Here is a 72,089-nt window from a genome sequence, read left to right as displayed (position 1 = left end):
TCCATGTTTATATAGATATCGGTGGAGGAATTTCCATGTTTATACAGATGGCGGTGTAGATATTTCCACGTTTATGCATATAGAGGTGTAGATATTTCCATGTTTATAGAGATAGTGGTGTAGTTATTTCCATGTTTATAAAGTTAGCGGTGTAGATATTTCCATGTTTATAGTGATAGAGGTGGAGATATTTCCATGTTTATAGGGATGGCAGTGTAGATATTTCCATGTTTATGGAGATAGTGGTGCAGATATTTCCATGTTTATACAGATATCGGTGTAGATATTTCCAAGTTTATGCAGATAGCAGTGTACATATTTCCATATTTACAGAGATAGCGGTGTAGGTATTTCCATGTTTATTCAGATGGCGGTGTAGATATTTCCATGTTTATACAGATAGCGGTGTGGCTGTTCCATGTTTATACAGATGGCAGTGTAGATATTTCCATTTTTATACAGATAGAGGTGTAGATATTTCCATGTTTATTGAGATAGCGGTGGAGATATTTCCATGTTTATAGAGATAGCGGTCCAGATTTTTCCATGTTTACACAGATAACGATGTAGATATTTCCATGTTTATACAGATAGCGATGTAGATATTTCCATGTTTATGCAGATAGCGGTGTAGATGTTTCCATGTTTATACAGATAGCGGTGGAGAAATTTCCATGTTTACACAGATAGCGTTGGAGATATTTCTAGGTTTATAACGATAGCATTGGAGATATTTCCATGTTTATAGAGATGGCGGTGTAGATATTTCCAAGTTTATACAGATTGCGGTGTAGATATTTCGATGTTTATACACATAGATTTGTAGGTATTTCCATGTTTATAGAGATAGCAGTGAAGATATTTCCATGTTTATACAGATGGCTGTGTAGATATTTCCATGGGTATACTGATGGCATTGCAGATTTTCCATGATTATACAGATGGAGGTGTAGATATTTCCATGTTTATACAGATGACTGTGTAGATATTTCCATGTTCATAAAGATAGCGGTGTGGATATTTCCATGTTTATAAAGATAGCAATGTAGATATTTCCATGTTTATTCAGATAGCGGTGGAGATATTTCCATGTTTATATAGATATCGGTGGAGGTATTTCCATGTTTATACAGATGGCGGTGTAGATATTTCCACGTTTATGCATATAGAGGTGTAGATATTTCCATGTTTATAGAGATAGTGGTGTAGTTATTTCCATGTTTATAAAGTTAGCAGTGTAGATATTTCCATGTTTATAGTGATAGAGGTGGAGGTATTTCTATGTTTATAGGGATAGCTGTCGAGATATTTCCATGTTTATACAGATAGCGGTGCAGATATTTCCATGTTTATACAGATATCGGTGTAGATATTTCCAAGTTTATGCAGATAGCAGTGTACATATTTCCATATTTACAGAGATAGCGGTGTAGATATTTCCATGTTTATTCAGATGGCGGTGTAGATATTTCCATGTTTATACAGATAGCGGTGTGGCTGTTCCATGTTTATACAGATGGCAGTGTAGATATTTCCATGTTTATACAGATAGAGGTGTAGATATTTCCATGTTTATAGAGATAGCGTTGGAAATATTTCCATGTTTATAGAGATAGCGGTCGAGATATTTCCATGTTTATACAGCTAATGATGTAGATATTTCCATGTTTATACAGATAACGGTGTAGATATTTCCATGTTTATAGAGATGGCTGTGTAGATATTTCCATGTTTATGCAGATGGCAGTGTAGATATTTCCGTGTTTATACAGATAGTGGTGTAGGTATTTCCATGTTTATACAGATGTCTGTGTAGGTATTTCCAAGTTTATAGAGATGGCGGTGTAGATATTTCCATGTTTATAGAGATAGCCATGTAGATATTTCCGTGTTTAAACAGAGAGCGGTGTAGACATTTCAATGTTTATTGAGATAGCAGTGTAGGTATTTCCAAATTTATACAGATGGCGGTGTAGATATTTCCATGTTTATAGAGGTAGCCATGTAGATATTTCCATGTTTATAGAGATAGCGGTGTAGATATTTCCATATTTATATAGATAGCGGTTTAGATACTTCCATGGTTATTCAGATGGCGGTTTAGATATTTCCATGTTTATACACATAGCGGTGTGGCTGTTTCCATGTTTATAGAGATGGCAGTGTGGATATATCCATGTTTATACAGATAGTGGTGTAGATATCTCCATGTTTTATAGATAGCGGTGCAGAGATTTCCATGTTTTTAAAGATAGCGTTGTTGATATTTCCAGGTTTATAGATATAGAGGTGGAGATATTTCCATGTTTATAGAGATAGCGGTCGTGATATTTCCATGTTTATACAGATAACGATGTAGATAATTCCGTGTTCATACAGATAGCGGTGTAGATATTTCCATGTTTATAGTGATTGCTTTGGAGATAATTCCATGTTTGTACAGATAGTGATGTAGATATTTCCATGTTCATTCAGATAGCGGTGGAGTTATTTCCATGTTTATAGAGATGTCGGTGTAGATATTCCCATGTTTATACAGGTAGCGGTGCAGCAATTTCCATGTTTGTACAGATAGCGGTGTAGATATTTCCATCTTTGCACAGATTGCAGTGTAGATATATCCATGTTTATTCAGGTAGTGGTGTAGATATTTCCATGTTTACACAGATAGCTCTGTAGATATTTCCATGTTTACACAGATAGGGTTGTAATTATTTCCATGTTTATAGAGATAGCAGTTTAGATATTTCCATGTTTATACAGATGGCGGTGTAGACATTTCCATGTTTATAGAGATAGCGGTGAAGATATTTCCATATTTATACAGATAGGTGTGTAGATATTTTCATGATTATACAGATCGTGGTGTAGATATTTCCATGTTTATACAGACAGCGGTGTAGTTATTTCCATGTTTATAGAGATAGCGGTGTAGATATTTCCATATTTTTACAGATTGCGGTGTAGATATATCCATGTTTATACAGTTGGCGGTGTAGATATTACCATGTTTATACAGATGGCGGTGTAGGTATTTCCATGTTTATACAGATATCAGTGTAGATATTTCCATGTTTATACAGATAACAGTGTAGATATTTCCATGTTCATGCAGACGGCGGTGTAGTTATTTCCATGTTTATACAGATGGCTGTGTAGATATTTCTATGTTTATAGAGATAGCGGTGTAGATATTTCCATGTTTATAGTGATGACGGTGTAGACATTTCCATGTTTATGGAGATAGCAGTGTAGATATTTCCATGTTTATACAGATGGTGGTGTAGATATTTCCATGTTTATAGAGATTGCAGTGTGGATATTTCCATGTTTATACAGATCCGGTGTAGATATTTCCATGTGTATACAGATAACGATGTAGATATTTCCGTATTTGTAGAGATAGCGTTGTTGATATTTCCATGTTTATACAGATAGCAGTGTAGATATTTCCATGTTTATACAGATAGCGGTGTAGATATTTCCATGTTTATACAGATAGCGGTGTAGATATTTCCATGTTTATACAGATAACGGTGTATGTATTTCCATGTTCACGAAGATGGCGGTGTAGGTATTTCCATGTATATAGAGATGGCGGTGTAGATATTTCTATCTTTATAGAGATAGCGGTGTAGATGTTTCCATGTGAATAGAGATGGCGGTGTAAGTATTTCCATGTTTATAGTGATAGTGGTGTAGTTATTTCCATGTTTATACAGATAGCGGAGTATATATTTCCATGTATATACAGATAGCGGTGTTGGTATTTAAATGTTTATACAGATAACGGTGTAGATTTTTCCATGTTTATACTGCTCGCGGTGTACATATTTCCATCTTTATAGAGATGGCGTTGTAGATATTTCCAAATTTATAGAGATGGTGGTGTAGGTATTTCCATGTTTATAGAGATGTCGGTGTAGATATTTCCATGTTTATACAGATAGCGGTGTAGACATTTCCGTGTTTATTGACATAGCGGTGTAGATATTTCCATGTTTATAGAGATGTCGGTGTAGATATTCCCATGTTTATACAGGTAGCGGTGCAGCAATTTCCATGTTTATACAGATAGCGGTGTAGACATTTCCATATTAATAGAGATAGCATTGTAGATATTTCCATATTTATACTGATAGCGGTGTAGATTTTCCATGTTTATTCTGATAGCGGTGTATATATTTCCATGTTTATAAAGATAGCGGTGTTGTTATTTCCATGTTTATACGGATGACGGAGGAGATATTTCCATGTTTATAGAGATTGCGGTGTAGATATTTCCATGTTTATACAGATAGCTGTGAGATATTTCCATGTTTATAGAGATAGCGGTTTAGATATTTCCATATTTATGCAGATAGCCTTGTAGATATTTCCATGTTTATTCACATGGTGGTGTGTATATTTCCATGTTTTCACAGTTAGCGGTGTGGCTACTTCCATGTTTATACAGATGGCAGTGTAGATATTTCCATGTTTATACAGATAGCGGTGTAGATATTTCCATGTTTATACATATGGCTGTGTAGGTATTTCCAGGTTTATACAGATGACAGTGTAGATATTTCCATGTATATACAGATGGAGGTTTAGATATTTCCATCTTTACACAGATGACTGTGTAGATATTTCCATGTTTTTACAGATGGCGGTGTAGATATTTCCATGTTTATAGAGAAAACGGTGTGGCTATTTCCATGTTTATACAGATAGCGATGTTGATATTTCCATGTTTATATAGATGGCTGTGTAGATTTTTCCATGTTTATACAGATCGCAGTGTAGGTATTTCCATGTTTATACAGATAGTGGTGTAGATCTTTCCATATTTATATAGATGACTGGGTAGGTATTTCTACGTTTATACAGATGGCGGTGTAGGTATTTCCAAGTTTATACAGATAGCGCTGTAGATATTTCCATGTTTATACAGATGGCGGTGTAGATGTCTCCATGTTTATACACATAGCGGTGTAGTTATTTCCATGTTTATACAGATAGAGGTGTAGATATATCCATGTTTATACAGATGGCTGTGTTGATATTTCCATGTGTATACAGACGGCAGTGTAGGTATTTCCCTGTTTATACAGATGGAGGTGTAGATATTTACATATTTTTAGAGATAGCGGTGTGGCTGTTTCCATGTTTATACAGATGGCAGTGTAGATATTTCTATGTTTATACAGATAGTGGGGTAGATATTTCCATGTTTATAAAGATAGCAGTGCAGATATTTCCATGTTTATAGAGATAGCGGTGGAGAAATTTCCATGTCTATAGAGATAGCGGTCCAGATTTTTCCATGTTTACACATATAACGATGTAGATATTTACATGTTTATACAGATAGCGATGTAGATGTTTCCATGTTTATACAGATAGCGGTGGAGGAATTTCCATGTTTATACAGATAGCGGTGTAGATATTTCCATGTTTACACAGATAGCGGTTGAGATATTTCCATGTTTATACAGATAGCGGTGGAGATATTTCCATGTTTACACAGATGGCGGTGTAGATATTTCCAAGTTTATGCAGATATCAGTGTAGATATTTCCATATTTTTAAAGATAGCGGTGTAGATATTTCCATGTTTATTCAGATGGCAGTGTAGATATTTCCATGTTTATACAGATAGCGGTGTGGCTGTTTCCATGTTTATACAGATGGCAGTGTACATATTTCTATGTTTATACAGATTGTGGTGTAGATATTTCCATGTTTATAAACATAGCAGTGTAGATATTTCCATGTTTATAGAGATAGCGGTGGAGATATTTCCATGTTTATACAGATAGCGGTGGTGATGTTTCTAGGTTTATAATGATAGCGTTGGAGATATTTCCATGTTTATAGAGATGGCGGTGTAGATATTTACAAGTTTATACAGATAGCAGTGTAGATATTTCCATCTTTATACAGATAGCGGTTTAGATATTTCGTTGTTTATACAGATAGTGGTGTAGGTATTTCCATGTTTATAGAGATAGCGGTGTAGATATTTCCATGTTTATACAGAAGGCTGTGTAGATATTTCCATGTGTATTCAGAAGGCAGTGTAGATATTTCCATGTTTATACAGATGGAGGTGAAGATATTTCCAAGTTTATATAGATGACTGTGTATATATTTCCATGTTTTTACAGAAGGTGGTGTAGATATTTCCATGTTTATACATATAGCGGTGGAGGTATTTCCATGTTCATAAAGATGGCTGTGTAGAAATTTCCAAGTTTATGCAGATAGCGGTGTAGATATTTCCATGTTTATAGAGATAGCGGTGTAGATATTTCCATGTTTATACAGATAGCGGTGTAGTTATTTCCATGTTTTTAGAGATAGCGGTGTAGATATTTCCATATTTATACAGATAGCGGTGTAGATACTTCCATGTTTATTCAGATGGCGGTGTAGATATTTCCATGTTTATACACATAGCGATGTGGCTGTTTCCATGTTTATACAGATGGCAGTGTAGATATTTCCATGTTTATACAGATAGTGGTGTAGATATTTCCATGTTTTATAGATAGCGGTGCAGAGATTTCCATGTTTTTAAAGATAGCGGTGTAGATATTTCCATGTTTATAGATATAGAGGTGGAGATATTTCCATGTTTATAGAGATAGCAGTCGTGATATTTCCATATTTATACAAATAACGATGTAGATAACTCCATGTTCATACAGATAGCGGTGTAGATATTTCCATGTTTATAGAGATAGCGGTGTAGATATTCTCATGTTTGTACAGATAGCGATGTAGATATTTCCATGTTCATACAGATAGCGGTGGAGTTATTTCCATTGTTATACAGATAGTGGTGGAGATATTTCCATGTTTATACACATAGCGTTGGAGATATTTCCATGTTTATAGAGACGGTGGTGTAGATATTTCAATATTTATACAGATAGCTGTGTAGATATTTCGATGTTTATTCAGATGGTGGTGTAGCTATTTCCATGTTTTTACAGAGAGCGGTGTGGGTACTTCCACGTTTATACAGATTGCAGTGTAGATATTTCCATGTTTATAGAGATAGTGATGTAGATATTTCCATGTTTATAGAGATAGCAGTGAAGATATTTCCATGTTTATACAGATGGCTGAGTGGATATTTCCATGTGCATACAGATAGCAGTGTAGATATTTCCATGTTTACACAGTTGTAGGTGTAGCTATTTCTATGTTTATACAGATGACTTCGAAGATATTTCCATGTTTTTACAGATGTTGGTGTAGATATTTCCATGTTTATACAGATAGAGGTGTGGCTATTTCCATGTTTATACAGATAGCGATGTAGATATTTCCATGTTTATACAGATGGCTGTGTAGATATTTCCATGTTTATGGGGATGGCAGTGTAGTTATTTCCATGTTTATACAGATAGAGGTGTGGCTATTTCCATGTTTATAGAGATGGCTGTGTAGATATTTCCATGTTTATAGAGATGGCTGTGTAGATATTTCCATGTTTATGGAGATGGCAGTGTAGATATTTCCATGTTTATGCAGATAGTGGTGTAGGTATTTCCATGTTTACACAGATGACTGTGCAGGTATTTCCATGTTTATAAAGATGGCGGTGTAGATATTTCCATGTTTATAAAGATAGCCATATAAGTATTTCCATTTTTATACAGATAGCGGTGTAATTTCCATGTTTATGGAGATGGCAGTGTAGATATTTCCATGTTTATAGAGATGGCTGTGTAGATATTTCCATGTTTATAGAGATGGCATTGTAGATATTTCCAGGTTTATACAGATAGTGGTGTAGGTATTTCGATGTTTCTACAGATGACTTTGAAGATATTTCCATGTTTATACAGATGGCGTTGTAGATATTTCCATGTTTATAGAGATAGCCGTGAAGATAGTTCGATGTTGATACAGGTAGCTTTGTAGACATTTCCATGTTTATAGAGATAGCGGTGTAGATATTTCCATATTCATAGATATAGCCTTGTATATTTCCATGTTTATACAGATAGCGGCGTAGATATTTCCATGTTCATACAGAGAGCGGTGCAGATATATCCATGTTTATACAGATGGTGGTGTAGATATTTCGATGTTTACACAGATAGCGGTGTAGATATTTCCATGTATATACAGATAGCGGTGTAGACATTTCCATGTTTATAGAGATAGCGGTGTAGATATTTCCATGTTTATACAGATAGCGGCATTGGTATTTCCATGTTTATACAGTTAGCAGTGGAGATATTTTCATGTTTATACAGATAGCGGTGTAGATATTTCCATGTGTATAGTGATAACGGTGTAGACATTTCCATGTTTAGAAAGATAGCGTTGTAGGTACTTCCATGTTTATACAGATTGCGGTGGAGATATTTCCATGTTTATACAGATAGCGGTGCAAATTTTTCCATGTTTATACAGATTGTGGAGTAGATGTTTCCAAGTTCATAAAGTTGGCGGTGTAGATATTTCCATGTTTACACAGATAGCGGTGTAGATATTTCCATGTTTATACAAGTAGTGGTGCAGATATTTCCATCATTGTACAGACCGCGGTGTAGACATTTCCATCTTTCTAATGATGGCAGTGTAGATATTTCTACGTTTATACAGATTGAGGTGTAGATATTTCCATGTTTATACAGATGGCAGTGTAGATATTTCCATGTTAATGCTGATGGCGGTGTAGATATTTCCATGTTTATAGAGATTGTGGTGTAGATATTTCTATGTTTATTGAGATAGCGGTGTAGATAATTCCATGTTTACACAGATAGCGGTGTAGATAATACCATGTTTATAGAGAGAGAGGTGTATATATTTCCATATTTATACACATAGCGGTGTAGATATTTCCATGTTTATTCAGCTGGCAGTATAGATATTTCCATGTTTAAACAGAAAGCGGTGTGGCTATTTCCAGGTTTATACAGATAGCGGCGTAGATATTTCAATGTTTATACAGATGTCTTTGTAGATATTTCCATGTTTATACAGATGGAAGTGTAGATATTTCCATGTTTATACAGAGAGCGGTGAAGACATTTCCATGTTTATGGAGATAGCGGTGTAGATATTTCCATATTTATACAGATAGCGGTGTAGATATTTCCATGTATATACAGATAGCGGTGTAGGTATTTCCATCTTCACACACATAGCGGTGAAGATATTTCCGTGTTTACACAGATAGCGGTGTAGATATTTCCATGTTTATACAGATGGCGGTGTAGATGTTTCCATGTTTATACAGATGGCGGTGTAGATATATGCATGTTTATGCAGATGGCAGTATAGATATTTCTATGTTTATATAGATATCGGTGTAGATATTTCCATGTTTATACAGATGGCGGTGTAGATATTTCCATCTTTATACAGATGGCGGTGTAGATATGTCCATGTTTATGCAGATGGCAGTATAGATATTTCTATGTTTATATAGATATCGGTGTAGATATTTCCATGTTTATAGTGATGGCGGTGTAGATATACGCATGTTTATTCAAATGGCGATATAGATATTTCTATGTTTATATAGATAGCAGTGTAGATATTTCCATGTTTATGGAGATAGCAGTGTAGATATTTCCATGTTTATACAGATATCAGCACAGATATTTCTATGTTTGTACAGATAGCGGTGTGGATATTTCCATATTTATACAGATAGCGGTGAGGATATTTCCATGTTTATACAGATCTGGTGTAGATATTTCCATGTTTATACAGATAACAATATAGATATTTCCGTGTTTGTAGAGATAGCTGTGTAGATATTTCCATGTTTATACAGATAGCTGTGTAGATATTTCCATGTTCATACAGATGGCGGTGTAGATATTTCCATGTTTAAACAGATGGCGGCGGAGATATTTCCATGTTTATACAGATAGCGTTGAAGATATTTCCATGTTTATACAGATAAGGGTGTAGGTATTTCCATGTTCACGAAGATGGTGGTGTAGATATTTCCATGTGTATAGAGATGGCGGTGTAGATATTTCTATGTTTATAGAGATAGCAGTGTAGATGTTTCCATGTGTATAGGGATGGCGGTGTAGGTATTTCCATGTTTATAGAAATAGTGGTGTAGATATTTCCATGTATGTACAGATAGTGGTGTATATATTTCCATCTTTATACAGATAGCGGTGTTGTTATTTCCATGTTTATTTAGATAGCGGTGTAGATTTTTCCATGTTTATACTGCTCATGGTGTACATATTGCCATCTTTATAGAGATGGCAGTGGTGATATTTCCATGTTTATACAGATAGCGGTGTAGATATTTCTGTGTTTATAAAGATGGCGGTGTAGATATTTTCATTTTTATAGAGATGGCAGTGTATATATTTCCATGTTTATACACATGGCGGTGTAGGTATTTCCATGTTTATAGAGATAGCATTGTAGATATTTCCATGTTTACACAGATAGTGGTGTAGATATTTCCATCTTTGGACAGATTGCGGTGTAGATATTTCAATGTTTATTCAGATAGCGGTGTAGATATTTTCATGTTTACACAGATAGCCCTGCAGATATTTCAATGTTTACACAGATAGCGGTGTAGATATTTCCATGTTTATAGAGATAGCGGTGTAGACATTTCCATGTTTATAGACATAGCAGTGTAGATATTTCCATATTTATACAGATAGCGGTGCAGATATTTCCATGTTTATACAGATAGCAGTGTAGGTATTCCCATGTTTATACAGATAGCGGTGCAGAAATTTCCATGTTTATACAGATCGCGCTGTAGATATTTCCATCTTTCTACAAATCGCGATGTAGATATTTCCATGTCTATGCAGATGGCGGTGTTGCTATTTCCATGTTTGTACAGATGTCAGTATAGATATTTCCATGTTTATGCAGAAGGCAGTGTAGATATTTCCATGTTTATAGAGATGGTGGTGTAGATATTTCTATGTTTATAGAGATAGCGGTGTAGATATTTCCATGTTTATAGAGATGGTGTAAGTCTTTCCATGTTTATAGAGAGAGCGGTGTCGATATTTCCATGTTTATACAAATAGCAGTGTAGATATTTCCATGTTTATACAGATAATGGTGTTGGTATTAACATGTATATACAGATAGCGGTGAAGATATTTCCATGTTTATACAGCTCGCGGTGTAGATATTTCCATCTTTATACAGATGGCGGTGAAGATATTTCCATGTTTATACAGATAGTGGTGTAGATATTTCTATGTTTATACAGATGGCCGTGCAGATAGTTCCATGTTTATGGAGATGGCCGTGTAGATATTTTCATGTTTATAGAGATGGCGGTGTAGATATTTCCATGATTATAGAGAGAGCGGTGTAGATATTTCCATGTTCATACAGATGGCTGTGTAGATATTTCCATGTGTATACAGATGGCCGTGTAGCTATTTCCATGTTTATAGAGATGGTGGTGTTGATATTTCGATGTTTATACAGATGACTGTGTATATATTTCCATGTTTATACAGATGGTGTTGTAGATATTTCCATGTTTATACAGATAGTGGTGTAGATATTTCCATGTTTATACAGACAGCGGTGTAGTTATTTCCATGTTTATAGAGATAGCGGTGTAGATATTTCCATATTTATACAGATTGCGGTGTAGATATATCCATGTTTATACAGTTGGCGGTGTAGATATTACCATGTTTATACAGATGGCGGTGTAGGTATTTCCATGTTCATACAGATATCAGTGTAGATATTTCCATGTTTATACAGATAGCAGTGTAGATATTTCCATGTTCATGCAGACGGCGGTGTAGTTATTTCCATGTTTATACAGATGGCTGTGTAGATATTTCTATGTTTATAGAGATAGCGGTGTAGATATTTCCATGTTTATAGTGATGACGGTGTAGACATTTCCATGTTTATGGAGATAGCAGTGTAGATATTTCCATGTTTATACAGATGGTGGTGTAGATATTTCCATGTTTATAGAGATTGCAGTGTGGATATTTCCATGTTTATACAGATCCGGTGTAGATATTTCCATGTGTATACAGATAACGATGTAGATATTTCCGTATTTGTAGAGATAGCGTTGTTGATATTTCCATGTTTATACAGATAGCAGTGTAGATATTTCCATGTTTATACAGATAGCGGTGTAGATATTTCCATGTTTATACAGATAGCGGTGTAGATATTTCCATGTTTATACAGATAACGGTGTATATATTTCCATGTTCACGAAGATGGCGGTGTAGGTGTTTCCATGTATATAGAGATGGCGGTGTAGATATTTCTATCTTTATAGAGATAGCGGTGTAGATGTTTCCATGTGAATAGAGGTGGCGGTGTAGGTATTTCCATGTTTATAGTGATAGTGGTGTAGTTATTTCCATGTTTATACAGATAGCGGAGTATATATTTCCATGTATATACAGATAGCGGTGTTGGTATTTAAATGTTTATACAGATAACGGTGTAGATTTTTCCATGTTTATACTGCTCGCGGTGTACATATTTCCATCTTTATAGAGATGGCGTTGTAGATATTTCCAAATTTATAGAGATGGTGGTGTAGGTATTTCCATGTTTATAGAGATGTCGGTGTAGATATTTCCATGTTTATACAGATAGCGGTGTAGACATTTCCATGTTTATTGACATAGCGGTGTAGATATTTCCATGTTTATAGAGATGTCGGTGTAGATATTCCCATGTTTATACAGGTAGCGGTGCAGCAATTTCCATGTTTGTACAGATAGCGGTGTAGATATTTCCATCTTTGCACAGATTGCAGTGTAGATATATCCATGTTTATTCAGGTAGTGGTGTAGATATTTCCATGTTTACACAGATAGCTCTGTAGATATTTCCATGTTTACACAGATAGGGTTGTAATTATTTCCATGTTTATAGAGATAGCAGTTTAGATATTTCCATGTTTATACAGATGGCGGTGTAGACATTTCCATGTTTATAGAGATAGCGGTGAAGATATTTCCATATTTATACAGATAGGTGTGTAGATATTTTCATGATTATACAGATAGTGGTGTAGATATTTCCATGTTTATACAGACAGCGGTGTAGTTATTTCCATGTTTATAGAGATAGCGGTGTAGATATTTCCATATTTATACAGATTGCGGTGTAGATATATCCATGTTTATACAGTTGGCGGTGTAGATATTACCATGTTTATACAGATGGCGGTGTAGGTATTTCCATGTTTATACAGATATCAGTGTAGATATTTCCATGTTTATACAGATAACAGTGTAGATATTTCCATGTTCATGCAGACGGCGGTGTAGTTATTTCCATGTTTATACAGATGGCTGTGTAGATATTTCTATGTTTATAGAGATAGCGGTGTAGATATTTCCATGTTTATAGTGATGACGGTGTAGACATTTCCATGTTTATGGAGATAGCAGTGTAGATATTTCCATGTTTATACAGATGGTGGTGTAGATATTTCCATGTTTATAGAGATTGCAGTGTGGATATTTCCATGTTTATACAGATCCGGTGTAGATATTTCCATGTGTATACAGATAACGATGTAGATATTTCCGTATTTGTAGAGATAGCGTTGTTGATATTTCCATGTTTATACAGATAGCAGTGTAGATATTTCCATGTTTATACAGATAGCGGTGTAGATATTTCCATGTTTATACAGATAGCGGTGTAGATATTTCCATGTTTATACAGATAACGGTGTATGTATTTCCATGTTCACGAAGATGGCGGTGTAGGTATTTCCATGTATATAGAGATGGCGGTGTAGATATTTCTATCTTTATAGAGATAGCGGTGTAGATGTTTCCATGTGAATAGAGATGGCGGTGTAAGTATTTCCATGTTTATAGTGATAGTGGTGTAGTTATTTCCATGTTTATACAGATAGCGGAGTATATATTTCCATGTATATACAGATAGCGGTGTTGGTATTTAAATGTTTATACAGATAACGGTGTAGATTTTTCCATGTTTATACTGCTCGCAGTGTACATATTTCCATCTTTATAGAGATGGCGTTGTAGATATTTCCAAATTTATAGAGATGGTGGTGTAGGTATTTCCATGTTTATAGAGATGTCGGTGTAGATATTTCCATGTTTATACAGATAGCGGTGTAGACATTTCCGTGTTTATTGACATAGCGGTGTAGATATTTCCATGTTTATAGAGATGTCGGTGTAGATATTCCCATGTTTATACAGGTAGCGGTGCAGCAATTTCCATGTTTATACAGATAGCGGTGTAGATATTTCCATCTTTGCACAGATTGCAGTGTAGTTATATCCATGTTTATTCAGGTAGCGGTGTAGATATTTCCATGTTTACACAGATAGCTCTGTAGATATTTCCATGTTTATACAGATGCCGTTGCAGATAGTTCCATGTTTATGGAGATGGCGGTGTATTTTCATGTTTATAGAGATGGCGGTGTAGATATTTCCATGTTTACAGAGAGAGCGGTGTAGATATTTCCATGTTTATACAGATGGCTCTGTAGATATTTCCATGTTTATAGAGTCGGTGGTGTATATATTTCGATGATTATACAGATGACTGTGCAGATATTTCCATGTTTATACAGATGGTGTTGTAGATATTTCCATGTTTATACAGATAGCGGTGTAGATATTTCCATGTTTATACAGATAGCGGTGTAGATATTTCCATGTTTAGAGAGATAGCGGTGTAGATATTTCCATATTTATACAGATAGCGGTGTAGATATATCCATGTTTATGCAGATGGCGGTGTAGATATTTCCATGTTTATACAGATGGCGGTGTAGATAGTTCCATGTTTATGGAGATGGCGGTGTAGATATTTCCATGTTTATAGAGATAGTGGTGTAGATATTTCCATGTTTATACAGATAGCGATGTAGATATTTCCATCTTTGCACAGATTGCGGTGTAGTTATTTCCATGTTTACACAGATAGCGGTGTAGATATTTCCATCTTTGCACAGATTGCAGTGAACATATTTCCATGTTTATTCAGGTAGCGGTGTAGATATTTCCATGTTTACACAGATAACTCTGTAGATATTTCCATGTTTACACAGATAGGGTTGTAATTATTTCCATGTTTATAGAGACAGCAGTTTAGGTATTTCCATGTTTATACAGATGGCGGTGTAGACATTTCCATGTTTATAGAGATAGCGGTGAAGATATTTCCATATTTATACAGATAGGGGTGTAGATATTTTCATGATTATACAGATCGTGGTGTAGATAATTCCATGTTTATACAGATAGCGGTGTAGGAATTTCCATGTTTATACAGGTAGCGGTGTAGAAATTTCCATGTTTATACAGATCACGGTGTAGATATTTCCATCTTTCTACAGATGGCAGTGTAGATATTTCCATGTTTTTACAGCTCACTGTGTAGATATTTCCATGTTTATACAGATAGCGGTGTAGATATTTCCGTGTTTATACAGATGGCGCTGTACATAGTTCCAAGTTTATAGAGATGGCAGTGTAGATATTTCCATATTTATACTGATGGCTGTGTAGTTATTTCCATGTTTATACAGATAGCGGTGTAGGTATTTCCATGTTTATACAGAAAGCGGTGTGGATATTTACATGTTTACACAGCTCGCCGTGTAGATATTTCCATTTTTATACAGATTGCAGTGTAGATATTTCCATGTTTATACATATGGCGGTGTAGATATTTCCATGTTTATACAGATGGTGTTGTAGATAGTTCCATGTTTATGGAGATGGCAGTGTTGATATTTTCATGTTTAAAGAGATGGCGGTGTAGACATTTCCATGTTTATAGAGATAGCCGTGTAGATATTTCAATCCTTATACAGATAGCGGTGTAGATATTTCCATGTTTAAGCAGATAGCTGTGTAGATATTTCCATGTTAACACTGATAGCGTTGTAGATATTTCCATGTTTATACAGATAGCGGTGTAGATATATCCATGTTTATACAGATGGCGGTGTAGATATTTCCATGTTTATACAGATGGCGGTGTAGATAGTTCCATGTTTATGGAGATGGCGGTGTAGATATTTCCATGTTTATAGAGATAGTGGTGTAGATATTTCCATGTTTATACAGATAGCGATGTAGATATTTCCATCTTTGCACAGATTGCGGTGTAGATATTTCCATGTTTACACAGATAGCGGTGTAGATATTTCAATCTTTGCACAGATTGCAGTGAAGATATTTCCATGTTTATTCAGGTAGCGGTGTAGATATTTCCATGTTTACACAGATAGCTCTGTAGATATTTCCATGTTTACACAGATAGGGTTGTAATTATTTCCATGTTTATAGAGATAGCAGTTTAGATATTTCCATGTTTATACAGATGGCGGTGTAGACATTTCCATGTTTATAGAGATAGCGGTGAATTTATTTCCATATTTATACAGATAGGGGTGTAGATATTTTCATGATTATACAGATCGTGGTGTAGATATTTCCATGTTTATACAGATGGCGGTGGAGATAATTCCATGTTTATACAGATGGATGTGTAGATATTTCCATGTTTATACAGATGGCGGTGGAGATAATTCCAGGTTTATGCAGATGGCAGTGTAGTTATTTCCATGTTTATACAGATAGCAGTTTAGATAATTCCATGTTTATACAGATAGCGGTGTAGGTATTTCCATGTTTATACAGATAGCGGTGTAGCTATTTCCATGTATATAGAGATAGCGGTGCAGATATTTCCATGTTTATAGAGATGGCTGTGAGGATATTTCCATGTTTATACAGATGGCAGTGTAGATATTTGCACGTTTATACAGATAGTGGTTTAGGTATTTCCATGTTTATACAGATGACTGTTTAGGTATTTCCAATATATACAGATAGCGGTGTAGATATTTGCATGTTTATACAGATAGCGGTGTAGGTATTTCCATGTTTATTGAGATAGCAGTGTAGATATTTCCATGTTTATACAGATGGCGGTGGCGATAATTCCATCTTTATACAGATGGCAGTGTAGATATTTCCATGTTTATACAGATAGCAGTGTAGATATTTCCATGTTTATACAGATAGCGGTGTAGGTATTTCCATGTTTATAGAGATAGCAGTGTAGATATTCCCATGTTTATACAGATGGCTGTGTAGGTATTTCCTTCTGTATACAGATGGCAATGTCGATATTTCCATGTTTGTACAGATGGAGGTGTAGATATTTCCATGTTTATACAGATAGTGGTGTCGATATTTCCATGTTAATACAGATGACTGTGTAGGTATTTCCATGTCAATACAGACGGTGGCGCAGATATTTCCATGTTTATAGAGATAGCGGTGTATATATTTCCATATTTATACAGACCACAGTGTAGATATTTCCATGTTTATACAGATAGCAGTGTAGATATTTCCATGTGTATACAGATGGCCGTGCAGATATTTCCCTGTTTATACAGATGGAGGTGTAGATATTTCCAAGTATATGCACATGACTGTTTAGATATTTCCATATTTTTACAAATGGCGGTGTAGATATTTCCATGTTTCTAGAGATGGCTGTGTAGATATTTCCAAGTTTATACAGATTGCAGTGCAGATATTTCGATGTTTCTACAGATAGTGGTGTGGCTATTTCCATGTTTATACAGATGACTGTGTAGGTATTTCCATGGTTATATAGATGGTGGTGTAGATATTTCCATATTTATAAAAATATCCATGTAGATATTTCCATGTTTATACAGATAGCGGTGTAGACATTTCCATGTTTATAGAGATAGCGGTGTATATATTTCCATATTTATACACATAGCGGTGTAGATATTTCCATGTTTATACAGATAATGGTGAAGATGTTTCCATGTTTATACAGATAGCGGTGTAGATATGTCCATGTTTATACAGATCGTGGTGTAGATATTTCCATGTTTACATAGATAGAGGTATACATATTTCCATATTTGCACAGATAGGTGTGTAGATATTTCCATGATTTTACAGATAGCGGTGGAGATATTACCATGTTTATAGAGATGGCGGTGTAGGTATTTCCAAGTTTATGTACATAGTGGTGTAGATATTTCCATGTTTATACAGATAGCGTTGTAGATATTTGCATGTTTACACAGATAGCGATGTAGTTATTTCCATGTTTATAGAGATATCAGTGTAGATATTTCCACGTTTATAGAGATGGCTCTGAGGATAATTCCATGTTTATTCAGATGGCAGTGTAGATATTTCCAAGTTTATACAGATAGTGGTTTAGGTATTTCCATGTTTATACAGATGGAGGTGTAGATATTTCCATGTTTATACAGATAGCGGTGTGGCTATTTCCATGTTTATAGAAATAGCAGTGTAGATATTTCCATGTTTATAGAGATGGCTGTGAGTATATTTCCATGTTTATACAGATGGCAGTGTAGATATTTCCACGTTTATACAGATAGTGGTTTAGGTATTTCCATGTTTATACAGATGACTGTGTAGTTATTTTCCTGTATATACAGATAGCGGTGTAGTTATTTCCATGTTTATACAGATAGCGGTGTAGGTATTTCCATGTTTATAGAGATAGCAGTGTATATATTTCCATGTTTATACAGATGGCGGTGGAGATAATTCCATGTTTATACAGATGGATGTGTAGATATTTCCAGGTGTATACAGATGGAGGTGGAGATAATTCCATGTTTATACAGATGGCAGTGTAGATATTTCCATGTTTATACAGATATCAGTGTAGATATTTCCATGTTTATACAGATAGAGGTGTAAGTATTTCCATGCTTATAGAGATAGCAGTGTAGATATATCCATGTTTATACAGATGGCTGTGTAGATATTTCCATGTGTATACAGATGGCAGTATAGATATTTCCATGTTTATACAGATGGAGGTGTAGATATTTCCATGTTTATACAGATAGCGGTGTGGCTATTTCCATGTTTATGGAGATAGCGGTGTAGATATTTCCATGTTTATAGAGATGGCTGTGAGGATATTTCCATGTTTATACAGATAGCGGTGTAGGCATTTCCATGTTTATTGAGACAGCAGTGTACATATTTCCATGTTTATACAGATGGTGGTGGCGATAATTCCATCTTTATACAGATGGCAGTGTAGATATTTCCATGTTTATACAGATAGCAGTGTAGATATTTCCATGTTTATACAGATAGCGGTGTATGTATTTCCATGCTTATAGAGATAGCAGTGTAGATATTTCCATGTTTATACAGATGGCTGTGTAGATATTTCCATGTGTATACAGATGGCAGTGTAGATATTTCCATGTTTATACAGATGGAGGTGTAGATATTTACATGTTTATACAGATAGCGGTGTGGCTATTTCCATGTTTATAGAAATAGTGGTGTAGATATTTCCATGTTTATAGAGATGGCTGAGAAGATATTTCCATGTTTGTACAGATGGCAGTGTAGATATTTCCACGTTTATACAGATAGAGGTTTAGGTATTTCCATGTTTATACAAATGAGTGTGTATGTATTTCCATGTATATACAGATAGCGGTGTAGATATTTCCATGTTTATACAGATAGCGGTGTAGGTATTTCCATGTTTATAGAGATAGCAGTGTAGATATTTCCATGTTTATACAGATGGCTGCGTAGATATTTCCATGTGTATACCGATGGCAGTGTAGATATTTCCATGTTTATAGAGATGGAGGTGTAGACATTTCGATGTTTATACAGATAGCGGTGTCCTATTTCCATGTTTATAGAGATAGCAGTGTAGATATTTCCATGTTTATAGAGATGGCTGTGAGGATATTTCCATGTATATACAGATGGCAGTGTAGATGTTTCCATGTTTATACAGATAGTGGTTTAGGTATTTCCATGTTTATACAGATGACTGTGTAGATATTTCCATGTTTATACATATGGACGTGTAGATATTTCCATGTTTATGCACATGACTGTTTAGATATTTCCATATTTTTTCAAATGGCGGTGTAGATATTTCCATGTTTATAGAAATAGCGGTGTAGATATTTCCATGTTTATAGTCTTAGCGGTGTAGATATTTCCATGTTTATTCAGATTGCGGTGTAGATATTTCCTTGTATTTACAGATGGCGGTTTAGATATTTCCATGTTTATACAGATAGCGGTGTAGATATTTCCATGTTTATACAGATAGCGGTGTAGATATTTCCAACTTTACACAGATAGTGGTGTAGATATTTCCATCTTTGCACAGATTGCGGTGTAGGTATTTCCATGTTTACACAGATAGCGGTGTAGATATTTCCATGTTTACACAGATAGTGGTGTAGATATTTCCATGTTTATGCAGATGGTGGTGTAGATATTTCCATGTTTATAGAGATGGCGGTGTAGATATCTCTAAGTTTATAGAGACAGCGTTGTAGATATTTCCATGTTTATAAAGATGACGGTGTAGCTATTTCCATGTTTACAGAGATAGCGATGTAGATATTTCCATGTTTTTAGAGATGGCTGTGTAGATATTTCCATGTGTATACCGATGGCAGTGTAGATATGTCTATGTGTATACAGATGGCAGTGTAGATATTTCCATCTTTATACAGATGGAGGAGCTGATATTTCCATGTTTATACAGATGACTGTGTAGATATTTCCATGTTTTTACAGATGGCGGTTTAGATATGTCCAGGTGTACACAGATAGCGGTGTGGCTATTTTCATGTTTATACAGATAGCGGTGTAGATATTTCCATGTTTATACAAATATTGGTGTAGATATTTCCAGGTTTATACAGATGACTGTGTAAATATTTCCATGTGTATACAATTGGCCTTGTAGATATTGCCCTGTTTATAGAGATAGCTATCTAGATATTTCCATGTTTATACAGATTGTGGTGCAGGTATTTCCATGTTTATAGAGATAGCGAAGTTGATATTTCCATCTTTGCACTGATTGCGGTGTTGATATTTCCATCTTTACACAGATAGCGGTGTAGATATTTCCATGTTAATACAGGTAGCGGTGTAGAAATTTCCATGTTTATATAGATCGCGGTGGAGATAATTCCATCTTTCTACCGATGGCAGTGTAGATATTTCCCTGTTTCTACAGACTGCGGTGTAGATTTTTCCATGTTAATGCAGATGGCGGTGTAGATATTTGCATGTTTATTCAGATGGTGGTGTAGATATTTCCACGTTTATAGAGATGGCGGTGTAGATATTTCTATGTTTATAGAGATAGCAGTGTAGATATTTCCATGTTTATAGAAATGGCGGTGTAGTTCCTTGTTTGTAGAGATAGCGGTGTAGATATTTCTAAGTTTATAGAGATGGCTGTGGAGATATTTCCATGTTTATAGAGATAGCGGTGGAGGCATTTCCACGTTTATGGAGATTTCGGTGTAGATATTTCTATGTTTATAGAGATAGCGGTGTAGATATTTCCATGTTTATAGAAATGGCGGTGTAATTATTTCCATGTTTATAGAGATAGAGGTGTTGATATTTCCACGTTTATACAGATAGCGGTGTAGATATTTCCACGTTTATACAGACAGCGGTGTTGATATTTCCATGTTGATACAGATAGTGCTGTAGATATTTCCACATTTATAAAGCTCGTGGTGTAGATATTTCCATCTTTATACAGATGGCAGTGTAGATATTTCCATGTTTTTGCAGATAGCGGTGTAGATATTTCCATGTTTATACTGATGGCGGTGTAGATATTTCCATGTTAATAGGGATATCGGTGGAGATGTTTCCATGTTTATACAGGTAGCGGTGTAGAAATTTCCACGTTTACACAGATCGCGGTTTAGATTTTTCCATATTTCTACAGATGGCTGAGTAGATATTTCCATGTTTATACACATGGCGTTGTAGATATTTCCATATTTATACAGATGACGGTGCAGATATTTCCATGTTTTTGCAGATGGCGTTGTAGATATTTCCATGTTTATAGAGATCGCGGTGAACATATTTCTCTGTTTATAGACATAGTGGTGTAGATATTTCCATGTTTATAGAGATGGTGGTGTAAGTACTTCCATGTTTATAGAGATAGCGGTGTAATTATTTCCATGTTTATACAGACAGCAGTGTAGATATTTCCATGTTTATTCAGATAGCGGTGTTTGTATTTCCATGTTTATAGAGATAGTGGTGTAGATATTTCCATGTTTATACAGTTCGCGGTGTAGATATTTCCATCTTTATACAGATGGCAGTGTAGATATTTCCATGTTTATACAAATAACGGAGGACATATTTCCATGTTTATATAGATGGCGGTGTAGATAGTTCCAAGTTTATGGAGATGGAGGTGTAGATATTTTCATGTTTATAGAGATGGCGGTGTAGATATTTCCATGTTTATTGAGATAGCGGTGTAGATATTTCCATGTTTTACATTTGGCTGTGTAGATATTTCCATGTGTATACAGATGGCCGTGTAGATATTTCCATGTTTATAGAAATGGTGACGTAGATATTTCCATGTATATACAGATGACTGTGTAGGTATTTCCATGTTTATACAGATGGTGGTGAAGATATATCCATGTTTATACAGATAGCTGTGAAGATATTTCCGTGTTTATAGAGATAGTGGTGTAGGTATTTCCATGTTTATACAGAGAGTGGTTTAGATATTTCCGTGGTTACAGAGATAGAGGTGTAGATATTTCCATATTTGGACAGATTGCGTTGTAGATATTTCCATCTTCACACAGATAGCGGTGTACATATTTGCATGTTTACACAGACAGCTGTGTAGATATTTCCATGTTTACACAGATAGGGTTGTAGATTTTTCCATGTTTATACAGATTGCGGTGTAGGTATTTCCATGTTTATAAAGATAGCGGTGTAGATATTTCCATGTTTATACAGATAGCGGTGGAATTATTTCCATGTTTATACAGATAGCGGTGTAGATATTTCCATGTTTACACAGACAGTGGTGTAGATATTTCCGTGTTTATACAGATAGTGGTTTAGATATTTCCATGTTTATACAAATAGCGGTGGAGATATTTCCATGTTTATACAGATAGCGGTGGAGATATTTCCATGTTTATACACATGGCGTAGATATTTCCAAGTTTATGCAGATAGCAGTGTAGATATTTCCATGTTTATACAGATGGCGGTTTAGGTATTTGCATGTTTATAATGATAGCGGTGTAGGTATTTCCATGTTTAGAGAGATACCGGTGTAGATATTTCCATGTTTATACAGATAATGTTGTAGATATTTCCATGTTTATACAGATGACTGTGTAGGGATTTCCATGTTTATAGAGATGGCAGTGTAGTTATTTCTATGTTTATACCGATGGCTGTGCAGATATTTTCATGTTTATACAGATGTCGGTGTAGATATTTCCATGTTTATGCTGATGGCGGTGCAGATATTTCCATGTTTATAAAGATGGCAGTGTAGATATTTCTATGTTTATAGAGATAGAGGTGTAGATATTTCCACATTTAGACAGATAGCGGTGTAAATATTTCCATCTTCACACAGATAGCGTTGTACATATTTGCATGTTTACACAGAGAGCTGTGTAGGTATTTCTATGTTAACAAAGATAGTTTTGTAGATTTTTCCATGTTTATACAGATAGTGGTGTGGATATTTCCATGTTTATACAGATGGCAGTGTAGATATTTACATGTTTATACAGATAGCGGTGTAGATAATTGTATATTTATTCAGATTGCAGTGTAGATATTTCCATGTTTATCCAGATAGCAGGTTGGCTATTTCCATGTTTATACAGATGGCAGTGCAGATATTTCCATGTTTATACAAATAGCGGTGTAGATATTTCCATGTTTATAAAGATAGCGGTGTAGATATTTCTGTTTATAGAGATAGCAGTGGAGATATTTCCATGTTTATAGAGATAGCGGTGGAGATATTTCCATGTTTATACAGATAACGATGTAGATATTTCCATGTTTATACAGATAGCGGTGTTGATATTTCAATGTTTATACGGATAGCGGTGTGGACATTTCCATGTTTATACAGATAGTGTTGAAGATATTTCCATGTTTATACCGATAGTGGTGTAGATATTACCATGTTAATAGAGATAGCGGTGTAGATATTTCCATGTTTATAGAGATAGCGGTGGAGATATTTCCATGTTTATACAGATAACGATGTAGATATTTCCATGTTTACAGATAGCGGTGTAGATATTTCCATGTTTATACAGATAGCGGTGTAGATATTTCCATGTTTATACAGATAGCGGTTTAGATATTTCCATGTTTATACAGATAGCGGTGGAGATATTTCCAAGTTTATACAGATAGCGGTGGTCATATTTTCGTGTTTAAAGAGATAGCGGTTTGTATATTTCTAAGTTTATACAGATAGCGCTGAAGATAATTCCATGTTTATACAGATAGCGGTGTAGATATTTCCATGTTTATACAGATAGCGGTGTAGGTATTTCCATGTTTATAGAGATAGCGGTGTAGATACTTCCATGTTTACAAATGGCTGCGTAGTTATTTCCATGTGTATACAGATGGCAGTGTAGATATTTCCATGTTCATACAGATGGAGGTGTAGATATTTCCATGTTTATACAGATGACTGTGTAGATATTTCCATGTTTTTTAAAGATGGCGGTGTAAATATTTCCATGTTATACATATAGCGGTGTAGATATTTCCACGTTAATAAAGATGGCGGTGTCGGTATTTCCATGTTTCTAGATATAGCGGTGTTGATATTTCCATGTTTATACAGATTGCGATGTAGATATTTCCATGTTTATAGAGATAGTGGTATTGTTATGTCCAGGTTTATACAGATAGCGGTGTAGATATTTCCATGTTTATACAGCTCGCAGTGTAGATATTTCCAACTTCATACAGATGGCAGTGTAGGTATTTCCATGTTTATGCGGATAGCGGAGAACATATTTCCATTTTTGTACAGATAACGGTGTAGTTATTTCCATGTTTATAGAGATAGCGGTGAAGATATTTCCATTTTTATACAGATGACTGTGTAGATATTTCCATGTTTATAGAGATGGCAGTGTAGATATTTCCATGTTTATACAGATGGGGATGTAGGTATTTCCAGGTTTATGCAGTAGACTGTGTAGATATTTCCATGTTTTTACAGATGGCGGTGTGGATATTCCAAGTTTATACCGATAGCGGTGTGGCTATTTCCATGATTATAGAGAAAGTGGTGTAGATATTTCCATGTTTATAGAGATGGCTGTGAGGATATTTCCATGTTTATACAGATGGCAGTGTAGATATTTCCATGTTTATACAGATAGTGGTGTAGATATTTCCATGTTTATACAGATGACTGTGTAGGTATTTCCATGTGTATACAGATGGCGGTACAGATATTTCCATATTTATAGGGATAGCCATGTTGATATTTCCATGTTTACACAGATAGCGGTGTAGACATTTCCATGTTTATAGAGATAGCGGTGTAGACATTTCCAAGTTTATAGAGACAGCGGTGTAGATATTTCCATATTTATGCAGATGGCCGTGTAGGTATTTCCACATTTATTCAGATGGTGGTGTAGATATTTCCATGTTTATACAGATAGCGGTGTGGTTATTTCCATGTTTATACAGATGGCAGTGTAGATATTTCCATATTTATACAGATAGCGGTGTAGATATTTCCATGTTTATAGAGATAGCGGTGTAGATATTTCCATGTTTATACAGATAGCGGTGGAGATATTTCCATGTTTATACAGATGGCAGTGTAGATATTTCCAAGTTTATAGAGATGGCGGTGTAGATATTTCCATGTTTATACACATAGCGGTGTAGATATTTCCATGTTGATACAGATAGCGGTACAGGTATTTCTATGTTTATAGAGATAGCGGTGTAGATATTTCCATGTTTATACAGATAGCGGTGGAGGTAATTCCATGTTTATACAGATGGCGGTGTAGATATTTCCAAGTTTATACAGATGGCGGTGTAAATATTTCCAAGTTCATACAGATAGCGGTGTAGATGTTTCCATGTTTATACAGATACCGGTATAGGTATTTCCATGTTTATAGAGATAGCAGTGTAGATATTTCCATGTTTACACAGATGGCTGTGTAGATATTTCCATGTTTATACATATAACCCTGTAGTTATTTCCACGTTTATACACATAGCGGTGTAGGTATTTCCATCTTTATATGGATAATGGTGTAGATATTTCCATGTTTATACAGATGACTCTGTAGGTATTTCCATGTTTATACAGATGGCATTGTAGATATTTCTATGTTTATACAGATGGTGGTTCAGATATTTCCATGTTTATACAGATGGCGGTGTAGATATTTTCATGTTTATGCAGATGACGGTGTAGATATTTCCATGTTTATAGAGATGGCGGTGAAGATATTTCTATGTTTATAGAGATAGCGGTGTAGATATTTCCATGTTTATAAAGATGGCAGTTTAGGTATTTCCATGTTTATAGAGATAGTGGTGTAGATATTTCCATGTTTATACAGATAGCGGTGTAGATATTTCCATGTTTATACAGCTCGTAGTGTAGTTATTTCCAACTTAATACAGATGGCAGTGCAGGTATTTACATGTTTATGCAGATAGCGGTGTAGATATTTCCATGTTTATACAGATAGCGGTGGAGATATTTCCATGTTTATACAGATGGCGGTGTAGATATTTCCGAGTTTATACAGATAGCTGTGTAGGTATTTCTATGTTTATACACATAGCTCTGTAGATATTTCCATGTTTATACAGATAGCGGTGTAGTTATTTCCATGTTTATAGAGATAGCGGTGTAGATATTGCCATGTTTATACAGATGGCGGTGGAGATAATTTCATGTTTATACAGATGGCATTGTAGATATTTCCATGTTTATACACATAGCGGTGTAGATATTTCCATGTTTATACAGATAGCGGTGTAGCTATTTCCATGTTTATAGAGATTGCTGTTTAGATATTTCCATGTTTATACAGGTGGCTGTGTAGATATTTCCATGTGTATACAGATGGCAGTGTAGTTATTTCCATGTTTATACAGATAGCAGAGAAGATATTTCCATGTTTATACAGATAGCGGTGTAGATATTTCCATGTTTATTCAGATAGCGGTGTAGTTATTTCCATGTTTATACAGATGGCGGTGGAGATATTTCCATGTTTATACAGATAGCAGGGTAGATATTTCCTTGTTTATACAGATAGCGGTGTAGATATTTCCATGTTTATTGAGATAGCCGTGTAGGTATTTCCATGTTTATTGAGATAGCAGTGTAGATATTTCGATGTTTATACAGACGGAGGTGTAGATATTTCCCTGTTTATGCAGATGACTGTGAAGATATTTCCATGTTTTTTACAGTTGGCGGGGTAAGTATTTCCATGTTATACAGAAAGAGGTGTGGCTATTTCCATGTTTATACAGATAGCGGTGTAGATTTTCCAAGTTTATAGAGATAGCGGTGTAGTTATTTCCATGTTTTTAGAGATAGCAATGTTGATGTTACCATGTTTATACAGATAGCGGTGTAGATATTTCCATGTTTACACAGATAGCGGAGGAGACATTTCCATGTTTTTATAGATAGCAGTGTAGATATTTCCATGTTTATACAGATAACGGTGTAGATATTTCCATGATATAGAGATAGCGGTGTAGATATTTCCATAGTTATACAGATAGCGGGGTTGATATTTGTGTATTTATTCAGATGGCTGTGTAGATATTTCAATGTTTATACAGATGGCGGGGTGGCAATTTCCATGTTTATACAGATGGCAGTGTAGATATTTCCATGTTTATACAAATAGCGGTGTAGATATTTCCATGTTTGTAAAGATAGGGGTGTAGATATTTCCAAGATTATACAGATAGCGGTGGAGATATTTCCAGGTTTATAGAGATAGCAGTGGAGATATTTCCATGTTTATACACATAACGATGTAGATTTTTCCATGTTTATACGGATAGCGCTGTAGATATTTCAATGTTTATACAGATAGCGGTGTAGATATTTCCATGTTTATACAGATAGCGGTGTAGATATTTCCATGTTTATACAGATAGCAGTGTAGATATTTCCATGTTTATACAGATGGCGGAGGAGATATTTCAATGTTTATACAGATAGCGGTGTAGATATTTCCATGTTTATACAGATAGCGGTGTAGATATTTCCATGTTTATACAGATAGCGGAGGAGATATTTCCATGTTTTTATAGATAGCGGTGTAGATATTTCCATGTTTATACAGATAACGGTGTAGATATTTCCATAATATAGAGATAGCGGTGTAGATATTTCCATAGTTATACAGATAGCGGGGTTGATATTTGTATTTTTATTCAGATGGCTGTGTAGATATTTCAATGTTTATACAGATGGCGGGGTGGCAATTTCCATGTTTATACAGATGGCAGTGTAGATATTTCCATGTTTATACAAATAGCGGTGTAGATATTTCCATGTTTATAAAGATAGGGGTGTAGATATTTCCAAGATTATAGAGATAGCGGTGGAGATATGTCCAGGTTTATAGAGATAGCGGTGGAGATATTTCCATGTTTATACAGATAACGATGTAGATATTTCCATGTTTATACAGATAGCGCTGTAGATATTTCCATGTTTATACAGATAGCGGTGTAGATATTTCCATGTTTATACAGATAGCGGTGTAGATATTTCCATGTTTATACAGATAGCAGTGTAGATATTTCCATGTTTATACAGATGGCGGAGGAGATATTTCCAAGTTTATACAGATAGTGGTGGACATATTTTCGTGTTTATAGAGTTGGCGGTGTAGATATTTCCAAGTTTATACAGATAGTGGTGTAGATAATTCCATGTTTATACAGATAGCGGTGTAGATATTTCCATGTTTATACAGATAGCGGTGTAGGTATTTCCATGTTTATACAGATGAGTGTGTATATATTTCCATGTATATACAGATAGCGCTGAAGATATTTCCATGTTTATACAGATAGCGGTGTAGGTATTTCCATGTTTATAGAGATAGCAGTGTAGATATTTCCATGTTTATACAGATGGCGGTGTAGATATTTCCATGTTTATACCGATAGCGGTGTAGGTGTTTCCATGTTTGTAGAGGTAGTGGTGTAGATATATCCAGGTTTATACAGATGGCTGTGTAGATATTTCCATGTGAATACAGATGGCAGTGTAGATATTTCCATGTTTATACAGATGGAGTTGTAGATATTTCCATGTTTATACAGATGACTGTGTAGATATTTCCATGTTTTTTACAGATGGCGGTGTAAATATTTCCATGTTATACAGATAGCGGTGTGGCTATTTCCATGTTTATACAGACAGCGATGTAGATGTTTCCATGTTTATAGAGATGGCTGTGCAGATATTTCCATGTTTATACAGATAGTGGTGTAGATATTCCCATGTTTATAGGGATGACTGTGTAGGTATTTCCATGTTTATACAGATGGCGGTGTAGATATTTCCATGTTTATAGAGATAGCCATGTAGATATTTCCATGTTTATACAGATAGAGTTTAAACATTTGCCTGTTTATAGAGATAGCGGTGTACATATTTCCATGCTTATACAGATAGCTGTGTAGATATTTTCATGTTTATAGAGATAGCGGGGTAGATATTTCCATATTTATACTGATAGCCGTGTAGATATTACCATGTTTATTCAGATCATTGTGTACATATTTCCATGTTCATACAGTTAGCGGTGTGGCTATTTTCACGTTTATACAGATGGCAATGTAGATATTTTCAAGTTTATACAGATAGCAGTGTAGATATTTCCATGTTTATACAGATAGCAGTGTAGATATTTCCATGTTTATACAGATAGCGGTGTAGATATTTCCAACTTTACACAGATTTCGGTGTAGATATTTCCATCTTTGCACAGATTATGGTGTAGATATTTCCATCTTTACACAGATAGCGGTGTAGATATTTCCATCGTTACACAGATAGCGGTGTAGATATTTCCATGTTTACAATGATAGTGGTGTAGATATTTCCATGTTTTTACAAATCACTGTGTAGGTATTTCCAAGTTTATACAGATGGTAGTGTAGATATTTCCATATTTATACAGACAGCAGTGAAGATATTTCCACGTTTATACAGATAGCGGTGTAGATATTTCCATGTTTATACAGATAGCAGTGTAGATATTTCCATGTTTATACAGATAGCAGTGTAGATTTTTCCATGTTTATACAGATAGCAGTGTAGATATTTCCATGTTTATACAGATATCGGTGGAGATATTTCCATGTTTATACAGATGGCGGTGTAGATATTTCCAAGTTTATACAGATGGCCGTGTAGGCATTTCCATGTTTATACACATAGCGGTGTAGATGTTTCCAAGTTTATACAGATAGCGGTGTAGATATTTCCATGTTTATACAGGTACCGTTGTAGATGTTTCCACGTTTATACAGATTTCAGTGTAGGTATTTCCATGCTTATACAGATGCCGATGTAGGTATTTCCTTGTTTATACAGATAGCGGTGTAGCTATTTCCAAGTTTATACAGATAGCGATGTAGATATTTCCATGTTTATACAGATAGCGGTGTAGATATTTCCTTGTTTATACAGATAGTGGTGTAGATATTTTCATGTTTATACATATAGCGGTGCAGATATTTACATGTGTATACAGATAGCGGTGGAGATATTTCCATGTTTATACAGATGGCTATGTAGATATTTCCATGTGTATACAGATGGTAGTGAAGCTATTTTCATGTTTATAGAGATGATGGTGTAGATTGTTCCATGTTTATGCAGATGAATGTGTAGATATTTCCACGTTTCTGCAGATGACGGTGTGGATATTTCCATATTTATAGAGTTAGCGGTGTAGATATTCCCGTGTTTATACAGATAGCGGTGTAGATATTTCCATGTTTATATAGATAGCGGTGTAGGTATTTCCATCTTTATACAGATAGCAGTGTAGATATTTCTATGTTTATACAGATGACGGTGTAGATATTCCCAAGTTTATTGAGATGGCAGTGTAGATATTTCCATGTTTATACAGATAGCAGTGTAGATATTTCCATGTTTACACAGATAGCGGTGTAGGTATTTCCATGTTTACTCAGATAGCTCTGTATATACTTCCATGTTTACACAGATAGCGTTGTAGATATTTCCATGTTTATACAGATAGCGGTGTAGATATTTCCATGTTTATACAGATAGCGGTGTAGATATTTCCATCTTTGCACAGATTGCGGTGTAGATATTTCCATCTTTACACAGATAGCGGTGCAGATATTTCCATCTTCATACAGATAGCTGTGTAGATACGTCCATGTTTATACAGATAGCGGTGTGGATATTTCCACGATTATACATATGGTGGTGTTGATAATTCCATGTTTATACAGATAGCGTTGTAGATATTTCCATGTTTATACAGATAGCGGTGTTGGCATATCCATCTTTACACAGATAGCGGTGTAGATATTTCCATGTTCATACACGTAACGGAGGAGAAATTTCCATGTTTATACAGATAGCGATGTAGATATTTCCATGTTTATACAGATAGCAGTGTAGATATTTCCATGTGTATACAGATGGCAGTGTAGATATTTAAATGTTTATACAGATGGAGGTGTAGATATTTCCATTTTTATACAGATGACGGTGTAGATATTTCCATGTTTTCACAGATGACGGTGTAGATATTTCCATGTTTATACAGATAGCGGTGTGACTAATTCCATATTTATACAGATAGCGGTGTTGATAATTCCATGTTTTTACAGATAGCGGTGTAGATATTTCCATGTTTATACAGATAGTGGTGTAGATATTTGCATGTTTATACACATCGTGGTGTAGATATTTCCATGTTTATACGGATAGCGCTGTAGATATTTCCATGTTTATACAGATAGCGGTGTAGATATTTCCATGTTTACGGAGGTAGCGGTGTAGATATTTCCATATTTGCCCAGATTGCGGTGTAGATATTTCCATCTTTACACAGATATCGTTGTACATATGTCCATGTTTACACAGATAGCTGTGTAGAAATTTCCATGTTTACACAGATAGTGTTGTAGATATTTCCATGTTTATACAGATAGCGGTGTGGGTGTTTCCATGATTATACAGAAGGGAGTGTAGATATTTCTATGTTTATACAGAGAGTGATGTAGATATTTCCATGTTTATAAACATAGCAGAGTAGATATTTCAATATTTATAGAGATGGCTGTGGAGATATTTCCAAGTTTATAGAGATAGCGGTCGAGATATTTCCATGTTTACACAGATAACGATGCAGATATTTCCATGTTTATACAGATAGCCGTTTAGATATTTCCATGTTTATAGTGATGGCTGTGTAGGTATTTCCATGTTTATGCAGATGGCAGTGTAGATATTTCCATGTTTAAACAGATAGTGGTGTAGGTATTTCCATGTTTATATAGATGACTGTGTAGGTATTTCCATGTTTATAGAGATGGTGGTGTAGATATTTCCATGTTTATAGAGATAGCTATGTAGATATATCCATGTTTAAACATATAGCGGTGTAGACATTTCTATGTTTATAGAGATAGCAGTGCAGGTATTTACATATTTATACAGATGGCGGTGTAGACATTTCCATGTTTATAGACATAGACATGTAGATATTTCCATGTTTATACAGATAGCGGTGTAGACATTTCCATGTTTATAGAGATTGCGGTGTAGGTATTTCAATATTTATACAGATAGCCGTGTAGTTATTTCAATGTGTATTCAGATGGCAGTGTAGGTATTTCCATGTTTATACAGATAGCGGTGTGGCTATTTCCATGTTTATACAGATGGCAGTGTAGATATTTCTATGTTAATACACATAGCGATGTAGATATTTCCATGTTTATAGAGATAGCGGTGCAGATATTTCCATGTTTATACGGATAGTGATGTAGATATTTCTATTTTTATAGAGATAGCGGTGTAGATGTTTCCATGTTCATACAGATAGCGGTGGAGTTATTTCCATGTTTATACAAACAGCGGTGGAGATATTTCTAGGTTTATAACGATAGCGTTGGAGATATTTCCAAGTTTATAGAGATTGCGGTGTAGATATTTCCAAGTTTATACAGATAGTGGAGTAGATATTTCCATGTTTACACAGATAGCGGTGTAGATTTTTCCATGTTTATAGAGATAGCGGTGTACGTTTTTCCATGTTTATAGAGATATCGGTGTAGATATTTCCATGTTTATACAGATGGCTGTGTAGATATTTCCATGTGTATGCAGAAGGCAGTGTAGATATTTCCGTGTTTATACAGATGGAGGTGTAGATATTTGCATGTTTATACAGATGAGTGTGTAGATATTTCCATGTTTTTACAGATGGCGCTGTAGATATTTCCATGTTTATACAGATAGCGATGTGGCTATTTCTGAGTTATACAGATGGCAGTTTACATATTTCCATGTTTATAGAGATAGCGGTGTAGGTATTTCCATGTTTATAGAGATAGCAGTGTAGACATTTCCATGTTTATAGAGATAGCGGTGTAGATATTTCCATATTTCTACAGATAGCGGTGTAGATATTTCCATGTTCATACAGATAGTGGTGGAGATATTTCCATTTTATACAGATAACGATGTAGATATTTCCATGTTTTTATAGATACCGGTGTAGATATTTCCATGTGAATACAGATGGCAGTGTAGATATTTCCATGTTTATACAGATGGATGTGTAGAGATTTCCATGTTTATACAGATGACAGTGTAGATATTTCACTGTTTTTACAGATGACGGTGTAGCTATTTCCATGTTTATACAGATAGCGGAGTGGCTATTTTCATGTTTATACAGATAGCGGTGTAGATATTTCCATGTTTATACAGATTGCGGTGACGATATTTCCAAGTTTATGCAGATAGCGCTGTAGATATTTCCATATTTATAGAGATAGCGGTGCAGATATGTCCATGTTTATACAGATATCGGTGTAGTTATTTCCATGTTTTTAGAGATAGCGGTGTAGATATTTCCATATTTATTCAGATAGCGGTGAAGGTACTTCCATGTTTATTCAGATGGCGGTGTAGTTATTTCCATGTTTATAGAGATAGCGGTGTAGATATTTCCATGTTTATACGGATGGCGGTGTAGATATTTCCATGTTTATACAGATAGCGGTGTGGCTATTTCCATGTTTATACAGATAGCGATGTACACATTTCCCTGTTTATTCAGATAGCGGTGGATATATTTCCATGTTTATACAGATAGCGGTGGAGGAATTTCCATGTTTATACGGATGGCGGTTTAGATATTTCCAAGTTTATGCAGATAGCGTTGTAGATATTTCCATGTTTATAGAGATAGTGGTGTAGATATTTCCATGTTTTATAGATAGCGGTGTAGATATTTCCATGTTTATTGAGATAGACGTGGAGATATTTCCATGTTTATAGAGATAGCGGTCAAGTTATTTCCATGTTTGTACAGATAGCGGTGGAGATATTTCCATGTTTATACAGATATCGGTGTAGATATTTCCAAGTTTATGCAGATAGCAGTGTAGATATTTCCATATTTATGTAGATAGCGGTGTAGATATTTCCATGTTTATTCAGATGGCGGTGTAGATACTTCCATGTTTATACAGATAGCGGTGTGGCTGTTCCATGTTTATACAGATGGCAGTGTAGATATTTCCATGTTTATACAGATAGTGGTGTAGATATTTCCATGTTTATAAAGATAGCGGTGTAGTTATTTCCATGTTTATAGAGATAGCGGTGTAGATATTTCCATATTTATAGAGATATCGGTGTAGATATTTCCATGTTTATTCAGATGGTGGTGTAGATATTTCCATGTTAATACAGATAGCGGTGTGGCTGTTCCATGTTTATACAGATGGCAGAGTAGATATTTCCGTGTTTATGCAGATATTGCTTTAGGTATTTCCATGTTTATACAGATGACTCTGTAGGTATTTCCATGTTCATAGAGATGGCGGTGTAGGTATTTCTATGTTTATACAGATGGCGGTGTGGATATTTCGAAATTTATACAGATAGCGCTGTAGATATTTCCATGTTTATACAGATAGCGGTGCAGATATTTCCATGTTTATACACATAGCGGTGTAGGTATTTCCATGTTTATACAGATAGCGGTGTAAATATTTCCATGTTTGTACAGATGGCTGTGTTGATATTTCCATGTGTATACAGATGTCAGTGTAGATATTTCCATGTTTATACAGATGGAGGTGTAGATATTTCCATAATTTTAGAGATAGCGATGTGGCTGTTTCCTTGTTTATACAGATGGCAGTGTAGATATTTCTATGTTTATGCAGATAGTGGTGTAGATATTTCCATGTTTATAAAGATAGCAGTGTAGATATTTCCAAGTTTATAGAGATAGCGGGGGAGATATTTCCATGTTTAGAGAGATAGCGGTCGAGATATTTCCATGTTTACACAGATAACGATGTAGATATTTCCATGTTTATGCAGATAGCGGTGTAGAGATTTCCATGTTCATAGAGATGGCTGTGTAGGTATTTCCATGTTTATACAGATGGCAGTGTAGATATTTCCATGTTTATACAGATAGTGGTGTAGGTATTTCCATGTTTATACAGATGACTGTGTAGGTATTTCCATGTATATAGAGATGGCGGTGTAGATATTTACATGTTTATAGAGATAGCCATCTAGATATTTCCATGTTTAAACAGATAGTGGTGTAGGCATTTCTATGTTTATAGAGATAGCAGTGTAGTTATTTCCATATTTATACAGATAGCAGTGTAGGTATTTCCATGTTTATTCAGATGGCGGTGTAGATATTTCCAAGTTTATAAAGATAGCAGTGTGGCTATTTCCATGTTTGTACAGATAGCAGTGTAGATATTTCCATGTTTATACAGATTGCGGTGGAGATATTTCCATGTTTATACAGATTGCGGTGGAGATATTTCCATGTTTATACAGATAGCGGTGGAGATATTTCCATGTTTATACAGATAGCGGTGTAGATATTTCTAAGTTTATGCAGATAGCGGTGTAGATATTTCCATATTTATAGTGATAGCGGTGTAGATATTTCCATGTTTATTCAGATGGCCGTGTAGATATTTCCATGTTTATACAGATAACGGTGTGGCTCTCCGATGTTTATACAGATGGCAGTGTAGATATTTCCGTGTTTATGCAGATAGTGGTGTAGGTAATTCCATGTTTATACAGATGACTCTGTAGTTATTTCCATGTTTATAGAGATGGCGGTGTAGATATTTCCATGTTTATAGAGATTGCGGTGTAGATATTTCCATGTTTATACAGATAGCTGTGCAAATATATCCATGTTTATAGAGATAGCGGTGTAGGTATTTCCATATTTATGCAGATAGCCTTGTAGATATTTCCATGTTTATTCACATGGTGGTGTATATATTTCCAGGTTTACACAGACAGCGGTGTGGCTACTTCCATGTTTATACAGATGGCAGTGTCGATATTTCCATGTTTATACAGATGACTGTGTAGATATTTCCATGTTTTTACAGATGGCGGTGTAGATATTTCCATGTTTATACAGATAGCGGTGTGGCTATTTCCATGTTTATGCAGATAGCGATGTGCACATTTCCATGTTTATTCAGATAGCGGTGGATATATTTCCATGTTTATACAGATAGCGGTGGAGGTATTTCCATGTTTATACGGATGGTGGTGTAGATGTTTCCAAGTTTATGCAGATAGCATTGTAGATATTTCCATGTTTATAGAGATAGTGGTGTAGATATTTCCATATTTTACAGATAGCAGTGTAGATATTTCCATGTTTATAAAGATGGCGGTGTAGGTATTTCCATGTTTATTGAGATAGAGGTGGAGATATTTCCATGTTTATAGAGATAGCGGTCAAGTTATTTCCATGTTTGTACAGATAGCGGTGGAGATATTTCCATGTTTATAGAGATATCGGTGTAGATATCTCCAAGTTTATGCAGATAGCAGTGTAGATATTTCCATATTTATATAGATAGCGGTGTAGATATTTCCATGTTTATTCAGATGGCGGTGTAGATATTTCCATGTTTATACAGATAGCGGTGTGGCTGTTCCATGTTTATACAGATGGCAGTGTAGATATTTCCATGTTTATACAGATAGTGGTGTAGATATTTCCATGTTTATAAAGATAGTGGTGCAGATATTTCCATGTTTATAGAGATAGCGGTCGTGATATTTCCATATTTATACAGATAACGATGTAGATATTTCCATGTTTATAGAGATAGCGGTGTAGATATTTCCATGTTTATAGAGATGGCTGTGTAGGTATTTCCATGTTTATGTAGATGGCAGTGTAAATATTTCCGTGTTTATACAGATAGTGGTGTAGGTATTTCCATGTTTATACAGATGACTGTGTAGGTATTTCCATGTTTATAGAGATGGCGGTGTAGATATTTCCATGTTAATAGAGATAGCCATGTAGATATTTCCATGTTTATACAGACAGCGGTGTAGACATTTCCATGTTTATAGAGATAACGATGTAGGTATTTCCATATTTATACAGATAGCCGTGCAGATATTTCCATGTTTATTCAGATGCCGGTGTAGATATTTCCATGTTTATACAGATAGCGGAGTGGCTGTTTCCATGTTTATACTGATGGCCCAGTAGGTATTTCCATGTTAATACAGATAGCGATGTAGATGTTTCCATGTTTATACAGATAGTGGCACAGATATTTCCATGTTTATACAGATAGCGGTGTAGATATTTCTATGTTCATACAGATGGCTGTGTTGATATTTCCTGGTGTATACAGATGTCAGTGCAGATAATTCCATGTTTACACAGATGGAGGTTTAGATATTTCCAAGTTTCTACAGATGACAGTGTAGATATTTCCATGTTTTTACAGATGGCGGTGTAGATATGTCCATGTTTATACAGATAGCGGTGTGCCTATTTCAATGTTTATTGAGATATCGACGTAGATATTTCCATGTTTATACAGATAGCAGTGTAGATATTTCCATGTTTATACAGATAGCGGTGGAAATATTTCCATGTTTATACAGATAGCGGTGGAGATATTTCCATGTTTATACAGATAGCGGCGTAGATATTTCCAAGTTCATGCAGATAGCGGTGTAGATATTTCCATATTTATAGAGATACCGGTGTAGATATTTCCATGTTTATTCAGATGGTGGTGTAGATATTTCCATGTTTTTACAGATGGCGGTGTAGATATTTCCATGTTTTTACAGATGGCGGTGTAGATATTTCCATGTTTATACAGATAGCAGTGTGGCTATTTCCATGTTTATACAGATAGCGATGTACACATTTCCATGTTTATTCAGATAGCGGTGGATATATTTCCATGTTTATACAGATAGCGGTGGAGGAATTTCCATGTTTATACGGATGGCGGTGTAGATATTTCCAAGTTTATGCAAATAGCGTTGTAGATATTTCCATGTTTATAGAGATAGTGGTGTAGATATTTCCATGTTTTATAGATAGCGGTGTAGATATTTCCATGTTTATAAAGATAGCGGTGTAGATATTTCCATGTTTATTGAGATAGAGGTGGAGATATTTCCATGTTTATAGAGATAGCGGTCAAGTTATTTCCATGTTTGTACAGATAACGTTGGAGATATTTCCATGTTTATACAGATATCAGTGTAGATATTTCCAACTTTATGCAGATAGCAGTGTAGATATTTCCATATTTATATAGATAGTGGTGTAGATATTTCCATGTTTATTCAGATGGCGGTGTAGATATTTCCATGTTTATACGGATAGCGGTGTGGCTGTTCCATGTTTATACAGATGGCAGTGTAGATATTTCCATGTTTATGCAGATAGTGGTGTAGATATTTCCATGTTTATAAAGATAGCGGTGTAGATATTTCCATGTTTATAGAGATAGCGGTGGAGATATTTCCATGTTTATAGAGATAGCGGTCGTGATATTTCCATATTTATACAGATAACGATGTAGATATTTCCATGTTAGTAGAGATAGCGGTGTAGATATTTCCATGTTTATAGAGATGGCTGTGTAGGTATTTCCATGTTTATGTAGATGGCATTGTAAATATTTCCGTGTTTATACAGATAGTGTTGTAGGTATTTCCATGTTTATACAGATGACTGTGTAGGTATTTCCATGTTTATAGAGATGGCGGTGTAGATATTTCCATGTTAATAGAGATAGCCATGTAGATATTTCCATGTTTATACAGACAGCGGTGTAGACATTTCCATGTTTATAGAGATAGCGATGTAGGTATTTCCATATTTATACAAATAGCCGTGCAGATATTTCCATGTTTATTCAGATGCCGGTGTAGATATTTCCATGTTTATACAGATAGCGGTGTGTCTATTTCCATGTTTATACAGATGGCAGAGTAGGTATTTCCATGTTAATACAGATAGCGATGTAGATGTTTCCATGTTTATACAGATAGTGGCAAAGATATTTCCATGTTTATACAGATAGCGGTGTAGATATTTCCATGTTTATACAGATAGCGGTGTAGATATTTCTATGTTCATACAGATGGCTGTGTTGATATTTCCTGGTGTATACAGATGTCAGTGCAGATAATTCCATGTTTACACAGATGGAGGTTTAGATATTTCCAAGTTTCTACAGATGACAGTGTAGATATTTCCATGTTTTTACAGATGGCGGTGTAGATATTTCCATGTTTATACAGATAGCGGTATGCCTATTTCAATGTTTATTGAGATAGCGACGTAGATATTTCCATGTTTATACAGATAGCAGTGTAGATATTTCCATGTTTATACAGATAGCGGTGGAAATATTTCCATGTTTATACAGATAGCGGTGGAGATATTTCCATGTTTATACAGATAGCGGCGTAGATATTTCCAAGTTCATGCAGATAGCGGTGTAGATATTTCCATATTTATAGAGATATCGGTGTAGATATTTCCATGTTTATTCAGATGGTGGTGTAGATATTTCCATGTTAATACAGATAGCGGTGTGGCTGTTCCATGTTTATACAGATAGCAGAGTAGATATTTCCGTGTTTATGCAGATATTGCTGTAGGTATTTCCATGTTTATACAGATGACTCTGTAGGTATTTCCATGTTCATAGAGATGGCGGTGTAGATATTTCCATGTTTATAGAGATAGCCATGTAGATATTTCCATGTTTAAACAGATAGCGGTGTAGATATTTCAATGTTTATAGAGATAGCATTGTAGGTATTTCCAAATTTATACAGATGGCGGTGTAGATATTTCCATGTTTATAGAGATAGCCATGTAGATATTTCCATGTTTATACAGATAGCGGTGTAGACATTTCCATGTTAATTGAGGTAGCGGTGAAGGTATTTCCATATTTATACAGATAGCCGTGTAGATATTTCCATGTTTATTCAGATGCCGGTAGAGATATTTCCATGTTTATACAGATAGTGGTGTGGCTATTTCCATGTTGGTACAGATGGCAGTGTAGTTATTTCCATGTTAATACAGATAGCGATGTAGATATTTCCATGTTTATACAGATAGTGGCGCAGATATTTCCATGTTTATACAGATAGCGTTGTAGATATTTCCATGTTCATACAGATAGCGGTGTAGACATTTCCATGTTTATACAGATAGCGGTGGAGATATTTCCATGTTTATACAGATAGCGGTGTAGATATTTCCAAGTTTATACAGATAGGGACGTAGATATTTCCATGTTTATACAGATAGTGGCACAGATATTTCCATGTTTATACAGATAGCGTTGTAGATATTTCCATGTTTATACAGATAGTGGTTTAGATATTTCCATGTTTATACAGATAGAAGTGGAGATATTTCCATGTTTATACAGATACCGGTGGAAATATTTCCATGTTTATACAGATGACAGTGTATATATGTCAATGTTTATACAGATGACAGTGGAGATATTTCCATGTTTATTGAGATTGCGGTGTAGATATTTCCATGTTTATACAGATAGCTGTGTAGATATTTCCATTTTTATAGAGAATGCTGTGTAGGTATTTCCATATTTATTCAGATAGCCGTGTAGATATTTCCATGTTTATACAGATAGCGGTGTGGCTGTTCCATGTTTATACAGATGGCAGTGTAGATATTTCCATGTTTATACAGATAGCGGTGGAAATATTTCCATGTTTATACCGATAGCGGTGGAGATATTTCCATGTTTATACAGATAGCGGCGTAGATATTTCCAAGTTCATGCAGATAGCGGTGTAGATATTTCCATATTTATAGAGATATCGGTGTATATATTTCCATGTTTATTCAGATGGTGGTGTAGATATTTCCATCTTAATACAGATAGCGGTGTGGCTGTTCCATGTTTATAAAGATGGAAGAGTAGATATTTCCGTGTTTATGCTGATATTGCTGTAGGTATTTCCATGTTTATACAGATGACTGTGTAGGTATTTCCATGTTCATAGAGATGGCGGTGTAGATATTTCCATGTTTATAGAGATAGCCATGTAGATATTTCCATGTTTAAACAGATAGCGGTGTAGACATTTCAATGTTTATAGAGATAGCAGTGTAGGTATTTCCAAATTTATACAGATGGCGGTGTAGATATTTCCATGTTTATAGAGATAGCCATGTAGATATTTCCATGTTTATACAGATAGATGTGTAGACATTTCCATGTTTATAGAGATAGCGGTGAAGGTATTTCCATATTTATACAGATAGCCGTGTAGATATTTCCATGTTTATTCAGATGCCGGTATAGATATTTCCATGTTTATACAGATGGCAGTGTAGATATTTCCATGTTAATACAGATAGTGATGTAGATATTTCCATGTTTATACAGATAGTGGCGCAGATATTTCCATGTTTATACAGATAGCCTTGTAGATATTTCCATGTTTATACAGATAGCGGTGTAGACATTTCCATGTTTATACAGATAGCGGTGGAGATATTTCCATGTTTATACAGATAGCGGTGGAGATATTTCCATGTTTATACAGATAGCATTGGGGATATTTCCATGTTTATAGAGATGGCGGTGTACATATTTCCAAGTTTATACAGATAGTGGTGTAGATATTTCCATGTTTATACAGATAGCGGTGTAGATATTTCCAAGTTTATACAGATAGGGATGTAGATATTTCCATGTTTATACAGATAGTGGCACAGATATTTCCATGTTTATACAGATAGCGTTGTAGATATTTCCATGTTTATACAGATAGCGGTTTAGATATTTCCATGTTTATACAGATAGAAGTGGAGATATTTCCATGTTTATACAGATAGCGGTGGAGATATTTCCATGTTTATACAGATGACAGTGTATATATGTCAATGTTTATACAGATGACAGTGGAGATATTTCCATGTTTATTGAGATTGCGGTGTAGATATTTCCATGTTTATACAGATAGCTGTGTAGATATCTCCATGTTTATAGAGAATGCTGTGTAGGTATTTCCATATTTATGCAGATAGCCGTGTAGATATTTCCATGTTTATTCACATGGTGGTGTATATATTTCCATGTTTACACAGATAGCGGTGTGGCTACTTCCAAGTTTACACAGATGGCAGTGTCGATATTTCCATGTTTATACAGATAGCGATGTAGATATTTCCATGTTTATACATATAGCGCTGTAGATATTTCCATGTTTATACAGATGACTGTGTAGATATTTCCAGGTCTATACAGATGGCAGTGAAGATATCTCCATGTTTATACAGATGGCGGTGTAGATATTTCCATGTTTACACAGATGACTGTGCAGATATTTCCATGTTTTTACAGATGGCGGTGTAGATATTTCCATGTTTATACAGAAAACGGTGTGGCTTTTTCCATGTTTATTCAGATAGCGATGTAGATATTTCCATGTTTATATAGATGGCTGTGTAGATATTTCCATGTTTATACAGATCACAGTGTAGATATTTCCATGTTTATACAGATGACTGTGTAGGTATTTCTATGTTTATACAGATGGCGGTGTGGATATTTCCAAATTTATACAAATAGCGCTGTAGTTATTTCCATGTTTATACAGATAGCGGTGCAGATATTTCCATGTTTATACACATAGCGGTGTAGGTATTTCCATGTTTATACAGATAGCGGTGTAAATATTTCCATGTTTGTACAGATGGCTGTGTTGAAATTTCCATGTGTATACAGATGTCAGTGTAGATATTTCCATGTTTATACAGATGGAGGTGTAGATATTTCCATAATTTTAGAGATAGCGATGTGGCTGTTTCCATGTTTATACAGATGGCAGTGTAGATATTTCTATGTTTATACAGATAGTGGTGTAGATATTTCCATGTTTATAAAGATAGCAGTGTAGATATTTCCATGTTTATAGAGATAGCGGGGGAGATATTTCCATGTTTATAGAGATAACGGTCTAGATATTTCCATGTTTACACAGATAACGATGTAGATATTTCCATGTTTATGCAGATAGCGGTGTAGAGATTTCCATGTTCATAGAGATGGCTGTGTAGGTATTTCCATGGTTATACAGATGGCAGTGTAGATTTTTCCATGTTTATACAGATAGTGGTGTAGGTATTTCCATGTTTATACAGATGACTGTGTAGGTATTTCCATGTTTATAGAGATGGCGGTGTAGATATTTACATGTTTATAGAGATAGCCATCTAGATATTTCCATGTTTAAACAGATAGTGGTGTAGGCATTTCTATGTTTATAGAAATAGCAGTGTAGGTATTTCCATATTTATACGGATAGCAGTGTAGGTATTTCCATGTTTATTCAGATGGCGGTGTAGATATTTCCAAGTTTATAAAGATAGCGGTGTGGCTATTTCCATGTTTGTACAGATAGCAGTGTAGATATTTCCATGTTTATACAGATTGCGGTGGAGATATTTCCATGTTTATACATATAGCGGTGGAGATATTTCTAAGTTTATGCAGATAGCGGTGTAGATATTTCCATATTTATAGTGATAGCGGTGTAGATATTTCCATGTTTATTCAGATGGCCGTGTAGATATTTCCATGTTTATACAGATAGCGGTGTGGCTGTTCCATGTTTATACAGATGGCAGTGTAGATATTTCCGTGTTTATGCAGATAGTGGTGTAGGTAATTCCATGTTTATACAGATGACTCTGTAGGTATTTCCACGTTTATAGAGATGGCGGTGTAGGTATTTCCATGTTTATAGAGATTTCGGTGTATATATTTCCATGTTTATACAGATAGCTGTGCAAATATATCCATGTTTATAGAGATAGCGGTGTAGGTATTTCCATATTTATGCAGATAGCCTTGTAGATATTTCCATGTTTATTCACATGGTGGTGTATATATTTCCAGGTTTACACAGACAGCGGTGTGGCTACTTCCATGTTTACACAGATGGCAGTGTCGATATTTCCATGTTTATACAGATGACTGTGTAGATATTTCCATGTTTTTACAGATGGCGGTGTAGATATTTCCATGTTTATACAGATAGCGGTGTGGCTATTTCCATGTTTATACAGATAGCGATGTACACATTTCCATGTTTATTCAGATAGCGGTGGATATATTTCCATGTTTATACAGTTAGCGGTGGAGGTATTTCCATGTTTATACGGATGGTGGTGTAGATGTTTCCAAGTTTATGCAGATAGCATTGTAGATATTTCCATGTTTATAGAGATAGTGGTGTAGATATTTCCCTATTTTGTAGATAGCGGTGTAGATATTTCCATGTTTATAAAGATAGCGGTGTAGGTATTTCCATGTTTATTGAGATAGAGGTGGAGATATTTCCATGTTTATAGAGATAGCGGTCAAGTTATTTCCATGTTTGTACAGATAGCGGTGGAGATATTTCCATGTTTACAGAGATATTGGTGTAGATATCTCCAAGTTTATGCAGATAGCAGTGTAGATATTTCCATATTTATATAGATAGTGGTGTAGATATTTCCATGTTTATTCAGATGGCGGTGTAGATATTTCCATGTTTATACAGATAGCGGTGTGGCTGTTCCATGTTTATACAGATGGCAGTGTAGATATTTCCATGTTTATACACATAGTGGTGTAGATATTTCCATGTTTATAAAGATAGCGGTGTAGATATTTCCATGTTTATAGAGATAGCGGTGGAGATATTTCCATGTTTATAGAGATAGCGGTCGTGATATTTCCATATTTATACAGATAACGATGTAGATATTTCCATGTTTACAGAGATAGCGGTGTAGATATTTCCATGTTTATAGAGATGGCTGTGTAGGTATTTCCATGTTTGTGTAGATGGCAGTGTAAATATTTCCGTGTTTATACAGATAGTGGTGTAGGTATTTCCATGTTTATACAGATGACTGTGTAGGTATTTCCATGTTTATAGAGATGGCGGTGTAGATATTTCCATGTTAATAGAGATAGCCATGTAGATATATCCATGTTTATACAGACAGCGGTGTAGACATTTCCATGTTTATAGAGATAGCGATGTAGGTATTTCCATATTTATACAGATAGCCGTGCAGATATTTCCGTGTTTATTCAGATGCCGGTGTAGATATTTCCATGTTTATACAGATAACGGTGTGGCTGTTTCCATGTTTATACAGATGGCAGAGGAGGTATTTCCATGTTAATACAGATAGCGATGTAGATATTTCCATGTTTATACAGATAGTGGCACAGATATTTCCATGTTTATACAGATAGCGGTGTAGATATTTCTATGTTCATACGTTGATATTTCCTGGTGTATACAGATGTCAGTGCATATAATTCCATGTTTACACAGATGGAGGTTTAGATATTTGCAAGTTTCTACAGATGACAGTGTAGATATTTCCATGTTTTTACAGATGGAGGTGTAGATATGTCCATGTTTATACAGATAGCGGTGTGCCTATTTCAAGGTTTATTGAGATATCGACGTAGATATTTCCATGTTTATACAGATAGCAGTGTAGATATTTCCATGTTTATACAGATAGCGGTGGAAATTTTTCCATGTTTATACAGATAGCGGTGGAGATATTTCCATGTTTATACAGATAGCGGCGTAGATATTTCCAAGTTCATGCAGATAGCGGTGTAGATATTTCCATATTTATAGAGATATCGGTGTGGATATTTCCATGTTTATTCAGATGGTGGTGTAGATATTTCCATGTTTTTACAGATGGCGGTGTAGATATTTCCATGTTTATACAGATAGCAGTGTGGCTATTTCCATGTTTATACAGATAGCGATGTACACATTTCCATGTTTATTCAGATAGCGGTGGATATATTTCCATGTTTATACAGATAGCGGTGGAGGAATTTCCATGTTTATACGGATGGCGGTGTAGATATTTCCAAGTTTATGCAAATAGCGTTGTAGATATTTCCATGTTTATAGAGATAGTGGTGTAGATATTTCCATGTTTTATAGATAGCGGTGTAGATATTTCCATGTTTATTCAGATAGCGGTGGAGATATTTCCATGTTTATAGAGATAGCGGTCAATTTATTTCCATGTTTATACAGGTAGCGGTGTAGATATTTCAATGTTTATACAGATGGCTGTGTTGATATTTCCATGTGTATACAAATGACAGTGTAGATATTTCCATGTTTATACAGATGGAGGTGTAGATATTTCCATATTTTTAGAGATAGCGGTGTGGCTGTTTACATGTTTATACAGATGGCAGTGTAGATATTTTTATGTTTATACAGATAGTGGTGTAGATATTTCCATGTTTATAAAGATAGCATTGTAAATATTTCCATGTTTATAGAGATAGCGGTTGAGATATTTCCATGTTTATAGAGATAGTGGTCGAGATATTTCCATGTTTACACAGATAACGATGTAGATATTTCCATGTTTATACAGATAGCTGTGTAGATATTTCCATGTTTATAGAGATGGATGTGTAGGTATTTCCATGTTTATAGAGATGGCGGCATAGATATTTCCATGTTTATAGAGATAGCCATCTAGATATTTCCATGTTCAAATAGATAGCTGTGTAGACATTTCTATGTTTATAGAGATAGCAATGTAGGTATTTCTATATTTATACAGATGGCGGTGTAGATATTTCCATGTTTATAGAGATAGCCATGTAGATATTTCCATGTTTATACAGATAGCGGTGTAGACATTTCCATGTTTATAGGGATAGCGGTGTAGGTATTTCCATATTTATAAGGATAGCTGTGTAGGTATTTCCGTGTTTATTCAGATGGCGGTGTAGATATTTCCATGTTTGTACTGATAGCGGTGTGGCTATTTCCATGTTTGTACAGACGGCTGTGTAGATATTTCCATGTTAATAAAGATAGCGATGTAGATATTTCCATGTTTAAATAGATAGCGGTGAAGATATTTCCATGTTTATACAGATAGCGATGTAGATATTTCCATGTTTATACAGATGGCGGTGTAGATATTTCCATGTTTATACCGATAGCGGTGTAGGTGTTTCCATGTTTGTAGAGGTAGTGGTGTAGATATATCCAGGTTTATACAGATGGCTGTGTAGATATTTCCATGTGAATACAGATGGCAGTGTAGATATTTCCATGTTTATACAGATGGAGTTGTAGATATTTCCATGTTTATACAGATGACTGTGTAGATATTTCCATGTTTTTTACAGATGGCGGTGTAAATATTTCCATGTTATACAGATAGCGGTGTGGCTATTTCCATGTTTATACAGACAGCGATGTAGATGTTTCCATGTTTATAGAGATGGCTGTGCAGATATTTCCATGTTTATACAGATAGTGGTGTAGATATTCCCATGTTTATAGGGATGACTGTGTAGGTATTTCCATGTTTATACAGATGGCGGTGTAGATATTTCCATGTTTATAGAGATAGCCATGTAGATATTTCCATGTTTATACAGATAGAGTTTAAACATTTGCCTGTTTATAGAGATAGCGGTGTACATATTTCCATGCTTATACAGATAGCTGTGTAGATATTTTCATGTTTATAGAGATAGCGGGGTAGATATTTCCATATTTATACTGATAGCCGTGTAGATATTACCATGTTTATTCAGATCATTGTGTACATATTTCCATGTTCATACAGTTAGCGGTGTGGCTATTTTCACGTTTATACAGATGGCAATGTAGATATTTTCAAGTTTATACAGATAGCAGTGTAGATATTTCCATGTTTATACAGATAGCAGTGTAGATATTTCCATGTTTATACAGATAGCGGTGTAGATATTTCCAACTTTACACAGATTTCGGTGTAGATATTTCCATCTTTGCACAGATTATGGTGTAGATATTTCCATCTTTACACAGATAGCGGTGTAGATATTTCCATCGTTACACAGATAGCGGTGTAGATATTTCCATGTTTACAATGATAGTGGTGTAGATATTTCCATGTTTTTACAAATCACTGTGTAGGTATTTCCAAGTTTATACAGATGGTAGTGTAGATATTTCCATATTTATACAGACAGCAGTGAAGATATTTCCACGTTTATACAGATAGCGGTGTAGATATTTCCATGTTTATACAGATAGCAGTGTAGATATTTCCATGTTTATACAGATAGCAGTGTAGATTTTTCCATGTTTATACAGATAGCAGTGTAGATATTTCCATGTTTATACAGATATCGGTGGAGATATTTCCATGTTTATACAGATGGCGGTGTAGATATTTCCAAGTTTATACAGATGGCCGTGTAGGCATTTCCATGTTTATACACATAGCGGTGTAGATGTTTCCAAGTTTATACAGATAGCGGTGTAGATATTTCCATGTTTATACAGGTACCGTTGTAGATGTTTCCACGTTTATACAGATTTCAGTGTAGGTATTTCCATGCTTATACAGATGCCGATGTAGGTATTTCCTTGTTTATACAGATAGCGGTGTAGCTATTTCCAAGTTTATACAGATAGCGATGTAGATATTTCCATGTTTATACAGATAGCGGTGTAGATATTTCCTTGTTTATACAGATAGTGGTGTAGATATTTTCATGTTTATACATATAGCGGTGCAGATATTTACATGTGTATACAGATAGCGGTGGAGATATTTCCATGTTTATACAGATGGCTATGTAGATATTTCCATGTGTATACAGATGGTAGTGAAGCTATTTTCATGTTTATAGAGATGATGGTGTAGATTGTTCCATGTTTATGCAGATGAATGTGTAGATATTTCCACGTTTCTGCAGATGACGGTGTGGATATTTCCATATTTATAGAGTTAGCGGTGTAGATATTCCCGTGTTTATACAGATAGCGGTGTAGATATTTCCATGTTTATATAGATAGCGGTGTAGGTATTTCCATCTTTATACAGATAGCAGTGTAGATATTTCTATGTTTATACAGATGACGGTGTAGATATTCCCAAGTTTATTGAGATGGCAGTGTAGATATTTCCATGTTTATACAGATAGCAGTGTAGATATTTCCATGTTTACACAGATAGCGGTGTAGGTATTTCCATGTTTACTCAGATAGCTCTGTATATACTTCCATGTTTACACAGATAGCGTTGTAGATATTTCCATGTTTATACAGATAGCGGTGTAGATATTTCCATGTTTATACAGATAGCGGTGTAGATATTTCCATCTTTGCACAGATTGCGGTGTAGATATTTCCATCTTTACACAGATAGCGGTGCAGATATTTCCATCTTCATACAGATAGCTGTGTAGATACGTCCATGTTTATACAGATAGCGGTGTGGATATTTCCACGATTATACATATGGTGGTGTTGATAATTCCATGTTTATACAGATAGCGTTGTAGATATTTCCATGTTTATACAGATAGCGGTGTTGGCATATCCATCTTTACACAGATAGCGGTGTAGATATTTCCATGTTCATACACGTAACGGAGGAGAAATTTCCATGTTTATACAGATAGCGATGTAGATATTTCCATGTTTATACAGATAGCAGTGTAGATATTTCCATGTGTATACAGATGGCAGTGTAGATATTTAAATGTTTATACAGATGGAGGTGTAGATATTTCCATTTTTATACAGATGACGGTGTAGATATTTCCATGTTTTCACAGATGACGGTGTAGATATTTCCATGTTTATACAGATAGCGGTGTGACTAATTCCATATTTATACAGATAGCGGTGTTGATAATTCCATGTTTTTACAGATAGCGGTGTAGATATTTCCATGTTTATACAGATAGTGGTGTAGATATTTGCATGTTTATACACATCGTGGTGTAGATATTTCCATGTTTATACGGATAGCGCTGTAGATATTTCCATGTTTATACAGATAGCGGTGTAGATATTTCCATGTTTACGGAGGTAGCGGTGTAGATATTTCCATATTTGCCCAGATTGCGGTGTAGATATTTCCATCTTTACACAGATATCGTTGTACATATGTCCATGTTTACACAGATAGCTGTGTAGAAATTTCCATGTTTACACAGATAGTGTTGTAGATATTTCCATGTTTATACAGATAGCGGTGTGGGTGTTTCCATGATTATACAGAAGGGAGTGTAGATATTTCTATGTTTATACAGAGAGTGATGTAGATATTTCCATGTTTATAAACATAGCAGAGTAGATATTTCAATATTTATAGAGATGGCTGTGGAGATATTTCCAAGTTTATAGAGATAGCGGTCGAGATATTTCCATGTTTACACAGATAACGATGCAGATATTTCCATGTTTATACAGATAGCCGTTTAGATATTTCCATGTTTATAGTGATGGCTGTGTAGGTATTTCCATGTTTATGCAGATGGCAGTGTAGATATTTCCATGTTTAAACAGATAGTGGTGTAGGTATTTCCATGTTTATATAGATGACTGTGTAGGTATTTCCATGTTTATAGAGATGGTGGTGTAGATATTTCCATGTTTATAGAGATAGCTATGTAGATATATCCATGTTTAAACATATAGCGGTGTAGACATTTCTATGTTTATAGAGATAGCAGTGCAGGTATTTACATATTTATACAGATGGCGGTGTAGACATTTCCATGTTTATAGACATAGACATGTAGATATTTCCATGTTTATACAGATAGCGGTGTAGACATTTCCATGTTTATAGAGATTGCGGTGTAGGTATTTCAACATTTATACAGATAGCCGTGTAGTTATTTCAATGTTTATTCAGATGGCAGTGTAGGTATTTCCATGTTTATACAGATAGCGGTGTGGCTATTTCCATGTTTATACAGATGGCAGTGTAGATATTTCTATGTTAATACAGATAGCGATGTAGATATTTCCATGTTTATAGAGATAGCGGTGCAGATATTTCCATGTTTATACAGATAGTGATGTAGATATTTCTATTTTTATAGAGATAGCGGTGTAGATGTTTCCATGTTCATACAGATAGCGGTGGAGTTATTTCCATGTTTATACAAACAGCGGTGGAGATATTTCTAGGTTTATAACGATAGCGTTGGAGATATTTCCAAGTTTATAGAGATTGCGGTGTAGATATTTCCAAGTTTATACAGATAGTGGAGTAGATATTTCCATGTTTACACAGATAGCGGTGTAGATTTTTCCATGTTTATAGAGATAGCGGTGTACGTTTTTCCATGTTTATAGAGATATCGGTGTAGATATTTCCATGTTTATACAGATGGCTGTGTAGATATTTCCATGTGTATGCAGAAGGCAGTGTAGATATTTCCGTGTTTATACAGATGGAGGTGTAGATATTTGCATGTTTATACAGATGAGAGTGTAGATATTTCCATGTTTTTACAGATGGCGCTGTAGATATTTCCATGTTTATACAGATAGCGATGTGGCTATTTCTGAGTTATACAGATGGCAGTTTACATATTTCCATGTTTATAGAGATAGCGGTGTAGGTATTTCCATGTTTATAGAGATAGCAGTGTAGACATTTCCATGTTTATAGAGATAGCGGTGTAGATATTTCCATATTTCTACAGATAGCGGTGTAGATATTTCCATGTTCATACAGATAGTGGTGGAGATATTTCCATTTTATACAGATAACGATGTAGATATTTCCATGTTTTTATAGATACCGGTGTAGATATTTCCATGTGAATACAGATGGCAGTGTAGATATTTCCATGTTTATACAGATGGATGTGTAGAGATTTCCATGTTTATACAGATGACAGTGTAGATATTTCACTGTTTTTACAGATGACGGTGTAGCTATTTCCATGTTTATACAGATAGCGGAGTGGCTATTTTCATGTTTATACAGATAGCGGTGTAGATATTTCCATGTTTATACAGATTGCGGTGACGATATTTCCAAGTTTATGCAGATAGCGCTGTAGATATTTCCATATTTACAGAGATAGCGGTGCAGATATGTCCATGTTTATACAGATATCGGTGTAGTTATTTCCATGTTTTTAGAGATAGCGGTGTAGATATTTCCATATTTATTCAGATAGCGGTGAAGGTACTTCCATGTTTATTCAGATGGCGGTGTAGTTATTTCCATGTTTATAGAGATAGCGGTGTAGATATTTCCATGTTTATACGGATGGCGGTGTAGATATTTCCATGTTTATACAGATAGCGGTGTGCCTATTTCCATGTTTATACAGATAGCGATGTACACATTTCCCTGTTTATTCAGATAGCGGTGGATATATTTCCATGTTTATACAGATAGCGGTGGAGGAATTTCCATGTTTATACGGATGGCGGTTTAGATATTTCCAAGTTTATGCAGATAGCGTTGTAGATATTTCCATGTTTATAGAGATAGTGGTGTAGATATTTCCATGTTTTATAGATAGCGGTGTAGATATTTCCATGTTTATTGAGATAGACGTGGAGATATTTCCATGTTTATAGAGATAGCGGTCAAGTTATTTCCATGTTTGTACAGATAGCGGTGGAGATATTTCCATGTTTATACAGATATCGGTGTAGATATTTCCAAGTTTATGCAGATAGCAGTGTAGATATTTCCATATTTATGTAGATAGCGGTGTAGATATTTCCATGTTTATTCAGATGGCGGTGTAGATACTTCCATGTTTATACAGATAGCGGTGTGGCTGTTCCATGTTTATACAGATGGCAGTGTAGATATTTCCATGTTTATACAGATAGTGGTGTAGATATTTCCATGTTTATAAAGATAGCGGTGTAGTTATTTCCATGTTTATAGAGATAGCGGTGTAGATATTTCCATATTTATAGAGATATCGGTGTAGATATTTCCATGTTTATTCAGATGGTGGTGTAGATATTTCCATGTTAATACAGATAGCGGTGTGGCTGTTCCATGTTTATACAGATGGCAGAGTAGATATTTCCGTGTTTATGCAGATATTGCTTTAGGTATTTCCATGTTTATACAGATGACTCTGTAGGTATTTCCATGTTCATAGAGATGGCGGTGTAGGTATTTCTATGTTTATACAGATGGCGGTGTGGATATTTCGAAATTTATACAGATAGCGCTGTAGATATTTCCATGTTTATACAGATAGCGGTGCAGATATTTCCATGTTTATACACATAGCGGTGTAGGTATTTCCATGTTTATACAGATAGCGGTGTAAATATTTCCATGTTTGTACAGATGGCTGTGTTGATATTTCCATGTGTATACAGATGTCAGTGTAGATATTTCCATGTTTATACAGATGGAGGTGTAGATATTTCCATAATTTTAGAGATAGCGATGTGGCTGTTTCCTTGTTTATACAGATGGCAGTGTAGATATTTCTATGTTTATACAGATAGTGGTGTAGATATTTCCATGTTTATAAAGATAGCAGTGTAGATATTTCCATGTTTATAGAGATAGCGGGGGAGATATTTCCATGTTTAGAGAGATAGCGGTCGAGATATTTCCATGTTTACACAGATAACGATGTAGATATTTCCATGTTTATGCAGATAGCGGTGTAGAGATTTCCATGTTCATAGAGATGGCTGTGTAGGTATTTCCATGTTTATACAGATGGCAGTGTAGATATTTCCATGTTTATACAGATAGTGGTGTAGGTATTTCCATGTTTATACAGATGACTGTGTAGGTATTTCCATGTATATAGAGATGGCGGTGTAGATATTTACATGTTTATAGAGATAGCCATCTAGATATTTCCATGTTTAAACAGATAGTGGTGTAGGCATTTCTATGTTTATAGAGATAGCAGTGTAGTTATTTCCATATTTATACAGATAGCAGTGTAGGTATTTCCATGTTTATTCAGATGGCGGTGTAGATATTTCCAAGTTTATAAAGATAGCGGTGTGGCTATTTCCATGTTTGTACAGATAGCAGTGTAGATATTTCCATGTTTATACAGATTGCGGTGGAGATATTTCCATGTTTATACAGATTGCGGTGGAGATATTTCCATGTTTATACAGATAGCGGTGGAGATATTTCCATGTTTATACAGATAGCGGTGTAGATATTTCTAAGTTTATGCAGATAGCGGTGTAGATATTTCCATATTTATAGTGATAGCGGTGTAGATATTTCCATGTTTATTCAGATGGCCGTGTAGATATTTCCATGTTTATACAGATAGCGGTGTGGCTCTCCCATGTTTATACAGATGGCAGTGTAGATATTTCCGTGTTTATGCAGATAGTGGTGTAGGTAATTCCATGTTTATACAGATGACTCTGTAGTTATTTCCATGTTTATAGAGATGGCGGTGTAGATATTTCCATGTTTATAGAGATTGCGGTGTAGATATTTCCATGTTTATACAGATAGCTGTGCAAATATATCCATGTTTATAGAGATAGCGGTGTAGGTATTTCCATATTTATGCAGATAGCCTTGTAGATATTTCCATGTTTATTCACATGGTGGTGTATATATTTCCAGGTTTACACAGACAGCGGTGTGGCTACTTCCATGTTTATACAGATGGCAGTGTCGATATTTCCATGTTTATACAGATGACTGTGTAGATATTTCCATGTTTTTACAGATGGCGGTGTAGATATTTCCATGTTTATACAGATAGCGGTGTGGCTATTTCCATGTTTATGCAGATAGCGATGTGCACATTTCCATGTTTATTCAGATAGCGGTGGATATATTTCCATGTTTATACAGATAGCGGTGGAGGTATTTCCATGTTTATACGGATGGTGGTGTAGATGTTTCCAAGTTTATGCAGATAGCATTGTAGATATTTCCATGTTTATAGAGATAGTGGTGTAGATATTTCCATATTTTACAGATAGCAGTGTAGATATTTCCATGTTTATAAAGATGGCGGTGTAGGTATTTCCATGTTTATTGAGATAGAGGTGGAGATATTTCCATGTTTATAGAGATAGCGGTCAAGTTATTTCCATGTTTGTACAGATAGCGGTGGAGATATTTCCATGTTTATAGAGATATCGGTGTAGATATCTCCAAGTTTATGCAGATAGCAGTGTAGATATTTCCATATTTATATAGATAGCGGTGTAGATATTTCCATGTTTATTCAGATGGCGGTGTAGATATTTCCATGTTTATACAGATAGCGGTGTGGCTGTTCCATGTTTATACAGATGGCAGTGTAGATATTTCCATGTTTATACAGATAGTGGTGTAGATATTTCCATGTTTATAAAGATAGTGGTGCAGATATTTCCATGTTTATAGAGATAGCGGTCGTGATATTTCCATATTTATACAGATAACGATGTAGATATTTCCATGTTTATAGAGATAGCGGTGTAGATATTTCCATGTTTATAGAGATGGCTGTGTAGGTATTTCCATGTTTATGTAGATGGCAGTGTAAATATTTCCGTGTTTATACAGATAGTGGTGTAGGTATTTCCATGTTTATACAGATGACTGTGTAGGTATTTCCATGTTTATAGAGATGGCGGTGTAGATATTTCCATGTTAATAGAGATAGCCATGTAGATATTTCCATGTTTATACAGACAGCGGTGTAGACATTTCCATGTTTATAGAGATAACGATGTAGGTATTTCCATATTTATACAGATAGCCGTGCAGATATTTCCATGTTTATTCAGATGCCGGTGTAGATATTTCCATGTTTATACAGATAGCGGAGTGGCTGTTTCCATGTTTATACTGATGGCCCAGTAGGTATTTCCATGTTAATACAGATAGCGATGTAGATGTTTCCATGTTTATACAGATAGTGGCACAGATATTTCCATGTTTATACAGATAGCGGTGTAGATATTTCTATGTTCATACAGATGGCTGTGTTGATATTTCCTGGTGTATACAGATGTCAGTGCAGATAATTCCATGTTTACACAGATGGAGGTTTAGATATTTCCAAGTTTCTACAGATGACAGTGTAGATATTTCCATGTTTTTACAGATGGCGGTGTAGATATGTCCATGTTTATACAGATAGCGGTGTGCCTATTTCAATGTTTATTGAGATATCGACGTAGATATTTCCATGTTTATACAGATAGCAGTGTAGATATTTCCATGTTTATACAGATAGCGGTGGAAATATTTCCATGTTTATACAGATAGCGGTGGAGATATTTCCATGTTTATACAGATAGCGGCGTAGATATTTCCAAGTTCATGCAGATAGCGGTGTAGATATTTCCATATTTATAGAGATACCGGTGTAGATATTTCCATGTTTATTCAGATGGTGGTGTAGATATTTCCATGTTTTTACAGATGGCGGTGTAGATATTTCCATGTTTTTACAGATGGCGGTGTAGATATTTCCATGTTTATACAGATAGCAGTGTGGCTATTTCCATGTTTATACAGATAGCGATGTACACATTTCCATGTTTATTCAGATAGCGGTGGATATATTTCCATGTTTATACAGATAGCGGTGGAGGAATTTCCATGTTTATACGGATGGCGGTGTAGATATTTCCAAGTTTATGCAAATAGCGTTGTAGAGATTTCCATGTTTATAGAGATAGTGGTGTAGATATTTCCATGTTTTATAGATAGCGGTGTAGATATTTCCATGTTTATAAAGATAGCGGTGTAGATATTTCCATGTTTATTGAGATAGAGGTGGAGATATTTCCATGTTTATAGAGATAGCGGTCAAGTTATTTCCATGTTTGTACAGATAACGTTGGAGATATTTCCATGTTTATACAGATATCAGTGTAGATATTTCCAACTTTATGCAGATAGCAGTGTAGATATTTCCATATTTATATAGATAGTGGTGTAGATATTTCCATGTTTATTCAGATGGCGGTGTAGATATTTCCATGTTTATACAGATAGCGGTGTGGCTGTTCCATGTTTATACAGATGGCAGTGTAGATATTTCCATGTTTATAAAGATAGCGGTGTAGATATTTCCATGTTTATAGAGATAGCGGTGGAGATATTTCCATGTTTATAGAGATAGCGGTCGTGATATTTCCATATTTATACAGATAACGATGTAGATATTTCCATGTTAGTAGAGATAGCGGTGTAGATATTTCCATGTTTATAGAGATGGCTGTGTAGGTATTTCCATGTTTATGTAGATGGCATTGTAAATATTTCCGTGTTTATACAGATAGTGTTGTAGGTATTTCCATGTTTATACAGATGACTGTGTAGGTATTTCCATGTTTATAGAGATGGCGGTGTAGATATTTCCATGTTAATAGAGATAGCCATGTAGATATTTCCATGTTTATACAGACAGCGGTGTAGACATTTCCATGTTTATAGAGATAGCGATGTAGGTATTTCCATATTTATACAAATAGCCGTGCAGATATTTCCATGTTTATTCAGATGCCGGTGTAGATATTTCCATGTTTATACAGATAGCGGTGTGTCTATTTCCATGTTTATACAGATGGCAGAGTAGGTATTTCCATGTTAATACAGATAGCGATGTAGATGTTTCCATGTTTATACAGATAGTGGCAAAGATATTTCCATGTTTATACAGATAGCGGTGTAGATATTTCCATGTTTATACAGATAGCGGTGTAGATATTTCTATGTTCATACAGATGGCTGTGTTGATATTTCCTGGTGTATACAGATGTCAGTGCAGATAATTCCATGTTTACACAGATGGAGGTTTAGATATTTCCAAGTTTCTACAGATGACAGTGTAGATATTTCCATGTTTTTACAGATGGCGGTGTAGATATTTCCATGTTTATACAGATAGCGGTATGCCTATTTCAATGTTTATTGAGATAGCGACGTAGATATTTCCATGTTTATACAGATAGCAGTGTAGATATTTCCATGTTTATACAGATAGCGGTGGAAATATTTCCATGTTTATACAGATAGCGGTGGAGATATTTCCATGTTTATACAGATAGCGGCGTAGATATTTCCAAGTTCATGCAGATAGCGGTGTAGATATTTCCATATTTATAGAGATATCGGTGTAGATATTTCCATGTTTATTCAGATGGTGGTGTAGATATTTCCATGTTAATACAGATAGCGGTGTGGCTGTTCCATGTTTATACAGATAGCAGAGTAGATATTTCCGTGTTTATGCAGATATTGCTGTAGGTATTTCCATGTTTATACAGATGACTCTGGAGGTATTTCCATGTTCATAGAGATGGCGGTGTAGATATTTCCATGTTTATAGAGATAGCCATGTAGATATTTCCATGTTTAAACAGATAGCGGTGTAGATATTTCAATGTTTATAGAGATAGCATTGTAGGTATTTCCAAATTTATACAGATGGCGGTGTAGATATTTCCATGTTTATAGAGATAGCCATGTAGATATTTCCATGTTTATACAGATAGCGGTGTAGACATTTCCATGTTAATTGAGGTAGCGGTGAAGGTATTTCCATATTTATACAGATAGCCGTGTAGATATTTCCATGTTTATTCAGATGCCGGTATAGATATTTCCATGTTTATACAGATGGCAGTGTAGATATTTCCATGTTGGTACAGATAGTGATGTAGATATTTCCATGTTTATACAGATAGTGGCGCAGATATTTCCATGTTTATACAGATAGCGTTGTAGATATTTCCATGTTTATACAGATAGCGGTGTAGACATTTCCATGTTTATACAGATAGCGGTGGAGATATTTCCATGTTTATACAGATAGCGGTGGAGATATTTCCATGTTTATACAGATAGCGTTGGGGATATTTCCATGTTTATAGAGATGGCGGTGTACATATTTCCAAGTTTATACAGATAGCGGTGGAGATATTTCCATGTTTATACAGATAGCGGTGTAGATATTTCCAAGTTTATACAGATAGGGATGTAGATATTTCCATGTTTATACAGATAGTGGCACAGATATTTCCATGTTTATACAGATAGCGTTGTAGATATTTCCATGTTTATACAGATAGCGGTTTAGATATTTCCATGTTTATACAGATAGAAGTGGAGATATTTCCATGTTTATACAGATAGCGGTGGAGATATTTCCATGTTTATACAGATGACAGTGTATATATGTCAATGTTTATACAGATGACAGTGGAGATATTTCCATGTTTATTGAGATTGCGGTGTAGATATTTCCATGTTTATACAGATAGCTGTGTAGATATCTCCATGTTTATAGAGAATGCTGTGTAGGTATTTCCATATTTATGCAGATAGCCGTGTAGATATTTCCATGTTTATTCACATGGTGGTGTATATATTTCCATGTTTACACAGATAGCGGTGTGGCTACTTCCAAGTTTACACAGATGGCAGTGTCGATATTTCCATGTTTATACAGATAGCGATGTAGATATTTCCATGTTTATACATATAGCGCTGTAGATATTTCCATGTTTATACAGATGGCTGTGTAGATATTTCCAGGTCTATACAGATGGCAGTGAAGATATCTCCATGTTTATACAGATGGCGGTGTAGATATTTCCATGTTTACACAGATGACTGTGCAGATATTTCCATGTTTTTACAGATGGCGGTGTAGATATTTCCATGTTTATACAGAAAACGGTGTGGCTTTTTCCATGTTTATTCAGATAGCGATGTAGATATTTCCATGTTTATATAGATGGCTGTGTAGATATTTCCATGTTTATACAGATCACAGTGTAGATATTTCCATGTTTATACAGATGACTGTGTAGGTATTTCTATGTTTATACAGATGGCGGTGTGGATATTTCCAAATTTATACAAATAGCGCTGTAGTTATTTCCATGTTTATACAGATAGCGGTGCAGATATTTCCATGTTTATACACATAGCGGTGTAGGTATTTCCATGTTTATACAGATAGCGGTGTAAATATTTCCATGTTTGTACAGATGGCTGTGTTGAAATTTCCATGTGTATACAGATGTCAGTGTAGATATTTCCATGTTTATACAGATGGAGGTGTAGATATTTCCATAATTTTAGAGATAGCGATGTGGCTGTTTCCATGTTTATACAGATGGCAGTGTAGATATTTCTATGTTTATACAGATAGTGGTGTAGATATTTCCATGTTTATAAAGATAGCAGTGTAGATATTTCCATGTTTATAGAGATAGCGGGGGAGATATTTCCATGTTTATAGAGATAACGGTCTAGATATTTCCATGTTTACACAGATAACGATGTAGATATTTCCATGTTTATGCAGATAGCGGTGTAGAGATTTCCATGTTCATAGAGATGGCTGTGTAGGTATTTCCATGGTTATACAGATGGCAGTGTAGATTTTTCCATGTTTATACAGATAGTGGTGTAGGTATTTCCATGTTTATACAGATGACTGTGTAGGTATTTCCATGTTTATAGAGATGGCGGTGTAGATATTTACATGTTTATAGAGATAGCCATCTAGATATTTCCATGTTTAAACAGATAGTGGTGTAGGCATTTCTATGTTTATAGAAATAGCAGTGTAGGTATTTCCATATTTATACGGATAGCAGTGTAGGTATTTCCATGTTTATTCAGATGGCGGTGTAGATATTTCCAAGTTTATAAAGATAGCGGTGTGGCTATTTCCATGTTTGTACAGATAGCAGTGTAGATATTTCCATGTTTATACAGATTGCGGTGGAGATATTTCCATGTTTATACATATAGCGGTGGAGATATTTCTAAGTTTATGCAGATAGCGGTGTAGATATTTCCATATTTATAGTGATAGCGGTGTAGATATTTCCATGTTTATTCAGATGGCCGTGTAGATATTTCCATGTTTATACAGATAGCGGTGTGGCTGTTCCATGTTTATACAGATGGCAGTGTAGATATTTCCGTGTTTATGCAGATAGTGGTGTAGGTAATTCCATGTTTATACAGATGACTCTGTAGGTATTTCCACGTTTATAGAGATGGCGGTGTAGGTATTTCCATGTTTATAGAGATTTCGGTGTATATATTTCCATGTTTATACAGATAGCTGTGCAAATATATCCATGTTTATAGAGATAGCGGTGTAGGTATTTCCATATTTATGCAGATAGCCTTGTAGATATTTCCATGTTTATTCACATGGTGGTGTATATATTTCCAGGTTTACACAGACAGCGGTGTGGCTACTTCCATGTTTACACAGATGGCAGTGTCGATATTTCCATGTTTATACAGATGACTGTGTAGATATTTCCATGTTTTTACAGATGGCGGTGTAGATATTTCCATGTTTATACAGATAGCGGTGTGGCTATTTCCATGTTTATACAGATAGCGATGTACACATTTCCATGTTTATTCAGATAGCGGTGGATATATTTCCATGTTTATACAGTTAGCGGTGGAGGTATTTCCATGTTTATACGGATGGTGGTGTAGATGTTTCCAAGTTTATGCAGATAGCATTGTAGATATTTCCATGTTTATAGAGATAGTGGTGTAGATATTTCCCTATTTTGTAGATAGCGGTGTAGATATTTCCATGTTTATAAAGATAGCGGTGTAGGTATTTCCATGTTTATTGAGATAGAGGTGGAGATATTTCCATGTTTATAGAGATAGCGGTCAAGTTATTTCCATGTTTGTACAGATAGCGGTGGAGATATTTCCATGTTTATAGAGATATTGGTGTAGATATCTCCAAGTTTATGCAGATAGCAGTGTAGATATTTCCATATTTATATAGATAGTGGTGTAGATATTTCCATGTTTATTCAGATGGCGGTGTAGATATTTCCATGTTTATACAGATAGCGGTGTGGCTGTTCCATGTTTATACAGATGGCAGTGTAGATATTTCCATGTTTATACACATAGTGGTGTAGATATTTCCATGTTTATAAAGATAGCGGTGTAGATATTTCCATGTTTATAGAGATAGCGGTGGAGATATTTCCATGTTTATAGAGATAGCGGTCGTGATATTTCCATATTTATACAGATAACGATGTAGATATTTCCATGTTTACAGAGATAGCGGTGTAGATATTTCCATGTTTATAGAGATGGCTGTGTAGGTATTTCCATGTTTGTGTAGATGGCAGTGTAAATATTTCCGTGTTTATACAGATAGTGGTGTAGGTATTTCCATGTTTATACAGATGACTGTGTAGGTATTTCCATGTTTATAGAGATGGCGGTGTAGATATTTCCATGTTAATAGAGATAGCCATGTAGATATATCCATGTTTATACAGACAGCGGTGTAGACATTTCCATGTTTATAGAGATAGCGATGTAGGTATTTCCATATTTATACAGATAGCCGTGCAGATATTTCCGTGTTTATTCAGATGCCGGTGTAGATATTTCCATGTTTATACAGATAACGGTGTGGCTGTTTCCATGTTTATACAGATGGCAGAGGAGGTATTTCCATGTTAATACAGATAGCGATGTAGATATTTCCATGTTTATACAGATAGTGGCACAGATATTTCCATGTTTATACAGATAGCGGTGTAGATATTTCTATGTTCATACGTTGATATTTCCTGGTGTATACAGATGTCAGTGCATATAATTCCATGTTTACACAGATGGAGGTTTAGATATTTGCAAGTTTCTACAGATGACAGTGTAGATATTTCCATGTTTTTACAGATGGAGGTGTAGATATGTCCATGTTTATACAGATAGCGGTGTGCCTATTTCAAGGTTTATTGAGATATCGACGTAGATATTTCCATGTTTATACAGATAGCAGTGTAGATATTTCCATGTTTATACAGATAGCGGTGTAGATATTTCCATGTTTATACAGATAGCGGTGGAAATTTTTCCATGTTTATACAGATAGCGGTGGAGATATTTCCATGTTTATACAGATAGCGGCGTAGATATTTCCAAGTTCATGCAGATAGCGGTGTAGATATTTCCATATTTATAGAGATATCGGTGTAGATATTTCCATGTTTATTCAGATGGTGGTGTAGATATTTCCATGTTTTTACAGATGGCGGTGTAGATATTTCCATGTTTATACAGATAGCAGTGTGGCTATTTCCATGTTTATACAGATAGCGATGTACACATTTCCATGTTTATTCAGATAGCGGTGGATATATTTCCATGTTTATACAGATAGCGGTGGAGGAATTTCCATGTTTATACGGATGGCGGTGTAGATATTTCCAAGTTTATGCAAATAGCGTTGTAGATATTTCCATGTTTATAGAGATAGTGGTGTAGATATTTCCATGTTTTATAGATAGCGGTGTAGATATTTCCATGTTTATACAGATAGCGCTGTAGATATTTCCATGTTTATTCAGATAGCGGTGGAGATATTTCCATGTTTATAGAGATAGCGGTCAATTTATTTCCATGTTTATACAGGTAGCGGTGTAGATATTTCAATGTTTATACAGATGGCTGTGTTGATATTTCCATATGTATACAAATGACAGTGTAGATATTTCCATGTTTATACAGATGGAGGTGTAGATATTTCCATATTTTTAGAGATAGCGGTGTGGCTGTTTACATGTTTATACAGATGGCAGTGTAGATATTTTTATGTTTATACAGATAGTGGTGTAGATATTTCCATGTTTATAAAGATAGCATTGTAAATATTTCCATGTTTATAGAGATAGCGGTTGAGATATTTCCATGTTTATAGAGATAGTGGTCGAGATATTTCCATGTTTACACAGATAACGATGTAGATATTTCCATGTTTATACAGATAGCTGTGTAGATATTTCCATGTTTATAGAGATGGATGTGTAGGTATTTCCATGTTTATAGAGATGGCGGCATAGATATTTCCATGTTTATAGAGATAGCCATCTAGATATTTCCATGTTCAAATAGATAGCTGTGTAGACATTTCTATGTTTATAGAGATAGCAATGTAGGTATTTCTATATTTATACAGATGGCGGTGTAGATATTTCCATGTTTATAGAGATAGCCATGTAGATATTTCCATGTTTATACAGATAGCGGTGTAGACATTTCCATGTTTATAGGGATAGCGGTGTAGGTATTTCCATATTTATAAGGATAGCTGTGTAGGTATTTCCGTGTTTATTCAGATGGCGGTGTAGATATTTCCATGTTTGTACTGATAGCGGTGTGGCTATTTCCATGTTTGTACAGACGGCTGTGTAGATATTTCCATGTTAATAAAGATAGCGATGTAGATATTTCCATGTTTAAATAGATAGCGGTGAAGATATTTCCATGTTTATACAGATAGCGATGTAGATATTTCCATGTTTATACAGATGGCGGTGTAGTTGTTTCCATGTTTATTCAGATACCGGTGGAGATATTTCCATGTTTATACAGATAGCGGTGGAGATATTTGTAGGTTTATAACGATAGCGTTGGAGATATTTCCATGTTTATAGAGTTGGCGGTGTAGGTATTTCCAAGTTTATACAGATAGCGGTGTAGATATTTCCATATTTATAGAAATGGCTGTGTAGGTATTTCCATGTTTATGCAGATGGCTGTGTAGATATTTCCGTGTTTATACAGATAGTGGTGTAGGTATTTTCATGTTTATACAGATGACTGTGTAGGTATTTCCATGTTTATAGAGATGGCGGTGTAGATATTTCCATGTTTATAGAGATAGTCATGTAGATATTTCTATGTTTAAACAGAGAGCGGTGTAGACATTTCAATGTTTATAGAGATAGCAGTGTAGGTATTTCCAAATGTATACAGATGGCGGTGTAGATATTTCCATGTTTACAGAGATAGAAATGTAGATATTTCCATGTTTATACAGACAGCGGTGTAGACATTTCCAAGTTTATAAAGATAGCGGTGTAGGTATTTCCATATTTATACAGATAGCCGTGTAGATATTTCCATGTTTATTCACATGCCAGTGTAGGTATTTCCATGTTCATACAGATAGCGTTGTGGCTATTTCCGTGTTTATACAGATGGCAGTGTAGATATTTCCATGTTAATACAGATAGCGATGTAGATATTTCCATGTTTATACAGATAGTGGTGCAGATATTTCCATGTTTATACAGATAGCGTTGTACATATTTCCATGATTATACAGATAGCGGTGGAAGTATTTCCATCTTTATACAGATAGCACTGGGGATATTTCCATGTTTATAGGGATGGCGGTGTAGATATTTCCAAGTTTATACAGATACCGGTGTAGATATTTCCATTTTTATACAGATAGCAGTGTAGACATTTCCATGTTCATACAGATAGCGGGGTAGGTATTTCCAAGTTTATAGAGATAGCGGTGAAGATATTTCCATGTTTATACAGATTGCTGTGTAGGTATTTCTATGTTTATACAGATAGCGGAGTGGATATTTCCATGTTTATAGAGATAGCGATGTAGATATTTCCATGTTTATACAGAGAGCGGTGTAGTTATTTCCATGTTTATACAGATAGCGGTGGAGATATTTCCATGTTTATACAGATAGCTGTGGAGATATTTCCATGTTTATAAAGATGGCGGTGTAGATATTTCCAAGTTTATGCAGATAGCGGTGTAGATATTTCCATATTTTTAGAGATTTCGGTGTAGATATTTCCATGTTTATTCAGATGGCAGTGTAGATATTTCCATGTTTTTGCAGATAGCGGTGTGTCTGTTTCCATGTTTATACAGTTGGCACTGTAGTTATTTCTATGTTTATTCAGATAGTGATGTAGATATTTCCATGTTTATAAACATAGCATGTAGATTTTCCATGTTTATGGAGATAGCGGTGGAGATATTTCCAAGTTTATAGAGATAGCGGTCGAGATATTTCCATGTTTACACAGATAACGATTTAGATATTTACATGTTTATACAGACAGCGGGGTAGATATTTCCATGTTTATAGAGATGGCTGTGTAGGAATTTCCATGTTTATGCAGATGGCGGTGTAGATATTTCCAAGTTTAAACAGATAGTGGTGTAGGTATTTCCATGTTTATATAGATGACTGTGTAGCTGTTTCCATGTTTATGGAGATGGTGGTGTAGATATTTCCATGTTTATAGAGATTGCTATGTAGATATTTCCATGTTTAAACAGATAGTGGTGTAGACATTTCTATATTTATAGAGATAGCAGTGTTGGTATTTCCATATTTATACAGATAGCAGTGTAGATATTTCCATGTTTATTCAGATAGCGGTGGAGATATTTCCATGTGTATACAGATGGCAGTGTAGATATTCCCATGTTTATACAGATGGAGGTGTAGATACTTCCATTTTTCTACAGATGACTGTGTAGATATTTCCATGTTTTTAAAATGGCGGTGTAGATATTTCCATGTTTATACAGATAGCGGTGTGGCTATTTCCAAGTTTATACAGATAGCGATGTAGACATTTCGATGTTTATAGAGATGGCTGTGTAGATATTTCCATGTTTATACAGATAGCGGTGTAGACATTTCCATATTAAGAGAGATAGCGGTGTAGATATTTCCATATTTATACTGTTAGCGGTGTAGATATTTCCATATTTATACTGTTAGCGTTGTAGATACTTCCATGTTTATTCAGATAGCGGTGTAGATATTTCCATGTTTATACAGATAGCGGTGTAGTTATTTCCATGTTTATACAGATGACTGTGTATATATTTCCATGTTTATACAGATGACGGTGGAGATATTTCCATGTTTATTGAGATTGCGGTGTAGATATTTCCATGTTTATACAGATATCTGTGTAGATATTTCCATGTTTATAGAGATAGCGGTGTAGATATTTCCATATTTATGCAGGTAGCCGTGTAGATAGTTCCGTGTTTATTCACATGGTGTTGTATATATTTCCATGTTTATACAGACAGCGGTGTGGCTACTTCCAGGTTTAAACAGATGGCAGTGTAGATATTTCCATGTTTATACAGATAGCGATGTAGTTATTTCCATGTTTATACAGATAGCGGTGTAGATATTTCCATGTTTATACAGATGGCTGTGTAGATATTTCCAGGTTTATACAGATGGCAGTGTAGATATTTCCATGTTTATACAGATGGAGGTGTAGATATTTCCATGTTTAACCAGATGACTGTGTAGATACTTCCATGTTTTTACAGATGGCGCTGTAGATATTTCCATGTTTATACAGAAAACGGTGTGGCAATTTCCATGTTTATACAGATAGCGATGGAGATATTTCCATGTTTATATAGGTGGCTGTGTAGATATTTCCATGTTTATACGGATAGTTGTGTAGATATTTCCATGTTTATACAGATGACTGTATAGGTATTTCTATATTTGTACAGATAGCGGTGTGGATATTTCCATGTTTATAGAGATAGCGATGTAGATATTTCCATGTTTATACAGATAGCGGTGTAGTTATTTCCATGTTTATACAGATAGCGGTGGAGATATTTCCATGTTTATACAGATAGCTGTGGAGATATTTCCATGTTTATAAAGATGGCGGTGTAGATATTTCCAAGTTTATGCAGATAGCGGTGTAGATATTTCCATATTTTTAGAGATTTCGGTGTAGATATTTCCATGTATATTCAGATGGCGGTGTAGATATTTCCATGTTTTTGCAGATAGCGGTGTGGCTGTTTCCATGTTTATACAGTTGGCACTGTAGATATTTCTATGTTTATTCAGATAGTGATGTAGATATTTCCATGTTTATACGGATAGTTGTGTAGATATTTCCATGTTTATGCACATGACTCTTTAGACATTTCCATATTTTTACAAATGGCGGTGTAGGTATTTCCATGTTTATAGACATGGCTGTGTAGATATTTCCATGTTTATAAAAATATTCATGTAGATATTTCCATGTTTACAGAGATAGAGGTGTAGATATTTCCTTATTTGCACAGATAGCTGTGTAGATATTTCCATGATTTTACAGATAGCGGTGGAGATATTACCATGTTTATAGAGATGGCGGTGTAGATATTTCCAAGTTTATGTAGATAGCGGTGTAGATATTTCCATGTTTATACAGATAGCGGTGTAGATATTTGCATGTTAACAGAGATAGCGATGTAGATATTTCCATGTTTAAAGAGATAGTGGTGTAGATATTTCCATGTTTATAGAGATGCCTGTGAGGATATTTCCATGTTTATACAGATGGCAGTGTAGATATTCCCACGTTTATACAGATAGTGGTTTAGGTATTTCCATGTTGATACAGATGACTGTGTAGTTATTGCCATGTATATACAGATAGCGGTGTAGATATTTCCATGTTTATACAGATAGCGGTGTAGGTATTTCCATGTTTATATGGATTGCAGTGTAGATATTTCCATGTTTATACAGATGGCGGTGGAGATAATTCCATGTTTATACAGATAGCGGTATAGGTATTTCCATGTTTATAGAGATAGCAGTGCAGATATTTCCATGTTTATACAGATGGTTGTGTAGATATTTCCATGTGTATAGAGATGGCAGTTTTGATATTTCCATGTTTATACACATGGAGGTGTATATATTTCCATGTTTATACAGATAGCGGTGTGGTTATTTCAATGTTTATAGGGATAGCGGTGTAGATATTTCCATGTTTATAGAGATGGCTGTGAGGATATTTCAAAGTTTGTACAGATGGCAGTGTAGATATTTCTACGTTGATACAGATAGTGGTTTAGGTATTTCCATGTTTATACAGATGACTGTGTAGGTATTTCCGTGTATATACAGATAGCCATGTAGATATTTCATTGTTTATACAGACAGATGTGTAGGTATTTCCAGGTTTATAGACATAGCAGTGTAGATATTTCCATGGTTGTACAGATGGCGGTGGAGATAATTCCATGTTCCTAGAGTTGGCTGTGTAGATATTTCCATGTTTATACAGATGGCAGTGTAGATATTTCCATGTTTATACAGATAGTGGTGTGGATATTTCCATGTTTATACAGATGACTGTGTAGGTATTTCCGTGTTTATACAGATGGCGGTGTAGATATTTCCATATTCATAGAAATATCCATGTAGATATTTCCAAGTTTACACAGATAGCGGTTTAGATATTTCCATGTTTATACAGATAGCCATGAAGATGTTTCCATGTTTATACAGATAGCGGTGTAGATATATCCATGATTATACAGATCGTGGTGTAGATATTTCCATGTTTATACAGATAGCGGTGTAGATATTTCCATGTTTACAGAAATAGAGGTATAGTTATTTCCATATTTGCACAGATAGCTGTGTAGTTATTTCCATGATTATACAGATAGCGGTGGAGATATTACCATGTTTATAGAGATGGCGGTGTAGATATTTCCAAGTTTATGTAGATAGCGGTGTAGATATTTCCATGTTTACAGAGATAGAGGTATAGTTATTTCCATATTTGCACAGATAGCTGTGTAGTTATTTCCATGATTATACAGATAGCGGTGGAGATATTACCATGTTTATAGAGATGGCAGTGTAGATATTTCCAAGTTTATGTAGATAGCGGTGTAGATATTTCCATGTTTATACAGACAGCGGTGTAGATATTTGCATGTTAACACAGATAGCGATGTAGTTATTTCCATGTTTATAGAGATAGCCGTGTAGATATTTCCATGTTTATAGAGATGCCTGTGAGGATATTTCCATGTTTATACAGATGGCAGTGAAGATATTTCCACGTTTATACAGATAGTGGTTTAGGTATTTCCATGGTGATACAGATGACTGTGTAGGTATTTCCATGTATATACAGATAGCGGTGTAGATATTTCCATGTTTATACAGATAGCGGTGTAGGTATTTCCATGTTTATAGAGATAGCAGTGTAGATATTTCCAAGTTTATACAGATGGCGGTGGAGATAATTCCATGTTTATACAGATGGCAGTGTAGATATTTCCATGTTTATACAGATAGCAGTGTAGTTATTTCCATGTTTATACAGATAGCGGTGTAGGTATTTCCATGTTTATAGAGATAGCAGTGTAGATATTTCCATGTTTATACAGATGGCTGTGTAGATATTTCCATGTGTATACAGATGTCAGTGTAGATATTTCCATGTTTATACAGATGGAGGTGTAGATATTTCCATGTTTATACAGATAGCGGTGTGGCTATTTCCATGTTTATAGAGATAGCGGTGTAGATATTTCCATGTTTATAGAGACGGCTGTGAGGATATTTCCATGTTTATACAGATGGCAGTGTAGATATTTCCACGTTTAAACAGATAGTAGTTTAGGTATTTCCATGTCTATACAGATGACTGTGTATGTATTTCCATGTATATACAGATAGCGGTGTAGATATTTCCATGTTTATACAGATAGCGGTGTAGGTATTTCCACGTATATAAAGATAGCGGTGTAGATATTTCCATGTTTATACAGATAGCGGTGTAGTTATTTCCATGTTTATAGAGATAGCAGTGTAGATATTTCCAAGTTTATACAGATAGCAGTGTGGATATTTCCATGTTTATACAGATAGTGGTGTAGGTATTTCCATGTTTATAGAGATAGCAGTGTAGTTATTTCCATGTTTATACAGATGGCTATGTAGATATTTCCATGTTTATACAGATGGAGGTGTAGATATTTCCATGTTTATGCACATGACTGTTTAGACATTTCCATATTTTTACAAATGGTGGTGTAGGTATTTCCATGTTTATAGAGATGGCTGTGTAGATATTTCCATGTTTATACAGATGGCAGTGTAGATATTTCCATGTTTATACAGATAGTGGTGTGTCTATTTCCATGTTTATACAGATGACTGTGTAGGTATTTCCATGTTTATACAGATGGCGGTGTAGATATTTCCATATTTATAAAAATATCCATGTAGAAATTTCCATGTTTATACAGATAGCGGTGTAGACATTTCCATGTTTATAGAGATAGCTGTGTATATATTTCCATACATATACAGATAGCGGTGTAGATATTTCCATGTTTATACAGATAGCGGTGTAGATGTTTCCATGTTTATAGAGATAGCGGTGTAGATATATCCATGTTTAAACAGATCGTGTTGTAGATATTTCCATGTTTATACCGATAGCGGTGCAGATTATTCCATGATTATACAGATAGCGGTGGAGATATTACCATGTTTATAGAGATGGCGGTGTAGATATTTCCAAGTTTATGTAGATAGCGGTGTAGATATTTCCATGTTTATAGAGATAGCGGTGTAGATATTTGCATGTTTACACAGATAGCGATGTAGTTATTTCCATGTTTATAGAGATAGCGGTGTAGATATTTCAATGTTTATAGAGATGGCTGTGAGGATATTTCCATGTTTATACAGATGGCAGTGTACATTTTTCCACGTTTATACTGATAGTGGTTTAGGTATTTCCATGTTTATACAGATGACTGTGTAGGTATTTCCACGTATGTAAAGATAGCGGTGTAGATATTTCCATGTTTATAAAGATAGCGGTGTAGTTATTTCCATGTTTATAGAGATAGCAGTGAAGATATTTCCAAGTTTATACAGATAGCAGTGTGGATATTTCCATGTTTATACAGATAGCAGTGTAGGTATTTCCATGTTTATAGAGATAGCAGTGTAGATATTTCCATGTTTATACAGATGGCTGTGTAGATATTTCCATGTTTATACAGATGGAGGTGTAGATATTTCCATGTTTATGCACATGACTGTTTAGACATTTCCATATTTTTACAAACGGGCGGTGTAGG

The sequence above is a fragment of the Pan troglodytes genome, chromosome 18 (genome assembly GCF_028858775.2).
Source record: "Pan troglodytes isolate AG18354 chromosome 18, NHGRI_mPanTro3-v2.0_pri, whole genome shotgun sequence".
NCBI classification, from domain to species: domain Eukaryota; kingdom Metazoa; phylum Chordata; class Mammalia; order Primates; family Hominidae; genus Pan; species Pan troglodytes.
The sequence above is the reverse complement of the archived record's forward strand: the minus strand, read 5'-3'. Positions refer to the sequence as shown.